The sequence below is a fragment of the Teleopsis dalmanni genome, chromosome X, assembly GCF_002237135.1.
Source record: "Teleopsis dalmanni isolate 2A chromosome X, ASM223713v2, whole genome shotgun sequence".
Classification (NCBI taxonomy): Eukaryota; Metazoa; Arthropoda; class Insecta; order Diptera; family Diopsidae; genus Teleopsis; species Teleopsis dalmanni.
This window is the reverse complement of record NC_051848.1, coordinates 13,180,724-13,251,426: the sequence shown is the minus strand read 5'-3', so window position 1 is coordinate 13,251,426 and position 70,703 is coordinate 13,180,724. Positions and strand designations below refer to the sequence as shown.

The 70,703-nt window shown below is 30.5% G+C and overlaps 4 protein-coding genes and 1 long non-coding RNA gene across 8 annotated transcripts; 3 read left to right on the top strand and 2 right to left on the bottom strand.

Annotated features, from left to right (window-relative positions):
• Positions 1-13,605: 13,605 nt before the first annotated feature.
• LOC119689178 lies at positions 13,606-15,104 on the top strand. 3 transcript variants are annotated; one of them, XM_038103951.1, is made up of 3 exons: positions 13,606-13,742; positions 13,801-14,274; positions 14,346-15,104. In XM_038103951.1, exons 2-3 carry the CDS (start codon positions 13,900-13,902, stop codon positions 15,033-15,035), a joined length of 1,065 nt encoding a protein of 354 aa, XP_037959879.1. In that variant the 5' UTR covers positions 13,606-13,742; positions 13,801-13,899; the 3' UTR covers positions 15,036-15,104. The 3 variants fall into 3 exon arrangements, with proteins under 3 accessions (XP_037959879.1, XP_037959878.1, XP_037959880.1); XM_038103950.1 differs by having other exon boundaries at positions 14,343-15,102; XM_038103952.1 differs by lacking the exon at positions 13,606-13,742 and having other exon boundaries at positions 13,855-14,274; positions 14,343-15,103.
• Positions 15,105-34,127: 19,023 nt separating this feature from the next.
• Positions 34,128-37,952, bottom strand: LOC119690133 (segmentation protein paired). Of its 2 annotated transcripts, none has more exons than XM_038105124.1 (2): positions 37,601-37,952; positions 34,128-36,193 (listed from the first exon to the last, which is right to left on the bottom strand). In XM_038105124.1, exons 1-2 carry the CDS (start codon positions 37,665-37,667, stop codon positions 34,416-34,418), a joined length of 1,845 nt encoding a protein of 614 aa, XP_037961052.1. In that variant the 5' UTR covers positions 37,668-37,952; the 3' UTR covers positions 34,128-34,415. The 2 variants fall into 2 exon arrangements, with proteins under 2 accessions (XP_037961052.1, XP_037961053.1); XM_038105125.1 differs by lacking the exon at positions 37,601-37,952 and adding an exon at positions 37,188-37,508 and having other exon boundaries at positions 34,131-36,193.
• Positions 37,953-44,350: 6,398 nt separating this feature from the next.
• Positions 44,351-45,563, top strand: LOC119689986. Its single transcript, XR_005253527.1, has 2 exons — positions 44,351-44,845; positions 44,901-45,563. It is a non-coding gene; the product is annotated as an uncharacterized LOC119689986 (long non-coding RNA).
• A 1,890-nt stretch (positions 45,564-47,453) lies between these two features.
• LOC119688185 lies at positions 47,454-48,074 on the bottom strand. Its single transcript, XM_038102869.1, has 3 exons — positions 48,004-48,074; positions 47,686-47,930; positions 47,454-47,627 (listed from the first exon to the last, which is right to left on the bottom strand). Exons 1-3 carry the CDS (start codon positions 48,011-48,013, stop codon positions 47,454-47,456), a joined length of 429 nt encoding a protein of 142 aa, XP_037958797.1. The 5' UTR covers positions 48,014-48,074.
• A 20,743-nt stretch (positions 48,075-68,817) lies between these two features.
• On the top strand, positions 68,818-70,499 carry LOC119690120 (peroxisomal biogenesis factor 19). Its single transcript, XM_038105112.1, has 6 exons — positions 68,818-69,064; positions 69,177-69,273; positions 69,335-69,533; positions 69,592-69,669; positions 69,736-69,899; positions 69,967-70,499. The coding sequence occupies exons 1-6, from the start codon at positions 69,016-69,018 to the stop codon at positions 70,217-70,219; spliced, it is 840 nt and encodes a 279-aa protein (XP_037961040.1). The 5' UTR covers positions 68,818-69,015; the 3' UTR covers positions 70,220-70,499.
• The last annotated feature ends 204 nt before the right edge of the window (positions 70,500-70,703 follow it).

The following is a 70,703-nucleotide window of genomic DNA, read 5'->3' as shown; positions in this document are numbered from 1 at the left end:
GATAAAAAATTTTATGTCTGCTTTGAGGAATCTATATTGCTTACTGTACACTCTATGATTATAAAATACAAATACTTATTCTAAAATACTATATTCTCTATTCTATGATAATACTTTTTTGTCACAATCGGTAGTAGTTTAATAAATTATTCATTATTATAAATGAATAATCGGTAGTAGTTTAATAAATTATTCATTTATAATATTACCGACGATGAAAGTATTACTCAAAAACTATCTGTAATCAAAAAGCAATAAGTATTCGTGTGCAAAACATGGTTTTAATTAAAGTATGTTTTGGTTTTCATCAACTAATTGTTTGATTTGCAAAATTTAAATGAAGACGAATTTTTGTATTTCTCCGAATATAGGTCAAAGCAAAAAGTAGACCTTCAAAACTATTGATACTCACACAAACTCACACGAAAAGCAAAAAATTAAGTCAGAATTTTGGACAAAAAACTACATCAAGTCAAAACTTGGATTACAATGTATACATAGTACAATATATGGGTCCAAATTTTCAATATATTGAAAGCAAAAAAAGTTAAAGATAATTTAATTAAGTAAAGTAATATACATATTTAGAACCCAGAACAGGATTGTCCATTTTGTGTTACAAAAAGCAAACGTATATAAAGAATCTTGTATGATTAAAATTTATGTTAAATTAGAACTTCAATATGTTGTTTGAACCTTTCCATTGGTTATAAAATACAATATTTTATTGTGTTTTATATTTCAAAATGGCAATCGTAAACAAAATATATAATACCTATTTTTAATGACAGTTTCATTTGACATATGTCCCCGAAACAGTGCCGAAAAATCCACCAGACGGATAACACTATATATTGCATATGATTTCAGTTCTTATAGAAAGACGAACTTGCCAACCAACAGACAAAGCAGATGGACAGACCAAGAATATAATATATATGATTGATATTATTTTTAAGGTAACAAACAATATCCCAATTTAACATTCGTTTTACACCATAGAAGAAAAGCTATAAACCGATTTAAATTTTTTTATTCTGCTATATGAAAGCACAAAAGGTAATTTATTTTTAAAACTATTAATTATAAGAAAATTACTTTTCCAATATTGATCTTTTAAGATCTGTAGCCTTAAAAATAGTATTAGTAATAGTATTATTGCAAGCAATTAAGTCACCGATCAGAACTTATAATGATAATATCTTATTAAAGAAATTTTGTTATAATGTTATCATGCAAAAAAAAGTTAAGAAATTGCTCCCTACCAGGTCCCTGACACAAAAATTAATAGCAGTACCACAATATAGGAAATATTAATAGTGACGAATACAGGAAGTGGAGATTTTGGAACATAACTTCCATTTATGTTAATATTTATATAATATGATGTACACTAATACTAATAAGAGCTGCTTTATATTTTTTATACATGCCTCTTCCATATTTGAAGTACATATCTACATATATCTTAGTCTGAACTGGTTAAATTTCAGCACGAGGAACATATTGTTTTTTGTCACGATTGCACTTAAATATATATACTTGCATCAACTGAAGTTGGAAGATAAACAAACATAAATAGGCTTTCCGTAAAAAATGTTTATCTTAAGTAATTATTTAATTAAAATAACTTCAAGAATTGTTTTTTTTATTTATACACAACATGATTTTTATACATGTGTTTGTACATCTGTACATAAAATAAAAATTGTGTGATTTATATATAACATAAATTGTTTATATTACTGAATATCAAAAACCATGTTGACTGGTGTACTTATAACAGAATAAAAGAAAAACAAAAACAAAATTATAATTAGTACTTGCGTTAACAGTACCGATTACTGATAAAACTTTTTTATGACTTTTATGTCTGATAAAGTATGAAAAGCAACAGCTCAGCTCTGAACAGACTTGGTACGACACAAGAACTGCAGGCGCATAAACCCACTTACACTCATAAACGCATACCGGCGACATACATATTTACTTACACTTTCGAACACATACCGGCGACATATTTACTTAAGCTTTCATATTAACCACGTACAGAACAGTTTATATAAAAAATATACACAATGGAAACTTTTGTATATTTGAGTGAGCTAAATTTACACATGCCTAAAAGGAAGCGGGAGTAGGGAGCAAAAACAACAATAACGCCCGGTTCACATATTTAACCTTGTAGAGTTCATTAAATGAAGTTGAAACAGAAAGCAATAACAACACAATTACAAGAAATCAATGGAAAGAAACCTAACCAGGCTGTCAACTTGCAACTTGTGCCACATTAAAGCATGTGTAAAAGCATGTAAATTATTCTTACAGGCGGCAATGTTGCATTGTGAATTTGCAACTTCGCAAGTTTGTTAAAATATTCTCTTCGTACTGTCAGTCTTGGTCAATTTTAGAAAGGCAACAGTTAAAGGAGGCCTTCAACACTTCGGAAGACGGAAGACGAAAGCAGATCGTTACATACTGTCCTCAATAAGCACTGTCATCAGGCAATTATTACATTTTAATACTGTGATTGTACAAGTATGTACATTGTATATTATTAAAAAGGTAAGATGTGGTAAAAATGGGAAATATCTGATCTGACCAAAAAAATTTTACGGATTTTCATATCACAAATATATTAGATTTATTTTTTATAAATTGTTATATATATAATATATTATTATTAATATTTTAAAATCATGTTAATAATATTTACTATAATATTAATATTAAATTATATATATTTAATATATTATTATAAAATATTATATATTATTATTATTCATTATTATGTATTTTCTATAGGTCAAACATAGTACACAACATGTTACACAAACTGGAACAATTAATAATGTAGCGATACAATATTAAGACGTTCTACTAGTTACATAGATACATTGAAATTTCCCCGCCAAGATCTTTTAATTTTTATTGAGTTCTGAAAGGCGTGTGCCGCCTTGCTTTAAAGAAATTCAGCATTTTTCTTTCTAATGAATTTCGATCTAATTTTTTTTTGTTGGTTAATTGCTTTAACCGCATTAATTGCTGATAGTAGAGATTTCAATCACTCATTTGGGTAGTCGGTAGCTTATAGTAAGTAATACCCTTGTAATATCACAAAAAAGACTCAACGGTATGTAGAGATCTGTATGCAATCTGGCCATTTTCCGATAAAAGAAAATCGAAAACTCTAATTGAGATGTCCCGCAAAGACATTGGTCTTCTGGTAGGATTGACTACAGGACACTGTGAACTAGAGAACCATGCTAAAAGACTAGGTCTTCCTTTCAACCAAATCTGTCGTAGCTGTGGGGAGGACGATGAGAGCGCATCTCATCTTTTGTGTTTTTGTCCAGCTCATGCACGTCGGCGATTTAGTATTTTAGGAGCCCCCTTCCTTGAGGACCTGGACCAGTTACAGGATCTGGGTTTAAATAGCATTCTATGCTTCGCAAAAGGTTCTAGGTGGTTTTAAACCCTGAGGATTTTATTATTTATATACGGCATCACAATGGGCCAATAGGCCTAAGTGGGTCCACTGGGGATCACCGGTATAACCTACCCTAATATCAAAAAATATAGAGTTTACCGGCAATTTTAATATTGAAGTTTTATTTTTTTAAGAATTGTTTTAAATTATAATCGTATGTGATCCATTTAAAATATTTAATTTAGTGCTATTTCAACATTAATTTGCAGATGAACTAAGTTCATTCAATTTATTTTTCTCATTTCATAAGAATTTTTTTTATAACTAACTTTATATATAACTTTCCAAAGTTTCGGTATGTCAGTTTTTCGTGTGAAATGGATGTTAATATTAGGCTTATGGTTTGAAATATTAATCTAGTATTTTGTCATTTCTTGAAAAATGTAGTGACTGTTCAGAAAAAAACTGGTCTTCTTTGTCCACCACTTTGGTGATATACCAAATAAACCCAATAACGTGATGTATATAAAGTTTTCCAGAATGTAAGTAAACGTATAATTTTTTGTCAGTTGATTGTGATAAAAAATCACTTTATAGAAAGCAATATTCTTTCCTTTATCTTATTAAAGTTGAAAAATCTAGTATACTTTCTTGAGATTTCACTTATCTTATAAAATTTTATATAAATATTAAGCTTATCTGCAATATGTTAAGCAAAAAGAGAAGTATCAGATGTATGGTCAATGGCCAATGGTGTTGGAAGGTGTCGGGTTAGGCTAAGGCCCCTATGCGCTGCGACCAGCTCGTTATGTTGTGCACCCCTTTGTATTAAGACATTTAGTATCTCGTGGAATCGAAGCAGCTCCTTGGGAGGGAGTTTTCGAAAGTCTTCATGCTGTGGTTTGTATGTACCTAAAATTTTGTTTCTTCTGTTGCCTAGTGCATCACAGTTGTTGCTCAGATGTTTCATAGACCCTTCCTCAGCACAGCAGAATCTGCAAATGCTAGTATTAGATGTAACTACCCGTTTTTAACTTATAACGCCCAAAAGTAAGAGGAACAGAAAAACGTTGAGAATTTTTTTATCAAAGAATTGTGAAAATCGTTGAAGGAACAGAATTTATTTATAATAAAAGTTTTGCAAAAAAAAAAAAGAAATTAGTTTGAGGAAACATTGATTCATATACATATGTACATATGTACATATGTATCTTTGACATACCAAGTAGCTATGGCAAGCACAGAATAAATAGAAGTTCATAAATTAAAAAAGTGGAGACCTCAAACTGTCCGTTGATTGTACATGTCAATATGTAACATATACCGTTTACCAGCAATGTTAAACGGTCGCGTATGTGTTAATTAAGCGTAGCAAATAAACTTCATAACTGCTTAGTGGAATGTCCGTCCGTCCAATCTGTCAATGAAAAATCGTGTGTCACATAAAAGCAAGGCAAAAGAAACGAAACAAAACGAAACGAAAATTTTAATCAGTTCATTTTTTGGAGTTAGTGCAACGTCGAGTCGCATTTCGACCGATTGTAAGGGGGCTGAAATAGTGTTTTTCAGAAGCATTTGCAGCTGTGATGTGTGCCCAACATATTTGTGTTTGGCTACGTCATTGTGCGCAACACACTAAAGCGGAAAGCTTTGAACTTGAACTTGTTGGCCGTGGCTTAATGTTGTCTTGTTGTTGTCTTGTTGTTTTCTTGTGTTTAGCGGCTTTGGTAGGTGTTGTATGGTATGCAAGCAAATCGTTCTTGCCTTTGTTTCCACGTGACGGTCGTATTAGTGCTATTTTGAGTCATGACTTGCTTTTGAGACTTTGTTTACTAAAATCAAAGTCAAAATTATTTCATTCGATTTGACTTCACCAGATGTCCTTGATATTTATTTTTATTATTTTTATTTTTCTTTACTTTGGTAAACTTAACATATTAATGCAATTAAAGAAATCTAAAGAAGTCTGAAATTGTCAATCGGCCAAGAAATGAAATATTTTTATTTGTTTCGTTTTCGTTTTCGATTTTGATTTCGCTTTTTTATGAAACGTACTATACGTTATGTTAACAATTTTTTTCGAATATTTTGAGTATTTGAAAATTGTTTTAAATCTATAATTCACACAAATTGCATTATTGTTATATGCTGCCGATCTTATAACTCTTTACTTAGGTTGTGGAAAATTCTTTTTATACGCCAAGAGATTTGTGCTGTTTATGCTATTGTTACTATAGTCACTAAATTAACCTGTAATTGTTACGATAAATGATGCCATTATGATATTTTGGTATTCTTGCAGTATTTTAAAAACTTGGTAATTCAGTCGCAATTTTCAAACTTTTATTATTATCAAAATAGAGAGTAATAAATGATAAATTAATATATATAAATAAATTCTTAAATTATTATTATTATTATTATTATTATTATTATTATTATTATTATTATTATTATTATTATTATTATTATTATTATTATTATTATTATTGTTATTTATTATTGTTATTATTATATTTATTATATTAATATTATTATTATTATTATTATTTCCACACTCCATTAGGAGCTTAAGAAGTCTACAAAAGTTTTTCACTGGTTTCTATTTTGTGCTATTGCTCTCAACTGCTTAAACGTTTTTGCCGTCTTCTGAACGAGTTCTAAGCCTGACACTTGCAGTCCAAACAAATTATGTACAAACTATAAACTAATTAAAATTCGATTATTTCCTAAGACCACTGATGATGAATACTTGGCAATACTCGGAACAGCGTTGTATGGTCAGTCAAAATTTCAATAAAATTAAAAATAAATTTTTGTGTTTGTCCTTTCTTTCTTTCTTTGCTATTCGAAAATTCTATATAATATTTATTATTATTATTATATGAAATTAATTTTGATTAAAGAAAAAGTCATAATTGATATTATTATGAGAAATTGAAATTGAAAAGTATTAAAAACACTTTAATTTTTTAATTTGAATAATGTTAATTTTGCACAATTTTGGCTCGTTCAGTTAAAACACGCGAAATCATTGATTCTAATGTGTCAGTTTCATACTTTTAAAGCTGGGACTTATTCTCCAACAATTACGTACGTACGTATATACATATAAACACTATCGAGTATTTCCAAATTCTACTGTTGGAAAGCAACTTAGTAATGCTCCCGAAATAGTTGTACGATTAGCAAAAAAGTTGTAATTAATTAAAAAATATAATAAAATGTTGTTGTTGTAATTATTATTAATTAACTGCGCTTCTAATTGTTTTCATATAAAATCTTAAGTGGTTTGTGAATGAAATTTAAATAAAATATATACTAGTCTCATAATTTATTCCAACCTGCTCTATCCTACTTTAAACACTCTCTATCTATCTATCTGCTCTATCTATCCTTTACACTAGTAAATACTAAACAAGTCTATAAAGTCTAGAAAACAGTAAATAAATATTAAAAATGACTATAAAGTGTTTTTAGATATATAGGAGACAAATAAATTAAATGGATGGGTGAACAACGTACATATGTAAAAGATATTTTCACAAGAGGTGCCATTTTATAGCAGTGCTCACAGTAGATTGAAAATAAGTACGTGTTGTTGAGCACTAATCAAAGTTGTGGAAAAGTAATAAACGAGCCTTTATCGAATATATAACTTTAAACGAACAGAACTTTATCAATATGGGGGGTTGGAAGATCAAAGCCACCAATGATAGACGGTCGGAATGTTTATGACATCCTCGAGTATTGTGTATTTCTAAATGCGTAAAGTAAGTAATTACATTCTAAGGTATAATGAATATACAGCGAACTTTACAAGCATTACGTTATTCGTATGTTTAAAGGAAGAAGTAGTAAAAAGTTAGTATAAATATCAATTATGAATCATATATATCATCCCACTTAACCAATATTACTCTGAAATCAAGTCCTTTCACTGCACTTTTTCAGAAATTTATATTTGAGACAAAAGTGATGATAACAACTGTAGCGAATGTCCAATTTATATTCTTCAACTTTATTCTTCTAAAAAGTTGGGCACAGTTTACAGAATCATCTGTAATTGTTGTGAATATTGTTTGATTCTCGGTAAATTCATACTGAAGGATCCAATACATAATATATACATAACATAATTATTGCCACAAGTCACTTTGATTATTTAATGTTTATTTGGTTACAAAGTACAAACTTTCTATTTCAGTGGAGAATTGTTTTTTTCATTTTTTTGAAGTACACTTCCAATGTCAATATTATGTTAATTATGACTATGTTAGTATGCATGAAGGTATGTACTTCTGCAGATATTTTATTTAAGTGCACATAAATTATTATTATTTAACACAGGTAAGGAAAGGAGTACTGTTATGAAGTATATTACTCACCCCAACAATAGACAATGCGGCACATTGTGGCTATTCGCTAATGGGCAAACCGCTGGCTATGCTTGGTGCTAAGTATACTGTAACGGTGCTTATTTTAATGTTTTTCTTGATGAAGCTTTGATTATTGTCATTAGACGAAATAATAAAATTAATGACAAAAACATGCTTGTGTGTCCTTCCTACGTATGCAAATATAGAAACGAACATATCCACGAATTTCGTTATTTTCGATTTCATTTTTTTTTAGTTGTTTAGTTGTTTAGTTGTTTAGGCTGTTTTTGACGTTATTTACTTATTTTTGTATTGCAAAGCAATGTAAATCAGAACTAATTATAAATAACAATAATCAACGATAGGAAAAATAATCGAAGTTTTTTTGGTTTCATATGAGTTTGAATAAAAAATATGTCCCCCTTGACACTGAGGAAACCTTAACTCTTTGCAGTTAATAGCAACGCGCCCTAAAATTCGGCAACGGTTCGTTGAGTTTTGCATTTTCAAACAACTTCAGTTGAAGGAAGTCTGTTTGCATTCCAACATACAAGAAATTTAACTCTTTCACTTTTTTACAACGCAAAGAAATTTAACAACAAAAACTGTAATAACAACACTTGTCAATGGCAAACATTAAAAAAATAATCATAAACATGAAATAATTTAATAAAAAGATATAAAACTCTATAAATAGCAAACGCTAAACTTCGTTGTATAGAATTAATACCGCACTCAATGTTAAGTTTTTGGCGGTCGTCGTCAGTCAATGTCGTTATTATGTCGTTTTATTATTTCAGCTAATGATGTTGTTGTTGTTGTTGTGTTCATAAATGCAGTAGTTTTAAAGTGAATTAATTTAAACGGTAACCAAGTTAAATAATTTCGTTCAAAGGGGTAAGCATTTGTAATCCAAACGCGAGTGTAACAGAAGTCGTGCACCTGAAAATATGCTTTACATTTTATTCTAAGCAAATTTAAGCCATAAGACTCTTATTAAATAATTAAATAATTATTTATTAATTAAATTATTAAATTAATAGTGAAAAAGTAATGATAATTAATAGCAAATTATAGAAATACACGTTTTTGTGTAGTATAATAATATAAAATACAATTAAAGTGACAGTGACAACAGTAATACTATTACCAAAAACATAGAAATATAAAGACATGTAATTTGCCTCTGTTAAAAAAATCATGAATTCTGAAAAGGTACACGCAATGGGAAAAACATGTCTGTTCAAACGTATAAACAATCGAACTTATTATTTTATGTATGATCAATGCTATTTTGTTAGTGAAGTCAGCAATCAAACCAATAGCGAACATGTTGTATTTTGCTTGGACAAAATCATATAGAAAAAACTCTAATATCAGAGCAAATGCACACATAGCTTCTAGCTCATGCGTATGTAAGTTTCTTGGTAAATTTTTTCTACTCTTCTTTTTATTGCACACTTACTAAATATATATGTGCATGGGTAGGTGAGACAATATTTTTGAATGTGATGCTTGGATTTTGTTTGTGTGCTTTTTTTTCTTAAAATATATGACTGGCTTCGTGTGCATGAAATGCACAAGTCTTCCAAATTATTTAAAATTTGATTTTTGCTGAAATTTTATACTAGCTTCATACTAAAATATGATGTTTGCCTATGACATGATGCGAAAACACCGGAGTAGCGCAACCACAGTTGTTATTAGTGTAAATGCTCTTAATATATTTGGCTGTCCAGACTCGGCTATGCCATACAGTAACACTAGTTTCATGAAGAGTATTCATAAACACCATATTATACAATAATTGATTATGCTTTATATATTAAGTTTTTATTATTATATTCTTATATTAAATACAATAGAATTATTAACTAAATTTTATTACTTAAATTATATAGAATACAACTATAAATCTTAGATAACTAATTATACATTAACTTAAATTAACTAGAACTATTAACTATATTTAATTGCATATTACTTATAACTGTTTAAAATGAGTTTATTTATTTAGGGTGAATATTTTTGTTTCATTGCTAATTTTTCTAAACATTTATAAATAGTATATTTTTTATTAAAATTCAAATTTTTGCAATTGTTTTTAATATGCTGGTAAATTTTGCACTATATTAACAACTTTTTAGGTTTAAAAAACCCTCAGTACTGCCATTTAAATAGCATTGAAGATATCATAAAGTTATTAAAAATAAAAATTAATTTGATATAACTTATTGAAAGTATTAATTAATATAATTAAGTTAATGTTTTACACAGAAGTTCAAATATTTACAATTTCTTTAATTTATTGTTAAATTTTACACTATTTTTTTTAAGTACCCAGTTTGATTTAGCACTTTTATTGAAAAGTTTTTTAACAAAATTTCATTGTGGCACCCGTAAATCGGATCCTTAAATCAATTATTGTTATAAACTTTTTTATTTCTTTTTTTTATAGTGTTTGCTAAGATTTCTTTAATACCATTTAAATGGTATTCTTTTTTGAAAAAGAAAGTAAAAGGTGATCACCTTTTACTAAAAAATCTTTCTGACGATCTCTATAAAATGTGCGTTTTACATTTTGAAATTTTTAAAAAAATATTTGAAAAGTATTATTATGTAAATGGCATTAAAAAAATTATAATAAATAGCATAAAAGAAGAAATGGAAAAAAATGTACAAAGCGAAAATTGGTTTGAGGAGCCGATGTGCGGTAGCCATCGCGAAAGTTTGTTGGACTTCTTAATAAAAGTTCTATTATATAAGAACTCAAAGTGGCTACTAAAAAGTAGCCAAGATAATGCAAAATTTAAAAGTAAATTATAAAAATTGTAAAAATTTATATTTATGTAAAAATATTAGTCTAATAATATTTATGAATGATTAGAAAAATTAACAATAAATAATATTCACCCTAAATAAATAAACTCATTTTAAACAGTTATAAGTAATATGCAATTAAATATAGTTAATAGTTCTAGTTAATTTAAGTTAATGTATAATTAGTTATCTAAGATTTATAGTTGTATTCTATATAATTTAAGTAATAAAATTTAGTTAATAATTCTATTGTATTTAATATAAGAATATAATAATAAAAACTTAATATATAAAGCATAATCAATTATTGTATAATATGGTGTTTATGAATACTCTTCATGAAACTAGTGTTACTGTATGGCATAGCCGAGTCTGGACAGCCAAATATATTAAGAGCATTTACACTAATAACAACTGTGGTTGCGCTACTCCGGTGTTTTCGCATCATGTCATAGGCAAACATCATATTTTAGTATGAAGCTAGTATAAAATTTCAGCAAAAATCAAATTTTAAATAATTTGGAAGACTTGTGCATTTCATGCACACGAAGCCAGTCATATATTTTAAGAAAAAAAAAGCACACAAACAAAATCCAAGCATCACATTCAAAAATATTGTCTCACCTACCCATGCACATATATATTTAGTAAGTGTGCAATAAAAAGAAGAGTAGAAAAAATTTACCAAGAAACTTACATACGCATGAGCTAGAAGCTATGTGTGCATTTGCTCTGATATTAGAGTTTTTTCTATATGATTTTGTCCAAGCAAAATACAACATGTTCGCTATTGGTTTGATTGCTGACTTCACTAACAAAATAGCATTGATCATACATAAAATAATAAGTTCGATTGTTTATACGTTTGAACAGACATGTTTTTCCCATTGCGTGTACCTTTTCAGAATTCATGATTTTTTTAACAGAGGCAAATTACATGTCTTTATATTTCTATGTTTTTGCTATTACTATGTTAACTATTACAGTAAAGACTATATTGAGTGGGTATTATTTATGTATATAGAATATATAAAAAAATACTTGCGATTAAAAATGGCTGTAGTGTTTTTCAAAGTATTCACCTTAATTATTCACATGTACTTTTCCGTTTTCCATTTAGTCGTAAAACCCAAAAAAAAGGTATTAATCATTTCAAACGTCTATCATGTCAAACGTCAAAAATCTTCATGTTTGAGAAAAGAAAGATCGTTCCTACATAAATTTGATGTTGTTTAAAATGTGCGTGGACATGCATGAGCTTACAGCACTATGATTATCACCAAAGTTATTATCATCGGTTTTTTTCTTCTTGCTTTTGTAAAAACGTCTGACAAACAAACAAGTATTTGCAAACAATCGGAATTTATCGATTCATGATTCCTTGGGGATACACGTGCGTCATATGCATTTTTCCATATAAGTAAATGGGCAACCGTTTGCTTTAAAGTACATTATGGTCACATATGCATTATTATGACTTCCCCTTCATCTAAGAACACCTATGTATATTGTCGACTACTGTATGTTCACACGTTTACTGTTCACACAGTAAAGCATATTTTTAGGTACCTGTATATATATAATAAAGATTGGTAGATAATCGCAATAATATTTTCTCAAATTCTTTGTTTTTTAAATCCAAAGTATAAAAATCCATCGTATAAAATGTGACTAAATATGTCACATAAATCATTAGTGAGGCCTGTATGACTAGATGGTCAAATGAAGTTACGCACAAATTTAATCCAACTCTCTGTTTTGGCACATATATATTATTTCGTTAGATATTAGATCGACTATAAAAATGATTAAATAAATAGCATATTTATAAGTATAGCTCTTAAAAAAACAACTACAAAAGAAAAGAATAAAACATCAACTAAGAGATCTCAGATGGAATATGGTTTAATACATACCATTTATCTAAATTTTGCATGTGCAATAATTTTTTTTATATGAAAATGATTTGAAATCAAAATCATCCAAACGCTAAATTACTCCTTCGAGGTTATTGCACAATGTCTCCATATAAAATAATTGATAATCTAAAAATATGCATAATCCTGTCACATAAGCAGGATATTGAACCTGTGGAACAAAAATATATTGTGCAAGTAATTTGGAATTAAGTTTAGAAGCTTTAAACTTTGAAATGAAGAAATTCTTTATTCTTTACTCTTTATTTCTTATTTACTTGTTTCTTGATTCGAGACATCTCAGAGCACAAATGTTGAGACTTATAAATGTTGAGTACCCGTCCAAATATTTTTGTAACACCAGTTCCAGAGCTTAATAGTGCAACAGAAAAAAAACGATTGAAAATTGAGAATGAATGTTAACACTTAGAAAGATAAAAACCAAAGAAGGGCGTAGATAGCTCAAAACTGAAAAATATAGACACATAAAAATCCTTGTTCACATCAGCTAAAAAAATATTTCTCACACCTCCAACGAAATCTGTAACATCCATCTTTTGTTGTTGTAGTGATTTGAGTTAGTGCTATTGCGCACTTTTACTCTGTTGTGGCTGGGGGGCTTATCCCTACCCCACACTAAACTTTAGCCATACTTGAAACATTATCATTTATTTATTCTCTAACTGATGAAGGACCGTAGATCAACATATCTTCCTGAGCGTCCTGAGGTGGACAATTTTTGTGAATAATTTTAGGACTCTGTCCTTGATATACTTTTTCACTGAGTCGATTCTTAGATCTCTATGCATCTCTGTTGTTCTAGTATACCAAGGAATCTTAATTAGTCTTCTTAAAGCCAGATTTTGTGCTATCTGTAATTGCTTTATTTGAGTATTTGAGGCTTTGCTGTAAGTTACACATCCGTACATCCATCTATTGGAGCAGTCAAAAAATTTTCTGAATAAACGTGTTTTCACTAGTTAATCTTGTAGCCATGATAAAGATATCATTTACTTAGTTTGAGAAATCCCAAACGAAAATTAAAATGTTTGATTTTGTTTCAAAACTTTCAAAAATTTGTTAAAATCAAGAAAAGTAGAATTTGTAGAAATTCATAGTAGCTAAAAATTCAGTCTTTCAAAATTATTTAGTACGCCTATTTAATAGCCTATGCTATTAGGAAAAATTAAATCTAAAGTAAGATTATTTTTTTAAGCAACACTTTAAAAGTAAGAAAATTTTTTGAATCTTTCAGTCTGTTCGTAACAACCGAAGTATTACCATTGGAGTTTAAAACAAATACCAAGTCCGCAGTAAACAGTTATTTCGAGGAGCGTATCAAAAAAAGAATGAAATGAAGAAAGCAAGTCTTTTAAGTAAGCGAAACTCCATCTCACCTGAAACAGGGTCATCATATAAATCTTCAGATAAAAATTTTCCAAAAAGCAGAAATGTGGAAACTTCAAACGGTTTAGCAAATGTTGAACTGAATGGGGATCCACCTCTTACGTTTGATGATAGTTTTGAAGAAGTTAATTACATGCGAGTCCCAGCAAATATAGATGCCGATGAAGAAATATTAAGTGAGGCGAAAACAAGCAACCCGCCCTGTTATAAATCGAAAGATAACTTCGAGCATGTTCATGATTCATCAAATGAAAATTTCTATACTGCAGATATGATTGTACATATAGAATCGAAATTAGATGCACCCTTAAATGATGTTGAGGTTAGTACTAATAACTAATAACTTCATAACTTCATACATATAACCAATTTTTTTATTTTTAAATTTAGAAGAAATCGCCTAAAGAGGTAAGGGTCTCTAAGGGTACAGTCTCTACTGGAGCTAAGTCGAAGGAAAACTCTAAAATATGCCTTACGCCAAACTACAGTGAAGTAATCAAAACCTCTAGTATAAACTCACTTGACAGGAGTGACTTCAACAGGGTTATTCATAGACAACATCTAACAAATGAAATAATAGATTTCAATGATAGGATTAGCACAGAATCGAACATTGACATTACAACTACTCCAGTTACTGCTTCAAGCTTAAGTCTTGCCAGTAGAGAGAGAAAGGAAAACCCAGTCACTTCAAGTGTAATAACTCCAGCTGACCAGCTTAAAATGCAAACAAAACGAAGTAATAGCATATGTCAAAATCATTCCGAGGACGAATTTAATTATATACATGAAGAAGTTATCTCTGAAAGTGCCAAAAAAATCACAAGTATTGCTTATAAAGAGCTTTCCACCAAATCTGCTAGAGTTCGTCACTCAAGTAGATTCTCTATTTTCCGTTGTTTGTGTCATCTTTTCCATAAACGAAATAAGAGACATAACATATCTAATAAGAAGATTCATGCGGTAATAAATAAAACTTATTTTATCAACTGGGTTCGCCAAGAAGTTGATGGAGATCCTGCTTGTGAACGTTGTTGTGAAAAAAAGTCTACAATTAAACGGTCACAATCGATATGTTTTTAGACAGTAAACAACAATCTTATTTTTCATGATTTGTCATGTTTTATTTTGACTAAAGAAATTAAAATCGAAAATTAAAGAAATGTGTTGCCTTCAGATTGTGTTTGAGGTATGTCCATATACAGTATATATTTCTACATGCATATATGTTCTGCCAAGAAAGTATCGGGAATCGATCATTTAAGAAAAGTCAGCTTAACGGGATTGTCAGTACAAACCTGATCCTAACACTAGAAGAAATCCACGAACTACGAGTACGAGACTTGAACCCACTAAAACCACCTTTTGAGATTGAATGGAGAAAATTTCCACAGCATTGTGTAAACTTCATTCCAGTAATAAAGGGAGAGAGATTGGAACTAGAGGCTTAAAAGTTAGCGGGCTAGGTTTATCTAAGCAATTAAGTATGCATGTAAATAAAGAGGGTACAGTCTGTGACTAGAGTCACGAGAGCCGCGGTTATAGAGAGAGATGATAGAGGGATCAGAGTCCCACTTTTCGAAATAAAGGGAGAGATATATTGGGAGGGTTTTTGGCGGAAGTCAGGAGAAAGGGTGCTGACGGCCATTGCAAACCATTGTAAAACTGACATAATTTGTCAGCCAAAGTTTTTTTTTATTTTCTTTAATTTCTTCATTAGAATACTTAATGGTGTGATTATTTGATTATATGTGAATATTTATACTATTTGTAAGTAAGATTTATTTGAATTTTATGTGCAAAACTTCTCTCCTCTCCGTTCTCCCAAAATCTTAACAAATTCTATACGTAACCGAAACACGATCCGTCAGTACATATTTTTCCGTTGTGTGTGTGCTTTTATATGAAGAACAGAATCTATACGAAGTACATACTATATTGAAAAATAAACTATGTACCATAAAGCTATGTTTTGAATAGCATCGATTGAGGTTGAAAATATGGTTTCTTCAATAACCGAATGATTCTAGGCACTTATACGAATCCGTTATAGAATAAATTTAATAATCATAATTATATTTAATACTTAGATGAATATGATTCTATTTGCATGATATACGTAAATGTTATTTTTTTTTGGTTTCTGTGAATAACTTTTTAACTTTATATAGGATTAGGAATGTTTTGCGTAAGACATTCTTATAAAAAGATTTCCACAAATCAAAACATCATTAATTTTCCTTACCGTGTTTTTGAACTCTTTAACTAGCAGAACTGGATATTGTGTGTTGACTTGTATGGGTCAGTGTAATCATTACATTAATTTGATCAGTAAGTACCTGATTATTTACAATATCAACTTTTGACTATTGCAAAGTCACCATAGCATAGGAATCATTTGATTCTCTATGCTCCACTAAGAAAGAAGTACAGCAGTAAGTATATTTAACCATTTGAGACAATAACTAAAACTAAAATAACTAAAACAGACATATATCTACGGTACTATATCCGATATTCTTACAGTATCTATTTTTTAAAAATGCTCATGTATTTCCCTTTAAAAATACAGTCCGTACAAGCTAATTTATGTATATTGTCAAAGAAATTCTTAAATATTTATAGATAACTAGGAAATGTCCTTATTCACTGAAGTGGAAAGCACTTGCAGTGATTAGAAACACATATAGAGCAAAAAAGAACACGACCGGCATGATCAAAACTTGCGAACACCGCGTTTATGCGTAAAATGGCATTGAAAACTATTCTTTCCTTTGATTAATGAACGTCTTGTGGAGAGAAAAACAAAGGTTTAGCTCCTGATATCATCAGTGTGGCGCACTGCGTAAAGCGTTGCATTCCTTTCATCTATGTCTCCCCGCTCAAGTGTAGCGCTGAACGCAGATAGAACCAAAAAACTGCATGGCCACAGTTGCGAGTGCATATGCTCGCCGCATTGGCATCGGCCTCTTTCAAGACTCATATCGCAAGTTGCTTGTTGGTCCGCCTGACGCCTAGCGTGACGAATAGCATTGTGTGGCACTCAATAGTCATGCTAATAAGAGGTTACGGGTACATGGATTGTTGGAAAGAAGAACTTATATTTTTTAATTTCAGTTTCGTTTTCGTTTTGAAATTTGCATTCACCTTCATATTTACGCTAATTGTGTTGTTGTGCACCTTAATATTCTTGAGGCACAGTGACATATTTCAAAAGAACTTACGAGGGTTCACTATTAAATGGAGCTTCTATGCATTGCTGCTGCTCTACTGCTATTAACATATCTTAGATAAAAGACAATAATTAAGGAAATATAAAGTAAAGTCGATACGCTTTTCTATGTCAAAACATTGATAAAGTATGTGGGCTTTAAATTAGGTAAGAGGGATGGTATATCTGAAATATCGTTCTCATAGTACTAAAAAGAATTTCAGTTATTTCGGCCAGCAAGAAATCAGAAGCGCATTTGACTTATTGGAGTGTCACTATTTAAATGTTTAAATCTTTCCGATTATTGAGCTGTGTTAAGTCGGGTAGCATTTGTAGTTCCTTAGCACTCTGGCTAAGTCTATGCATAAATATCTGCAACAAGAGGTGCTAACTGTTTATGTGGTAACAACTAATATTTCACTTTATATTCCACTTGAATCAAAAATGAAGTTCAACTGCTAATATAACAGAAAACAGTAGTCTATATAGATCGCAGTAGTCTATATATATATGGTAGTACTCGTCTCAGTAAAACTTATATAGTATAATTATATTTGGTTTTTTTACCTTATTTTACCTTGTTTTATTACCAAAGTCACTTTCGAAGACATCTAAAAATAGATCCACTCATCTAATTGAAATCTTTGTAGTTTTTTCTAATAACGCCTATCCGCTATTAGAATTGAGAATTTAATTAATTGAAATTTAATTTATTGAGATTCAATTTATGTGCGAGTGAATGGTGGACTTAATACTATATCAACATTCCAATCCGCCGTGCTTCGAAGCAAAACAATAGCGAAGTTAATTTTAGGGAGGTTACGCAATTAGGCGTTATAATTATTAGAACCATTGTTCAATACTTCAATATAGCAAACAATGATTCGAACGACTAGAGCCAAATATTCTTATTAGTTAGTGTGTTGAAGGAATACATAAGGTGGTCGGTTATCATCATTTGCTAATGTATGTATTTTCACTGAGTTTGAAGTGATGCGTTGTCAGAAGAAATTAGAGTCCAAATTCTAGAAATGGACAAATCTTTTATTTTGAAGTTATTTTCTGAAACGTTGTGCTTTCAAATAATAATACGTTATGATTCTACGTATGTATGTATATAATGAAACCGCTTCTGTAATGAAACCGTAGGTCAACTGAAATTATGATAAAATCTGTTCAGTTAAAACTGTTGAAAAACTTTAAACAGACGTTATTTCCTGATACTTTGATTTCACACTAGAAAACATATACCTATGTGAGTACAGTACTTGATTCGAGTATACAAATATTCACAAAAAAAACTTGAGTTCATCGATAATATTGAGTTAATAGGAGATTTGTGAATAATATGGTATGTACGAATGTCATCTAATGAATATATGTATGTACCTACATAAATATGTTTTCAAAACTACAATTTTATATGAAGAGCTTGGGTACACCTCTGATATATAGTCCATTTGTTTATTATTTTTCTAAACAATGTTTTCTTGTTCTTTTTCTTTTGCTTAGAACGTTTCTCACGTCATAAAAAATTGGTTATCGGGTTTGTTTTTTAATATTGATTTCGGCTTCAAAAACCTATTTAAAATTTTTAAACGTAACGGTAATTTTCCTTATTTTATTCGTTTTATCTGGTACTCGCAATCAAGTGATTTGTTCGTTGTTGTTGATATTTTTATTTATTCTTTAAGTTGCATTGATAGCCAAGCAAATACTTAGTATTCTCATATCCAAAAAAAAAAAACTAAATCTAATATGCTTCAAATAAAAAAAAAAAACTAATATGCTTCAAATAAATATTTGTTTGTTAATTTAAATGTACTTATGCACACATACACGTACATACATATGTACATACATACATACATACATACATACATACATATATAAACTTATAGTGATGAAGAACTGGCTGCGTGAGTAAGTGAAGTGAAAGGATTCATGCATTATGCAAAATAAAAACAAAACACGTAATTCCCACACTACTCGTTTGAGTTTTTCCATTATGAAAGCTCAAACGGAACTGGACACGAGTTTCTTGAACCACTTGTAAAAAGATATAACATATATACTAGAGTCTTTGTAAATTAAGTAAATTAACGTGATGTGTAATAAGTTATTTATATACATATATATAAAATATTTTAATTTATTCATTTGGGATATCATAAATATAAAATAATATTATGTGACTAAAATATAACAAAAAAAAATTTATCTAATTGTGGTAGATTAGAAACATGTCGCGGGCCGCAAAAATATTAACAGGGAACCTCATGAGGCCCGTTGGTCGTGCTTTGGACAGCCCTGATCTATACCATATATGTGTGTATGTCCATATTATACACATGTTTGGTATTTCATAATGTTGTTATTGTATTTGTGAAGTTTGTTAATCAATTAACATAAAAGTATATATGAAAATTAATTCAGAAGTAAACCTAACATAAAGCATATTTTAATATTAATTTAAACAATAAAAATATTGAAAAAATAAATATTACTAAACAAAAAAGAAATCAATATACAAATTTCACCCAAAATTGAGTCTAATACTGGGAGTTTGATTTTTACCAATTGATCCTTACTCGCCGCTAAGGTCGACAGTGTAGCAGAATTAAAGTTAGACAATCAGAATTCGGTAGGGATATTGAATTGAAATTTTTGCGAATATGGTTTTTGAGATGGGCCTTTGAGATGAGATTTTGAATGTTGAGCTCAATCGGCTTACCGAAACTTCTCCAATTTTGGGCCCAAACATGATCAGCTTTACAATTTTTTTGATTATTCCATAAATTGTATTAGGTAGAAAAATAAATAGTAATACTATATCACTTAGTTTCAAAAAGTTTCATAATATTCCGCGTAGTGCAAAACCCACCTCTCTTACAAAGTTTTCATAAAAAATTGTTTATATCAATTAAGCTACGTTTATTTATTTCACATATAAAAATAGTACTTCCAGCAAAAATAGGCTGGATCCTTCTATTAGTTCCTAAGTCATTTACAATTTTATGACATTAAAGCGAGACATTAATATTTCAAGAATTCAAACCTTATAACTTTTTTTCTACTTATTAAGAAGTGATTATTAAATAAATAATAATAATAATTATTATTCGAATCGGTCTAACTTTTAAATAGTTTCTTTCGTCATAAAAAGACACGCCATTATCGGCAAGAAAAAATTTACCTTAATAATAATAATTTTTTACTATTTTTACTCTTTATTTACAACAAAATCTTATAATTGTTGTAAGTAACCACATGACTTACAACACTCTTAACATTAACATTTATTTTCAATGACCGGTGACATATTGTCTATTTAGTCTAATTTTAGTGCTTGAATTTAAAACTTGAAACAAATAGAATTTATAGTGGTTTTATAAAGCATTTGTTGCCACATGCAACTTTTTAATATAAATAGAATGAACCATGACGTTTAGAATGATTTCGATTCCGATTCCGATTTCGGTAAATTTAATATAACTTTAGTATAAAATATATACTGCTGGTGTTATGAAGAATATTAAAGTTTTTAAACCATTTTATTTTATGTGAATTTTTTTCGAATTTTTTGAGGTATAATTTTTGGAAACTATATGAGATTCATAGATAGTAGTATCAGAAATTAAAAATTTTCTTTCAAATGTACTCTATTAAGCGCTTTGATGTTTTATAATTTTATTGTTTGGACTTGCACCCATTTTCCACATCAGCAAGATAACGTTTTAGAGTTTAGTGAAATATAATAATCTGATATTGCAATATTAAGACTGTGCAGTACATATATCAAAATCTTACAGTCTGGGTCTCTAAATGTTGAACAAGTCGTTTAATTTCACTTCTTTAATTCCAGATCAATGTATTGATCTTACCTAAATAACTCCAAATAGTGGAGATTCGAATAAATCGTTTTTTTAGGTGATAGTAATTCATAAATCCTTAGACTTACTTTTGGGCAAAAGAAAGGGCGTGTGCTTGTCCAAGCAGCTTGTGCGGCAAATAAAAATGAATTCCGAATTATTATTATACGGATGATTATATACGGAGTATGATTATTAGAGTGTACGCGCATAATCTAATACTTTTAAAAGTTAAACAAAGCACTATCTGTTTGCATGTGTGAAGTGAAGCGGCATATGAAGCACTAATACTTCATCATGAGTTTAAAATCAATTTGATTTATATGAAGTCTGACATTTACAATATATATACATATGTGTATAATGTTGATAACTTTTCTGTACTTCTTTTATAAATATTTGAAGCAAATGGTGTTCAACTTGGTTAATGTATCTATTGGTTAATGTATTTGAATCTATTTTAAATATCGAAAGTATGTATATCATTTATGTATCTTGTAGATTTTGATTTTATAGTTATTTTATAAATGTTTTCACAAACAAATTCTTTCACAAACAAACTTTTTAATACAATTTCAGAAGAATATTGCAATAGTGATTGATTTAAAAAAGGATTTCCATAAATAATTTGTATAAAATGAAAGCAAGTGTATTTGGCTCTGTGATGATAAGTAATCGTCAAAGAGAGCATAACTGTTCCAGCTTAAAAATTGTCAATCTAAAAAGATAAGAAAAGCAAATACAAGATACACAGAGCACAAACAAAGCAACCATACAAAGAACCTCTAAACAATTCTGTTGAAGCCGAAAAGAAGCTGAAACACTTCCCAAACAGTAACAACAGAGAAGATTCGGGAAAAATACAATCCTACTAAGCATTCATAATCGATTACGACGATTTGCAAACATCAAAAATGAGAGCCGAGCACAGACGAGAGTTTTTATAAAAGAAAAAGGAAAAGAGACAGCGTTTATTAATAAAATGACAATTTGCAACAACAACAATTCAAAGGTTAAAATAACAACAAAAACAAATTATATATTTCAATAAAAAAAAAACAATGAAATAAATTTGTACACAAAAGTCAATGGGTGGTGTGAGCCAACCGTTCGTATAGCTGATTTCCATGTCTACACCAACGGTGTTATGGCCTTCAAGTCATAATCCTACAATCACTTAACGATCTTAATGACCTTGCAAATAGACAATTATGTATATTCCTATTCTCCTCACCTCGTTTCGCATACTCGCTTGTAATGTTACGTTTCACTGCTCACAGCTCACTGCTCAATGCTCAGCGATCAACGATCACCTCTCAAAAGCAACTTTATAAAATGTCAATATACTAGACAATTTTTTTAAGGCAAACCCTAAGAAGCTGTCATGCAAGGAATTGGCAAAACGGTAAGTAGAACAGTAGTTCGGGTTTCTTCGTTACTTTGCCGAAATGTTTTGACCAAGACACATGAATTGTTTGGACATGTCCTGGTAAGAACATGACGATAAAGTCATTAACAGCTCAGCATGCGACACATCTTCTACATCTTCTGTATTTAGTAGAGAAAACAGGGGATTTTACAATATTGCTTTATTGCAAGGTTAAATGAAGATGTGGGTTTCGATACTTCGACATATAAGATTGATGATAATAATAATATGTTTTGATAGGATTTATATTACTGAATTATCAACTAATTAAAACACATATTTGTAAATAATTTAAGAATTAATTTTAAATTATTTTAATAGAAGAGTTACAATTAAATTATTAAAATTATTAATTTATAGATTAACGAATTTTATTCTTTTGATTTTTATACACGAATTTGTGGATATAATATTACAATTAAATGATAACAGAATAAATTGGGTACAATCTAAACTGCGCACTAAGTATATAAGGGGATCGTGGTGAAACATTTTCTTGGGATTACTTTTCTTAATCGAGAAAATGTTTCTGACTAAAAAACAGAAAAAAAAATTTAGCGATCTTAAATACAGAGGTCTTTTAAAAGATATTAAGACTATTTTTTATTTGTATATTCTTATAAATTGTTTATATAATAATATGCACAGGGTGTTTTCTGGTAGTGTTTCGTGGAGTTCATAGAAGATCGAAATATTCTTACAAAATCAGTGTTGTATCGTAATAACTTCCGAATCGAATTAATTAAGTTAAATGATATTGAACGAACGAAAAATGAAACTTTATGAAATGAGCTATACGGGTGAATTGTTTTTGAAAAATTTTGAAATATTTAGTTCCAGTGGAGTTTTCAATACTATTCATCATCATTTGGGTACATACTGAAAACTACACTTCCCCTTACCAGTAGTAATTTTCTTGTAATTTTTATTTTTTGAACTACTTTACTTTTGTCCAACAATATAACTTTTTTTATAGGACGTTTCCAAAAAATACTCAGTGTTTTATAAGAACATTATATGAAAACAAATTAAAGATACTGTGAAGGAACGTAAATCCCATTTATTCCATTTTATATTGTTTAATAATAAATAATTACATTCTTTTGCTATTGGCATTTGCTTTTCTATAAATATTACACACAAAAAAGTATTCATTGGAAAAAATAAAGAGAAATATTTTATTAATGCGAAAAATTCAGGTAAATATTAGTGATGAACAATATAATGAACGTTTAGAAATTGGGTCATTTTGCTCGTTGAACATTGCGAAATAAAATTATTAAATTATTAAAATTATTTCCGTCTACACTGAAAGATATCGGTGAGCAAAAATATAAACGATTATTGAAACTCCAAAGAAATGTCCATTGAACATTTGCAAATAAATATTTCATTTGCATGATAAAAACATAATATGTATATAAAAATAAATGAAATAACACATATCCATAAATTGTTCTTAAATCTGTACAAATACGATGAAAGTAACTTATCCTTGACTTATGGACTTTTTTACTCTTAACACTATCCTCTTGTCTATTTTAAATGTAACCATTAACAGGGATTATCTGCAGAAAACATTTACAAATGCTCTAACTGCTATTGATCAACATTTCTAAACCAGGAAACCAAATTGTGTTGGTACCTGTTTCCAAAGTCCACTAAACGCAATCAAAGGTACAACAAGCCTTTCGTTGCCTTTTTCTACCTTTTCTTTGCGTTTCGTAGCCTTTCGTTTCGTGCAACGATTCCTTAATCTTTGCTCTCTCCTACACACAATACACTTAAAGGGTTTGTGTCTGAACTACTGGTTAGAAAAGTCAAAACAAGTAAAAGAATGACTGAAGAAAAAGATTTTTATTGCTTTCCATAAGCCAAGAAAAAGGAGTAGTATTTATTGCCTCAATTCCAACAGAAAAGTATTACCCGTACGAGTGATACTTGGCTTAAGCCTGGGCAAATCTATTCATCAATGTTTGTTTATCAATAGACAACATTTGTCGTCTTTCGCCTGCTTCTTGTGTGTTATGGCCTGCCGCGGATGTAAATGGGTTTTGTTTTAGGTAACTCGCAGAGAAATCCTTTCGCATCCTTTCACGTTAATTGACCTTATTTTCGGACACAATGACACAATGAATTTACAAACTGTTTGTAAGCAGATTTGCAAAATATTTGCGAGGCAACTGCTACCACAGGATCAAAATTTATTAGTAATAGTAATAGCGAAAACAGTGGACACAGGTACGTTTGTGTAGTTCTCAGGATTATCGGTACCGGTATGAACGTCATAAATGACTTTTGAAATTTTCTTTTTTTTATTCTTCATTGTTAGTTTTGGTTTAGCATATTTCACGAATTTTATTTTTATGAGTTTATCGCCACTAAACGCAGAGTGTATTGAGGTTAATGATGCTGATGTGGGGGTCACGCCTGAGACATGGTTTTGTATGTGTATTGTATACGGTCGCTAATGTGTCTAAATTTGAAGCGATCATTGATGGTTGATCCTCGGAATCGAAAATTACCTAATCAAATTACAGCAGCGTAAAAAAAAGATTACTTCATCTAATTCAATGTAATATACGAAGGGTTCTGTTAATTTTATTTAAATTTGTTTTTTTTTGGTAGACGACGTACTGTTTTGTATATCTGTATATACAATATACATATGTATATTGTAGTTTGGGAGCAAAAAATGATTTATAATTTAAAAATTGGAAATTGTAAACTAATTAAAATAAAAATAAAACATAATTTACAAATTTATATTTTTCATTATATTCGATTCCTCTTTGATTCTTAGCACCTTGCCGCATCATTAATCAAATACATTTCATTTTCATTCTGATTGAAAAGTAATAAAAAATGAACCATAAAAATCACAGCTAAATAAGTTAAAACAATAGAAACATAGCGCCTGTTAAATTCTACAGAGAAGAAACGTACAACAGCATCTAAATCGCCCATTGACCAGCACAACACAACAACAACTCTAGTAGTTCGTATATATGCGTGCCTATGGAAAAAATATGTTTGCATGCACTTGAGTCGCGTTCTTTCGAATTACTCTTCCTCTCCCAATTCATTAATTTTAAACGCGGAGGCTTTGCGAACGACCCCAAAATGTTTGCTTTTAATGTCTTCCAGAAGAGTTCAACTAATTCGTTTAATTTCTTTAAGCTTTAAATAAGACAGTAAGTATTAAATAAATAGAAAATAGGAAAATTATTTAAAACAGATTTGGTGGAGTTGACTTTAGATTACCCTGCAAAAAGATTTTATATTATAATAGGATTTAATGAAAAAAGAAAGTCCATTTTTCATAGAAAAATGCCTGAAATTTTTATACAATATAGACTTAATGAAAAAAGTCTATTATGCTCAAAAAAATATAGTTTGACACAGCATTAATAAGGCATAGTTGCGAGTCCCATTGAAAATTTAAAACGGGTACCAGGTAAAACATAATTAGATGTTTAATTATGTTACATATAAAAAAGAATAATAAAAATCGGGTGACATATGGTCTGAATAGAGTGATGACTTCAAATTTAATGGCCTTCAAATAGCGTACATAGTTAGGTAGCTACTTGATAGAATTTTTTATTCTGAATTTCTTAGTATTACGAAAACACAGTCAAAGGGTAAGAAAATATGGTCTACGGTGACCATATTTTGTCTAGAACTGGTAAAATTTTAACAAAATCAGTAGTTTTTTCCGAAAATCTTTTTATTAGATTCGTCATAGTCACTTAAAAATTGGAAATGGACTTTATAGACCTGCTATAAATAGTTTTAGTTTAACTATCAATCTTTGTATGTACAAGTATTACTGAGTTTACATACATCTAAGCACATAGTAACTATAGACAGTATTATTATATGAAAAATTAAGTATAATTTGAAGAATAATTATAGAAAACTATTTAACATTTATATATTACATCACATAGAATAATCAGACTATAGATTTTTAGATTTAGCTTACTATGTACTTAACTAAATGAATGTCTGACATTATATTGTTAATCGATAAAGAAACATTAGCGTTTGCTGTTGTGTTATCATTTAGTCATAAACTGTTATAATCTTATTGGCCCGATATCAGTAACAAATGAGATACTTTTGGCTGATTGGAGCCTAATAGAGTCTCCTACTCTGAGCTAGGCATCGCTCTTCTTCATTTTTCCTTTATTTAGTAATTTCTCCTTTAGTAGTAATCATTGAATATAATATTTATGCCAGAAGTATATGAACTTACAAAATACGTTATATTATTGATATACATATTTAACAGCTTTCAGTAGTTTATATCACTATGATAATTGCGTTTTCCGTAGGAAGTTTATCTTCATATAGATATATTTGCCAAGTATCGGTACTAAAAAGTGCTGAGCCTAAAAGTTTTTAAATTTTTGTGAAAAAATAAACAGAATTACCTTGATGTGAAAATATGTATAGCATATTAAAAAGATCTATATTAAGTTACAGTTTATATTATCTTGAACCCAATGTAAATATTGTAGGCTTCTCATCATTCTCATAATCTGGATACGTACATATATACATATACCTATGTCAAATAATATAAATTAAGTAATAATAAAACGTATTTAATAAGTTGACTTTCTTTATATTAATATGATTGACTTGATAGTGTGGTTATTATTTAAATATATTTGTATGCCGTATAATTAATTAACATATAGTGTCACTAATTATAAGAACTCTTTTAACAAGTTCATTGGTTATGTATATTTCAAATTACTTGAAAAAATATGATGTCTGAAAATTTCAAAAATGTACCCATAATTATAGATAAATTAGTCTATTACTGAAAGTCTGACAGAGAGATAGCCGATATGTTTATCGTAATGAACAGATAGATATGTTTTATAAATATCATAGCAAGCTTAATAATTAATTAATTTTTTACAGTATATTGAGGAATATATAAATATATATACTAATGTATCGATTAACATAAATATCAAATTTAATCGAATTCATTATGTTTTATACACTAATGAACCACTAATGAATAAACCAGGAGGTGATGTATCGTCTCGAGAAAAGAAAAATATAATACAGAACAAACAGGGTAATATTAACCGATTTATTCTGGAGAAAAACTTTTTCTCAATAACACGACAATATCTCAAAATAAGAGAAAACAATATATTTTTTTTAATCTATTACGAAACTTAATAAAAACTCGAAATTTATAGCGTATTATTATTACCCATAGAACAGCCACGAAAAATAGACCTTCCATGATTTTGTGATAATTTTGAAACGCTTCCGAAAATTATCACAGCAAACCAGATGCACAATGCAATATTGAAATGAACGTTTCAGCCGCGTGAGTGACTTAGCAGTTGAATTTGTTTAGCTAAGTGGTACCGGTTATGTTCGTACGATGGGTTGGAACGAAGCTGTAGAACGCAAGCGCGCGGTAGTGCAGTGCTGTTAGCTGGTGTGTGTTGGGGGTTACAGCTACTGTAAGCTTACGATTCGTACGCCTAAGCTGCCAGAGTGAAGTGTTACCGCTGGGAGCGATTTAAAGAGTTCGTTCATTTTATTAAAATTGGAATCTTCACGAGCGTTGCGCCAATTATGTGCAGACAAAAGCTGCCAAAGGGCCAAACAAACCATGGGAGTGGGGAAAACAAAGCGGAAATTAAAAGCGGTAACAAACAAGCAATTATGTTGGAAAAGCAAGAGGTGTTCCGAGAGTTAAAAGACTTAAGTCAAGTATGAACAAAATGGCTGCAAGTTTGAATGTAATGACTTCATAATGGCAATCTTTTCTAATCGTTGTCTCTCTTATATTAATCATTAAATATTATTTATGATTACTAATACTATTTGTGATTCAGTTGATCACAAATGTTATTTGCATTATTGTTTTAAAAATTTGCACAGCACTGTTAATTTTACAACTACTCTGAACCCTGCTATTTGGGACCTGATAAGTTGTTACATGAATATATATGCTTAGTCTGACATTCATATCTATATCAGAGATATTTTGTAATCTGTTAGATTGATCGTATGAAAGAAATGAAGGTTTTGGATTGAAGGTATACACAGGATATTTTTATTTAAACAAATCTGTAGGTCTTGAAAACTAGCAAAATGCTGGGCAGTAGCAATTCAATCGTATGGAACATAAATTTGGGGCAACAATTTTCAAAATATTTTTTAAATTGAAGTCTTAAATTGTCCATATCGACATATGTCCTGATGCTAAAATCTTGTATACTAAATCTAAATTCGATCTATGTAATGAAGACTCTGATTGAGTATAATGAGCAATGAACACCTCATTATCTCATTAAAATACTATTCTGTAAATGCAACTCTGGGGCATACTATATTGTATTTGATACAATGTCGAATGGAGTATAGAAAGCATAGATAATACAGGATCACAGGCTAAATAAAACAAGGTTCTCGCGGAAATTATATTATTACAGCCATATCCAGCATACAATAAACTTATAGAAAACATATATATATCATGGAAGCTTACAAGTCGATGAAAAAGATGTTCAAAGCCCGATGTGCTCTGGAAGAATGGCATGCAAACAGTTGTCATCAAACAATAAATATTTCGAAAATTTGTTTGGGACACTTCCCGCTTATTTGATCCCTCATGTTAGAATGTTTCGGAATGAAACATTCCACAGAAAAATAATAAATGGTCAATAAATTAAAGGATTTTGTCAAATATCTGAATAGGGTTACGAGGTACGCAAAAAAAGTTGAAACCGAACTTTTTTAGTTGCTGATTTTAAAACATAAATTATTGAATAAAGAATATTATTATTATTTACAAATTAAGTAATAATACTCAAAGGAATAAATTAGACGGGCGAATGTTTAACGGCTTATTTTATTATCATCTGTGAAGGTTGATAGTTAATAAAACTATATCATATTCTAAAATTTGTAAAAAAAACTTATCTCAGATCCGTTTAGATAGAGAACTTGTACAATTTTATAAATGAAAATCGCATAGCAAAGCTAGGGTTTTGTGCAAGGAGATCAGGACTCAGATTCTTTGTTATAAGAAAACTTTTTAAAAAACTTTTTAACTACTTCTTATTGAAGAGAATGACTGTTCATAAAAAATTTATTTAAAATAATAATTAAAATTGTTCATATTGCAAATGACAAAAAGCAGTGGAAGTGTACAAATTTTTGTGGTGGTCTGACTGCCATCACCTTTAAACTAAGCAAAATGGATCAGATAAAATTGAACAGAAAGATCGTTCAGTAGATCAAATAAACAACTTAAAACAGGTAGAATCAAGTGCATTGTAGACTAAGGATTTGCAATGCCCTAAAAAGATTTTAAAGTCAATATTTATTTAAGATGTGAATAGAAACAAAAAAAGAACTAAATAAAATCTTAAGAAAAAAAATAGAAAATGAAGATAGAATAAAATCATCACATTTTCACGAAACAAATCTCAAAATTTGCAATGAAACCGAAGAGCGAATTAGTAAATTGTTTGTCTATTGTCTATTCAAAATTCTAATAATTGTGTTACTTTTATCTTTGAAACAATTACACACACAGTCTCACACTTCTAATCCATCCCAACAGATTTGTGGGTTCGTTGATCGACGATATGATCAAAAAGTGCCTTATTATCAGCTTAACCCTCCCAAAGCATACGCAATGTTATTTCTATAATTCCATATCCTTCTTAATTGCCTTCTAATGAATTTGAATGGAAGTCATTACTTTTTTTGACTTAACAGTCTTCAGCAGTTCAACAAATCAACAATTAATAGAAATGGAAAAAAATTACAGATCCCAAATCCATTTCAAGAAATTAAAGGTGTAAAAGTGAGAAACCAGTCATTATCTATCAGCAGATAATAGAGTAATTACCTAGAAATCATTTAAGTCGTTTATTGGCTACGAGTATTAATATCAACCAAAATGCACACCTAAATGTAACACCTAGCTATAATCAAAATCATTTTAATATAAAAGATTTTTTCCCCTTTCCTCACATCTTATGGATAAAAAAGTACGCTAATTTGTTTCTCAGGAAATGCAGGAATTTCACATACAATGACTTTTTATGCCAACTCTTCCAAGTATGTGCAACATCTTCATCCTGCAACATCATGTTCTTCATGCTCTTCATGTTCTTCATGCTCTTCGTGTACTCTTGATCCTTTGTACAAGAACACAGTTGGCTACATGTTTGAAATATGATGATTGCAGGAATAATAAATAACAAATACTAGGAAGAAATGTCCTGTTGCGCCTGTTGAAAATTCGTGCTATGCTAAAGAATTGCATCTACTTAGAGGTGTTTACACTCCAAGAAAACCCAACAGACAATGCTGCTTATGCATTTTTAATATGAAAATTTGAAATTGCGATTGGTTCCTGCAGTTTACGGAAGCGTGTCAAGGACTAATGTGCCATTAAGAAACCTAATGGGGGTAAATAAAATCAAACTTAGCACTCACATAAAAGTTTTTATAATTTCCTTAACGGATGGTTTTTTATGATCATTCGTTGTAATTTTGGTTTTTAAGCTCCAATAAAATAATACAAATTTTATGAATGAATTTTAGAGAAGAGATCAAGATCGAATGTATTTTGCAGTTATTAGGCGATCATGTATATGGTTTATGGATCGGGAATGTTTTAAGATATCTTGCAAAATTAAAAACTCTGATCAATAATTTTAAATGACAGAATTTCCACCCGTGTGTTATTGTTGATAAAGAAATCAAATTTTTGATACCGCATTTTTCTAAAAATACTTCCACATAGAACTAAAATATATGTTTTACAAAAAATTCATCTTTAAAATAACGATATAGATTGGTTTAAACAAATAGAAAAAGTATAATAAAATGATTATGCTTCATTATAAGCCACCCACCCAGGATTATTGTATCTAGAAACTATTATTATTATAGTATTTTTTTAAAACATTATAGAAGTACATTGAAAAAATTTTAACCCAATATAGAGACGTCACTGAAGCATTGACTCGGAATTTTTATACTTTTTTGGCCAAATATGGACGTTTCATTTTTAAATCATCATTAAGGTCGTCCAATTGAATTATAATTATATACACAGTGTAATATATGTTTTCTATATTTATAGTTAACAACTGTAAATTATGATACACGTACCCTGATTAACCCATTGGCATGACCTTATTGTTTGATGTTGGTCTTCACTTAAGTCAATAGACTTAAAGGAGTTTATCCTATCGTTTGTGGCTTGGTTTTTGCTGTGCTCTCGACATATCTATTTATTCAATTTTACTTATAATTATTATTATACTTATTTTTATTTTATTAACTACAAAATATAATATCTTATAACTAAAATAAGAAAACGAGCATTAGCTACCAAATGTAGGTTTTATTTATGTATTATATATATTATAATATTATGTATGTTATTAGAAGTATATTTTTATATTTATAGTATTATTTTGCCTAGCAGTCTTTATTAGAAGGGATGATAACTATTAGAAAATATATTATTTCGATTGTAATAGACCGTAATGAATTCAGTGCATTAATTTTTAGACATTGAATTCTGGACGTCAGACTAGGTGGTAACCCAAAACAATCTTAAAAGCAAACTTAAGAAAAAGCTGCTCGAAGCTTTGCTCTACCATTGCCTCAGTAATTTCTTCCCAATTTTTAAAAATTAGTTTTATTCAAAATCTATGTAAAGTCTAAATCCTATTCACTAGAAAAGAAAACTGCTAAAAAACTATTAAACCTCCGCATTTACCAAGCGTACCAGAGTGTGTTGAATGGAGCACTAATTGTAATAGCTGGTTATAAGCCTATTTGCTTTCGGGTGTAAAAAATAATAAAACACAATCTATAACAGCTATATATCTAGAGTTTTGGAGCAAGCACTATAATGAATGATGTGTGATTATTACCAAAAGCAATATTTATATTATATATTCACTGTTTTGAAATTTTAACGCTCAATTAATCAATGCACGGTTAACCATTCTATGGTTTTAATAGTTAATGTATATAAAACTTACTCTTGACTAAAAATTCGATAAAACTTTTGTTTCAATATATTGAATGGATTATAAGGTGGCTGTGATGATCAGAATTGACGGTTGGTGTTATATTTTCATTATTTTCAATACTGGCCTATTCCACCTCAAGACCAAATTGCACTTATTGTCATAGTGACTTTTTGAGGATGTCATGATCTTTTAAAATCGCTAAATCGATCGTTACGTTTCTCTGTCTCAGATGTAACAATTTTGTTTGCTGAAACTCAGTCTCAGTACTAACAAAAATTCGATGCGAAAATTCGCTACCATTTTCGTAGTAAACTTTCACAACTTTATGATGTTCAGCGGCTGTTAAAAAATATATATTCTAAAATGGCAAACCCAAAATTTAACACATGATACCTTGAATGTTAATAGTTTGCTCATTTATTCATTTGTCTTTAATTCAGTGCCGATAAATTAGGTACAATAAGACCTAAAGACCTAGGTTTTTAACTGAGTGGCTTTCTATCTGTTTTCATTAATATTTACACCATTTCTTCAAAGAGATTCCACTTGTCAGTTTTATCTATTAACGTTTCTATAAATAAAATATTAAAATTTTTTTACTAATAAATAATAAACAACAAAAAATCAAAATTATGAATTTTAATCAGTTTTTTTTATTAATATCAGAATTTTGACTTATAAACGTGATATATAACATAATAATTTGTAAAATTTTTAATCATTTGCATACACTTGTTTTGTGATTAGAGATGAAGGTTCTAAAAAGAATAGAAAGGAAAGATACAGAAATGGAACTTTAAAAAATTAAATTTAAATAGTAGTTTAATACATTCGAAACAATTACAGCGAATCTTCATATATTTGAGACAAACGTGGTGGTCCAGAAAGATAACCATAGCCATATAACCATATTTTAATTGTCCCTATAAATTTGCTGAGTTCTGAAATTGCTTTCATATAGTGATTCTTGAATAATTTTAAAAAATTTTTAACTTGAGAAGTTCATATAGCGCTATTTAGAATCGGGACTACTAAAAGCTAACTGCAGATAGGTGAAAAAAGATTGATTTAATTCAACTCAGACGACAATTAGTGTAACTTTTCGTTTATGGAATTCAAACTGTTGAAATGTTAAGGTGAAATCATTACTTGATATAAGCACTTCTTCATATTAAAGATATTTTTGTGTGGGCTTTAATATCAAATATATAAAGTAAGTTTGAGAAAAAAGACACTAAAAAAATAAATGGGTTTTTAAATGTAATTTATATACAAGTGAAAACAAAGGGTTTCGACGAACCTCCGTAAAGTCCCACAATTCATTTGTAGGGCATTATATTCTGGTACATCTATTCTCCAAAGCCTAGAACCGACTAGTTTTTAAACAACAATGAAACAAATGTTTAATGATTAAACATTAAATCGATTTTTATTATTATTATTATTATATAATGTTATTATATATATATACAACATGCCTAATTAATAGCTACCTTATGTATTAAATTTGAAGCACTTGAACTGCAGTAAGTAGAATTTTTCAGTAGAAAATGATGAACAATGAAAGCTAAACAAATTATTTACAGATATTCTAAATTACGGACAAAATAATTAAAAATAAATTCTTAATTAAAATAAATATAAAAATAAACAAGTTTGCTTAGTAAAATTATAGCTGCATTAACAATAACAATAAATGAAATACAACTAAAATAGAATAAAGCACTTAAGGATAATAAGTAAAAGTAAGGATATAATAAATAAATATGGATCTAATCATTTTCGATTATAGGAAACGTATTGGTTGTCCAATATCGGGGCCTCGAGGGCTATATTAGTTATTATTTTAATGTTTAGTTGTTTTTAACAAGCACTGTGAACTACATTTCAGGTGTTCTAATACCAGGAAGGATAAAATGACTGAGGGACTCCATGATAATTGACTTTTGATGGCGAGCTGAAGGCTGTGTTGTAGTTTTGCTTCATGTAATGTGTGGCGGTGGATGCGTTTGCTGCACCGGTTGACGTGCTGTGGTGGTGATGATGATGATGATGAAATGCTGCCGCAGCTGCGTATTTGGTGACCTGTTGATGTGCGTGATACGGATTGTACTGTGTATGTGTGTGTTGGGAATGGTGGAAGAGATGGTGTGGTCCTGGTGGTAACGCAGTTGATGGTGTTTCAGTTGATGATACTTCTGTAGCAGCAGCAGTAGCGCTAGCAGTTGGTGTATCTAACTGATGAGTCGACAAATTAAGCTCTTCAGGTGAGAGTGGAGCATTCGGACGTCCCGTGTATAAAGTTGTAGCTGAATTTATATTTGCAGTAGCATAATTGGCGAAAAGATTGTGCGACATTGCTGATTCGGACTTCAGTGCAGCGTGTATATCTTCATTGCTGTTGCCATTGACTGAATTCGGCCCTCCACCATTAACAGCAGATAGGCTATTTGGTGTCGGTGGTAGTTGAATTGTGTTGTTGATTGCATTTCCAGAACCATAATTTGGGGATAATGATTCGTTGGGACTTTCATTACGTGGCATTGTCTGATTTGTCTCAGATTCAATGTTGTAAAGATTTCCGCATGGTACTGAATTGTTGTTGGTACCAACTAATGGTGCAATCGTTGGATATTGCACTTGTTGTGTGAAGCGTGATTCTTCTGCAGTTATCGGCAAAGCGTTATGTGTTGAAAATGGATGATAGGGAGCAATACCAGAATTATAAATTTGCTGTGTTGGAGAGGTGGACAAAGGAGCTACTGTAGAATGCAATCCATTTGTACCGACTGATATATTGTTTGCATTGTGTCCGCTGTTGTGTACGGTATAGAAATCATACATTTGTTGCTCGTAGACGGCAGCTGGTAGAGTATGCATTCTAGCATAGCTATTATTGGAAATTTGATGGGCTGCGCCATATGGACCAACTGAGGTATTATTCATTGGTGTATTTGTGGCTGTAATCGAGGTATGATGTTTGCGTAAGCGTGCACGTCGATTACTAAACCAGACTTGTATGCGTCCCTCTGATAGATTAGTGCGCTCAGCAATTTCCTCGCGGGTGTAAATGTCAGGATATTGTGTACGTTCAAAAGCCCGTTCTAATTCTTCTAATTGTTGAGCAGAGAAAGTAGTGCGACTCCGACGTTGTTTACGTTTTAAGGCAATGCCAGGTTCACTTTCACAATCTGAGTTATCCTCATCGGATGGCTTATGAGATTTTTCCGAACCGCTATTATTGTTTTGTTTTGAACTATCGCTATCATCGATAGGTGCATCACGTCGTACCAAACGCGATATGGCCGAAATTGAAGGCGCTGTGGAGCGATCACAGAGACCGTCACGTATTAGTCGATCACGTATTTCCCATGAAAATATGCCTGGATTGGTACGCTTGTAATCTTCAATGCGATTTTCAATTTCTGGTGTTGCTATACGCGGTTTAGAGCCACCAATTACACCTGGTCTAATAGAGCCAGTCTCTTGATAACGATTAAGTATTTTTGATACACATCCATGCGAAACGCGCAATTGTCGGGAAATCACACAAGGACGTATGCCTTCGGCTGCCATTTCGACAATTTTTAAACGGATATTGTTAGGCAAAGGACGTCCGTTTATAAAAACCCCACCAAGTGCATTTACACGTCCTTGTCCAGCGTTCAGTTCCGCTGTAAATAAAAAGAATATGAAGATAAAGATTATATATTTGATATTAATGGTATTATTAATATGGTAGTCATAGGTAATTACATATAAAAAGTATCGTCAAATGAGAAAATTGTAAAATGTTGAGCAGAACGATTATTTCATGTTTTGCCAAATGCAAATGTGCAATTTATTCTTTTAAACTCAATGTATATTTGTATTTACTACTTATGGGTATACTTCTATAGATGTCAGTTCTTAAAATTTTATTATTTCAGGTAAATAAGCGTTTTCGAACGTTTAATTCTAATGTGTACGCGTGCTTCCCGCCGGGGTGTGAATTACTTGACGTTCATGAACGTTTTGTAGTATGTCAGTCATTTAGTCAGTCCACTAGTCATTCCGTTTTTGGGTATATAAGTACACAAAGATATTTGAAAGCGAGTGCCTAGTGATTTATAGCCGCACTAAAACTGAAAAGAATTGACTTCATAGGAAATTATTTTTATGGATTGTAGCTGTGCAAGGTCGCACGACCTATGATTGACACTCACTGTGACTTAATGTTTGCAATTAAAATGTTGAGAATACGAAAAAGAAAAGAAACGTAAGAAAATCCAAAGAAAACGAGAAAAGCATAGGAGAGTTGACGGGGAAAATAAGCATGAGAACTATATAAGAAGTTTGATTTTAAATAAGGACATAATTGATAAATTGGAATAGAATGTGTTATAGACGCAATATCTTGGACTTGTAGAGATAAAATTTTTCTTTATGATAACTGATTTTAAGCTATAATGTTTTGGTCATTTCAATGACCAAAAGTATGTTGTTTGAAGAGTATAAGTTTAATGAGTTTATCGGAAGTTCCAAAAATTAGGAAATCAAGTGACCAAAAGTATGTTGTTCACATTTTGTGATTGAAGACCATCGGTTTAATGAGCTTATAGGAAGTTCAAAATATTAGGAAATCAAATGGTTTCAAGAAAAATAAGATCAAATTGTCAAAATTAATACCTTGATAATCGCTTCAGAGATTACTATATACATGAAAATTTTTTCAAAATTGAAAATCTCGCCGTGAGACAATTGAAGACTCTCTTATTGAGTTCTAGTAATCAATTTGTCTGTTAAATTTTTGGCAAAATTAGTGTCTTTTTTTGTTAACTTTTTGTTAACAAATTAATATTCACAGGCACTAATAGCAGTAGCACTGGATCTACTAGCAGTAGCACAGAAGCACAGTAGATTCTTCTTCAGGTTCCACAAATGTTTATGCACAACTTTAATCCCATTTTTGTTATATTAACCGCATTAACTTTCATTGATTTGCACAAATTCTACACAAACTCTACAAAAACTCTACAGGAAACATTCTTTGTCATATCTGTCAAAATATAGTTGTTGTTAATGCATTTGACACATCTTACCTTGCATCGGTGGATATCCAGTAAAGAATGGCTTATGCATAGCTGCCGCCAGCGCCGTAACAGTCATTTCGTTTATTTACTGTTTTAGTTATTATCTCACTTTTGTCTCGTCTCAATATTGGCGTTTTGACTTATTTAAGTTCTAATTTGAAATAACACGGAAATTTCGAAAACATAAAAATTTGTGCCAGAAATCAAGTAACCGTTTATAATTTTATTAAGTTAATTATGGTATCGCAGTATTGGTTGGTATGTGCCGTGGTGTGTTCTTACCACTTGCAAAAGATTCTTTACTTTAGTTATACTTGTACATATATTTAATATTTAAATATATATATTTTTTTTCTTTCTAATATTTAAATATTTCTTCACACTTTAAGTAAAAATTTTCCGAAGCAAAGTCGATTAGTTGCGTGTGACGTGTTGTTCGTTTCGCGTTGATTTCATAACTGACTTCTTTGAAGATCTCTCATCAAGATCATTACTTTTCGCTTAAGATGTGTAAACGACAGCGGCTACCTAATTTCGAACTGTTTCTGCAGCATTTCAAAATAGTTTTTCCTTTTTGTTGTGTTTGATTTTCTCTTTTTTATTTTACATCTTACTTTGTTTTGCTTCTTTTTGCTTTGTTTTTGGCATTGTTTACAATTTGTTTTTATTTTTATTCTGAGTCTCTTTTACAAGACGTCAGCCATTTATTAATTTGTGTAGCTCTAGTCTGTCGTTCAGGTAATGTGGCAAGGCGTTCTTTTTAACGCTTCCAATACGTTTTGTTGTTTTGTTTATTGTTTATTGTTTGTTGTTGTTGTTGATGTTGTTTGTGAATGCAGAGAATATGAAACTCCTCCCATTGATAAATGGTAAGTGTGTGAGTATGTTCAACAATTTTACTATTGTTACAGCTAATTGGGTGAAAGTCAAATGGGTAAAGTAATGTTCACTTAATTAAATTAAATTATTTTAATATGAACTTAATATGCATATATGTACATATATATTAATTTTAAATTATGTTAGGTAATAATCATATAATAGTACTACTTCCAAGTTTTACTATTTTTACAGTTATTATTCTAATAATGTTTTTTTCTTTTTATTTATATTAAAAGAGCAGATGGGTTGGCATTAATGAACATTTAAATACACTATACATATGAGAGTTCGTTACTTTTTATTAGTTCCTTTGTTTTAGTTGTAAATTACTTGGAATATTTAACATTTTTATTATTTAACATAAAGTGACCTATCGGCTATATAACGGTCTTATATAAAAACCATTTAAAAAAACAGGTCGATAAATAAATTCAAGAAATGAAATGCAAAAATACGTAGAGCCTTCGAAATATTGTATGAATGTATATGAAGCAGTTGTTCCACGGTATAAATATTTTTTTAACTCTATAAATAGGGCTTTAGAAAATTTCCAGAAGTAATTGAAGGTTTGTGACAAAATTCACAAATTTCCGTTTCAAATTGTTTATTACAATTCATTAAATTGGACACCCAGTAACTGCTTCTTATTTCTAAAGTTCAAAATTTGTCCCAAAATGTAAAAGTTCCCGTTAAGAGATAATGGTGTCTCCACTGTAACTAGCTTTTTTGAAGAACTTCAAGACGTTTTTCCTAACGTCTTAAGTTGAGACGAGTTGAGACCAATGAAACATTTTAGTTGTAATGTGTAAATGATGAAATCTTATGTAAATTCAAACCTAAATACGGAATCAGTCTCTCAAGCGCTTTGGCGTTAAATATTATGATAACATAACCCCTACATGAAGATAATAGAACACATTTTCATTATATTTATAGTGCATTGACGTATTAACTTAGAGAGTTTTTACCGACTGCAATTTTTTGTTTTTAACCAAATTAAGGTACAATATTATACAATATTTATAATTTTGAGTTTGAACTTCGGCTTTGAGTATATGAGTTTATCAAGTTATCATAATTGCTTATTATTTTTTTTTTAAGCTAATCATTTTATATAATGTTTTAATTGATAATAAATAGGACAGTACCATATCTAATTGAACTATATAAATACATAATTTTATATGACCAAAGTATAATACTTTGGCTTTGCGTATATGAGTTTAACAGGCAATTGTACTTGTTTATTATTTTTTTAAGCTACTTATAACGTTTTAATTGATAATAAATCGAGGATATGTGTAATGATAAAATGAGAGTACTACGTTTGAATGTTTCATCCGGAAAAAACTATAAGCGTAATTAATAATCTCAAAGCGATCTGCTGACTACCTCTGTTAAATTTTATGAAGTTTTATTTTATGATTCTTCAATCGTTACATTTTAAATTGTGTTATTTAAAAATATCGACTGAGGAATTTGTCTGAAATTTGGTATTTCACACAGATTTTCTTGCGTCGAATTGTTAAAAATGTTGAAAGAGGCCTTAAATGAGTCAGTTTCATTAAAAGTCCGAGTATAGTATTGGTATAATGCATTCAAAGAAGGCTATTATATTTCTTTGATTGACGAGAACATTAAAAAGTAATGAAAACTGTAATGGAAAATCGTAATTTCAGCTTACGAGAGATGATAGTGTATTTCCTTTTTAATACTTATTTAAAATCAATTTTATCTCACTTATAATATAACGAAAGAACCGATTACAATTATAATTTTTATTGAAAAATATGCATATATCTAAACGTTTTCAATTATTTTTAATAAATATACATTATTGGCCTCAATAATATAATTTTATGTAGTATATTTTATTTAATATACTTTCAGTTTCAATTATTCATATAATACGAAATTATTATAATAAAATTTGTTTCTAGTGTTTGCTACGGAACCCCATAAATGTTTCATTTTAATTACAATAATAATTTCTTATCAGTAAGAATGCAAATCTATTTTATTGCACCATATTCGCCTTAAAACAAATTTTTTTCTGATTGGCAGTAAGCGTTTTGGAACAACTCTTCTTTATTATACGTCAAATAAATTTTCAACCAATCAGAAGGGACTATTCTCTCTTATTTCATTTAAGCTAATGTGTTGCCAGCTACAGAACTCGTTAGAGGCGTTACTTCCACAAATTTGATTTGTTAAACGCAAAAGCAATTATTTGTACTGTCTTTATTTTATTCAGATTGCTTGTATTGTGTATTGTGTATTTGTTTTGTGTTTTTCTGTTATTGTTTTTGCGTTATTTGCTTTACAATTATTGGCAGCCTTTGTATTTGATTATCTCGTTAATTTGAGGATTTGTTATGTGTAATTTGTCCCATATTAAGTCGATTCAATACTTCAATGCACAGCACTTTCACACTTTTTTTGTTGGGCGCGTATAATATTGAACACGCAAGAGCAATGACGATTTCACGGACTTTATTTAAAATAATTTTAATTTGCTTGGCTTGTTATTGATAATAATAATTTACAATTTTTTGACTTTTATTAATTAGTTTTATTTTTAAATGCTTATCAAATAAATCAATGAAATGCAACATTTTAAAAACTCAGCATTTTCATTTTCATTTTCATTTTACAGTTGCAATTAATAAATTACCTACATATTTCCGCTAATAAATGTTCTTAACTTCATAGGAAATTTCCTTAACGTATAAAAACGGTAATAAATGTTCTAATTTTAGAGGAAAATTTTTTGAATATTTAGAAATAAATAAAAAAAGGTTCTAAATTCCAGAAAAAAATAGACCGCAATTTTCTTAATATCTTTTCATTCTGAGAATTTTATTTATATGCGGAACCGCTGATTATGTTTAAGACTCAAATCTATTATTCACAAATAAAATAGTTTTCTTCTTAAATAATTTAATGAACTAAAGAGAATGAGAATTATTCTGGTGTTACTGCCAGTAGCAGTAGAAGTTCAGCTAGCTGTTGTCTCTAGTGGCAGGAACAAGACATTGATAAGCTGTCTAATATCACCAGTAATACTTGTAATTTTTTTGTTTCTTTGGTAAAATTAATACCTAAACTGGACTAAGTGTGATCACGTCAAATCACGTCGAAATGTCACGGAATGTATATTCATACGTAAGAGGCAATAACACTTTGTAAAGTATGTTCTATACTACTTTTTTTGACGCAATAGGGCTTAGAGACCTACTATAAACCCAGGAGGGGCACAATAGACCCGACGGTCGCAGTGCCACATCCCCTAACAACAATAATAATACATTAAGACTGAAAAGTTTTCGGAAATTCTCATTTAAAATTCGCGCGCTGTATATTTTTCGATATTTTAAGTTTATGTAGTTTGGCAGCACTGTCCTTAATTACTATGCCAAAAATGAGCTCGATCTGTCAGACAGTTCGTTTACGGCAGCTGTTGAAACCAGTTCACCTCAGTAGTGCGTTGCGAAATGTCTTCGACGGTCGTACGACCGTCCTGGAAGGCTTTGTACCACTCATAAACTTGAGTTTTCGATAAAACTGATTCCCCATAAGCCTTTTGTAGCATTCGCAACGATTCTGCACACGAAATTTCGTTCGAAACACAAAATTTGATGCAAACTCTTTGTTCAATATTTTTTTCCATTGTTTTTTTCGCAACGCCCTACTGAGGTGAACTGGTTTCAACAGCTGCCGTAAACGAACTGTCTGACAGATCGCGCTCATTTTTGGCATAGTAATTAAGGACAGTGCTGCCAAACTACATAAACTTAAAATATCGAAAAATATACAGCGCGCGAATTTTAAATGAGAATTTCCGAAAACTTTTCGGTCTTAATGTATATTGGATTTATAACTAAATCTAAATAGTTTAAATAATTGTTTTTTGGATGTATGGAACCAGGGATCGCTTTTCCTTATTTAATATATTAAATTATACGAGTACGATAAACAAAATATTTGGGTTATAACATATATATATATAAATATATACAATAATATATATATACAATAATAATTATAACATATTATATATATAATGTACATATATGTAACTCAAAAGTTGTCTTTTTGAGTTTTGTAATACATTTTTTTTGAATTAGTCACTTAATGCCTTATATTCAAACATATTTAGTTTAGAGACTTTTGCTCTACCTGACAATGGAACAATTATGTATCGCATATAAAGAGGGAATCCAGAAAAATCATTGACTTTTTGAGCCCTTAGTAGTTTTCCCTTGCAATGCAGAGAGAATTCCAAGAGGTAGTCCTATTCAAAGAATGTTGAATGTATTATATTTCTACATAAAGGACGATCACAATATCGCAAAAATAGCATTACCTAATCAAAGAGAATACAGTACACAACAGTACTTACTTACTTATATGGATATAACAGGGTTTCGGAGTGATGCAGCATGTCTTTTCAGGCGGCTTTGCTGCGTACGTGCTTTCTTCATTCTCGTACAACAAGCATGGTTAGTGCTTCCTTCACTTGATCACTCCTCTAGGTCTAGGTTTTCGCTATGAAATGGTGTTGAATATTTAAATTTAGCCCAAATTTTAGATTCTTCATAAAAACTTTTCTGGAAGGTAGCGCGATTCTTATTGGATTTAGTATTTTTTTGAAGTCATTTTTTTTAAATGTGTGATTTTAACAAAGCTATTACTTAATATCATTTAAAATTTTCTACATTATTGCAAATTATTAGAATTGCTTATTAAAAAGCCAGCTTTACACTTATGTATGGAAAAAGTTTTTTGTCGCTAAGGGCCATGTTTGTTATGCAGACAGTCATGGCCACATCAAATTCGGAATGTATTATAGTTATGGTCAATGTAAGCTAAAAATATGACAATGAGAACAAGAGAGAAACTTCGATCAAACTTTATCATGATAACAAGGTTTTTTGTATGTCGTCACGTTGGTTAAAACAGTGTTGCTCAGTAATAAATATTAGAATTTCCGACTTTTAAGTAGGAGTAGTGGCTATACTCACATAAAAAATATTACCGTTTAAATTTAGATACAACTAGAAAGTACTAGAATAGAAGTGATAGCATGAAAACTTAAGTCACTGCATATCATTACTTTATTGTCATGGTCAGATAGAGCATAGAACTGCCGTGGCTTTTCGTCATATGCATTGACTGTCTACATAACATGAAGTTTTGACTCTTAAGGCGATCTTGATTTAGCTTGATAAAGTGTTATTTAACGATGCTTTAAATGGATAAGAATATCAACTAAAGAATTTATCTGAAATTTTGTATTGCAAACAGATTTTGTCGTGTCGAATTATTGAAAATATTGGAAGAAGTCTACAATGCTTCAGTTTTATAGAATGTCGAAGTATAGGATTGGTATAATGCATTTAAAGAAGGCTTATTTCGTTCCGAACATGGATATTGTAGTAGAAAATCATTTGATTTTCAAGTTCTCATTTCAACATAAGAGAGATGCTTGAAGTTGACAGTACGTCTCATGAATTCATTAAAGCTACTTTAGTTTATGGATTCATGTAAGTAAATATTTAGCCAAACATTTAACAAATATCACTGACCCTGTTCCGCACTCCGTCGATATGTCATGTAACTTTTTCCTGCTCTTCAAACTAAAGTTGTTAAATTGTGGAAAACTTTTTGAGATCTCAAAAAATAAAATTCCTAAAAAAAGTTTAAGGTATACGTTGGCATATATGTCACATCAAAAGAAGTTTATTTGAAAATTGATAAAAAAATTTTATATAATTAAATCAAAATTTTTTATTTTGTTCCATAATAAGGGAATCATTTTATTTAAAAGATGTATTCAATTTTTATAAATCTATAACAAAGAAAAAGTAATTGACTACCGACATGAGCACGAGCAATTTTTCACCAAATTTCCGAGGACAGCTTTCAGCACCAACTTTCAGCATAGTGACGATTTCCATTACGGCGACCATGACAGGACAATGAGGGTTAAGGCATCTAAAATTTCTGAGCTCGGCTTAATACAATAGTGTGAGTTTTCATCAGTTTTGTGTGAGTAATAGCTCTTTATACGGTTCCGACAGTTCATACGCTTCTAATCTATTAGATTATTTGATATATTCTTTGTTCTTACCGATAAACAGACTGACAAATTGTCAAGAAAGTACTTCCTAAGAAACCTATTTCTTCTGGCATTCAAAATATTTCACCTTAATTGACCTTGTGACAATCGTCTTTTCGCTTAATAACGCCGGATCATTTCTTACGAAAAATAATTTCGTGATTGTGAGAATAATTGGGTAATATTCTATTGACTATTTCATTAGGAATAGCATTTCATTGGACTTTCAATTTTTTTATGAGGGCCGCAAGGTTAAAATGATTATTAATTTATTATTTAAAGATTTGTAATATTATGTGCTTATAGAATTGTAAAGGGAAATTTTTGTAAACCTAAATGACTCTTCTTTGAATACCCGTTCTTCCGCATTTAAGCAGCGCTGGACTATGAAACACTCCAAAAGTTCTTTAAGTTAGTAAGCCAAACGGTGACCCTCTTTCTCAACGCACACAATATATAGAAGGTATATCCTTTTAATCTACATTTATGCATTTTTATTTTCATCATTTGTATTGCAACGGGCATCTGAGGTTGATTAATTATGAAATTTCACGCAACAACTGTCCGCTTTGTTCTCCAAACACCTCAAACACCTCAAACATCTCAAAAGAAATTCAGTTTCAATCTAAATAGAACAATTGTTTGCACCTACCGGACACGGGTGTAAGCACGACCCATATCATAAGAACGCAATCAATTGTGGCAATATAAAGCGACAACAACAACAGCAGTAACAACAACAACAATAACAACATCCATTTTACAACCGAAAAGGGCAGCGTGAAATTTTGACGCCACCGCGAATAAATGAAAAACGATGTTTAAATTTCGCTTCAGTTTGAGAAATTATGTTAGCGAAGCAATTCGAAACTCGTTGCTAAGCTATAAGCTACTAAACTAAATTTTACTTAAATTATAAAAAAATAAGTTACAATAAAATTAAATTCATTTCCCACTATGACTAAACCATCCAGTGCGTTTCCTTATGTATAAATAAAATAGATTTCTATACAACGCCATCTGCAGGACAATATCTTTAAGAAAACTTATAGAAATGCTATTGCTATTGCTTAGCCAAATTTGGACGCTACATATATGTATGTGTGCTGATTTTACATAATGTACATGTGCGTACCCTGGACCGAAATTAGGGGTCCAATTTGAAATCTAGGGGTAATATTCACAGGTAATATTACGCAGGTAATATTCAAAGAATATTTTATATTTTTTAGGTAAAAAGAAAGTGAGAGTAATTTTTTAAATAAATATTAAACATTTCTCATTTACTTAAACTTGTTTTATTTTACTATTTACTATAGAAATTTCAAGGTAAAACTTCAAGTCTGATATTACCTGGTACTTAATCAATGTGTAAGCGCTCTTAAAATTAACAAAGTCATAATCAATAAAAATCACGGATTAGATACACACATTGAAAAACTTTACTTAACTAGGTAAGTATCGCGATATAGCTTGTTCAGCTAATTTCTCCATCTCATTTGATAATTGTTACCAACGCATAAGGACCATCTTATCTTAAAATCTGTTTTGTTTTTTAAGAATGTTAACTTTTATTTCGTGCATTCTTAAAAAACAAAACAGATTTTAATAAAAATTTCGACGTAACAACTCAAAAAATTAATAACAAAATTATACATCTTATCTTATTCTTCATCTTGTGAACAATTTTTCTCTCAAAGGCTGCTTCTCATCACTGTTGGTAATTGTCCAAGCTTCTGCACCATATATAAGGACAGACATAAGAGACTTATAGAGCGTAATTTTTGTTTGTCGAGAGAGGGTTTAATTTCTCAATCCTCTACTTAGCCCGAAACCACATCTCTTGCCAAAATTGAATCTTGATTGAATCTTTACACTGACGTCAGTATGTCTATCAAAACTATGAAAAAACTTAATAAATAAGCCTGCAAAATATTTATATCATATAACGACTTACCTATTCACAATATACCTGAAAATCTACTTATTAAAATATTCGTCTAATATTCTTTTGTATTATATACAACTCTACAGGATGACGAAAAAAACTATATTTACATATTACTTCTAATAAAATCAATACACACATTCACTAATCCCATGCAATCACAAATTTGCAGATGACTTTAAGTCGATCATCAATATTACCAAGGAGTAGTCCAAACTTTCAATCATTTTTTTATTCTGTGAATATTTCCATGGATCGGATGCGAAATATGCAATTTGCTCCAACTTATTCTTTTTAGTCCCAGCCTTTGCAAATATAATGATGATGACTTTTGTACCTCAAAAATAAGATATATCCGAGTTGAACCTTTAGGACAATGGAGTATAAACGTGTACAAAATAGTTGGTCAAGTAACCAAAACTGAGAGATCATACATATCCTCTAATTTTTTACTGCAACTTGCACGTATCAGATATATCAAAATACATCTCACTCAAAAAATGTTAAATAGATAAAGCCAACCTCTTTCAACATTACAGAGAATTTTAACATTAAAATACCCTACCCACACCAGGCTCGATATCGTTAAATTTAGCAGATTTTGCTTCCCATATTTTTATTAAATGACCAAACACTAACGTCAAATTATTAAATACCTTCACGCAAACCCACTTACTACTCTTTCCGAAAGGTTCCAATCCAAAATCTATCAATCTCTACCAGGTTACATAAACAAATATCTGCACATAAATACCTATATATTAATTTAGTACTTAAGACGTTCAATTAGTATTGCCATTATTATTATATATTATTTAAATAATAAAAAAAATAATTGGAATTATTTTTTAAACAAACAAAATTGTTATATTTCTTATAACAAAAAGATAAAAAAATATATTATATATATTTCACAAGAAAAATTTGCGAAATAAATTTATCAAAATAAATAATATAGTTGCGCATATGGTAATGAAGCCGAAAAAAGGCACTATATAAGTGCAAAAAACATTGGGTGGGTTTACGTTAGAAGGTTGATCATCACCCATCCAGAGTTCGACATCAATTTCTGTGCTGGATATCCGCTAAAAAGGCAATAATTTTATTTTAATCATTTTAAACCTATAATAAAGAATAAGTTACAGGTTTGGCTCTTGTACGAGCACCAGTACGAGCACGAGCTCGCCCACGTTCACGCCCAGCACTGCCTCGACCACCTCTTCCATAGCCACCAGCACCGCGATGTCCACCATGACCACCGGTATGAAGAGCGTTAGGATACTTATCGCCATGAGTACGGCTGCCAAATTCCGCTTGAAATAGTGGTGATAATTGCTGTTCAGATTTTGAAAGCAAGAGATCTCTCTTTATACCTTTTTGTTGTTTAGCTTGAGCCATGAAGAAAAAAATGTAGACTTATTTAAATATAATCATCCGAATTAATATATTAAAATAACATACCTCGTGGCATTCTGCTCTTAAGAATTTATAACACAGAAATTTTATGCAACACAATCAAATATATAATTTTTATAATGAAAATATTTTAATTTAATTTTAGTTGAAGTTTTTTTAAACTTTCCAAGGCATGTGTGATGGTTACCTCTCTATAAAGAACACGAAGATAACTTTGATATATTCCCACAATTTTCAGATTACTGCTCAAAAGGGGAAATTTGGGAAAAAAGGAAATATTCAGATTACTGCTAAAGTAGCACTAAAGTAGCACTAAAGTAGCACAAAGCCTTTGGCAACCTGACATTTGTAAATCGTATTGTAAAATATAATAAAATTGTTTGACAGTTCTTTGCACTTGAACTAGTAGTAGTCAAATGAAACATGTATTTATATATTATTATGCTGAGGCTAGTTGAGTCAGTACACTTGAGCACTTTTACTCTCTATTAACTGCGAGGTTTCTTCATAACCCCTTCTCTACGCCTTGACTGAATTATTGTTGATCACTTCTCCAGACTAAGCAATCACTTCTTCAGTCTCAGATCTGCCTGTAACAATTCTGAGATTTGATAACGCGGTGTTGGCAAGTCCGTCAGTTTTCGTAAATAATTTCAGAGCTCTATCCTTTATGTATTTTTTGATCGGATCAATCTTGAGGTCCCTGAGGATGCCTTATGTACCATGAGTTTCAAATAATAATAAAAAAAATCTATTTATACCTATTTCTACCAATCTATTTATTGCATATATTAGGGCACTTTTTTGTTTTACTCTGCAAAATACATAAAGATTGTATATAGCAGTATTATCATGCAATAAATTCTTCTTAAATTTGACATAAAACAGCTGAGAGACCTTGATTGTCAAAATGCTAAGTAATATAACACTGCGAAGGTCAGCTGGCGGATTTTCTAACTCATTATTGAATACTTTCATTAAAAGTGTATTGTATGACAACTTGAAAATCCTAATTCTACTAAGAGAGCGTATGTTCCTTAATGAGTTAAAAGAACTTTCCATAAATCCTAAATAAACTATGTGGTATACAATTAAAGCATATATTTTGGGCAGATAGGGACTTAAATATCTCTATTATTAATCAACTATATTAAATGTGGTGGTATTAGTGGTATTAGTGGATACTTACAAAAACGTAAATCGGTAATGCTGAAGTTGCTAAGCACTTGAAATACTATAGAATGGATACAACGACAATAAGCAATGACTATTCAGTATTGGTTCCTATTATTTGAATACATAAATTTAAAACTTTTTAAATGAATGCAAAGAGTTCTAAAATTTAATCAAGTTCCACTCAATGCCATAATTAATACCTAAGATCAAGTGTCGGTCACCACTCCAATTAAGCAGGGTGGTGAGCCTGCTTAAAGAGGTCGCAAAATTGATTTAGTTGATAATGTGATGTTGATGAGTAATTGGAAGTGACGTTATAAAGAATTATTAAAAATCAATAACAGTAAAAAAATATTTTTCAAATTGTTTAAATTTTAGTTTCTTCTTTCCAATTCAGAAAACTATTTGACTACTGTCTGTACTGGTAGTTTTTGTTCTTCGTTAGATTAAAGCTGAGTTATTTCTGTCCAAAATTTCATTTCAAGATGGGTTTTGCACTATTCGCTGTCGCAGATTTTCCATAGAATTTTATTTTCCTACTGACAGCAACAAAACAAAAAGAAAGATGACAAATATGTATATAAGAGCACAGTCGAAATTTTCGCTTGTTTCGCGTCACATGAAGTCCAATGGTGCGTTGTGAATAAGTCTACTTAGAGGTGTTTATGATGCCCACCTACAGAGCTGTGAATGAATTTAATGAATTTCGCTTAAGATAGGAAAATATTCAAAAAATACGGTCTACTTACACTTCGTACTTATCTTTTCACAGCACAGAAACTAGTAAATCAACCACCAAAGAAATGTCAACTTTCCTCTGCTCTTCACCTGATTTGGCTGAGTACCTGTGAATGATCTTTCAGCCGATAAGCGATAATAATTTATGTCGCACGTTGACTAAAATGTTTGGTTTAGAAAAAAAAACACCAATAACAATAACAAAACTTTTGTACAATACACCATAATTAAGAATATTAATTTTTTAACTAATATTTTGTTTATTTATAACTATTTAAACAATTACACGTATCAATAAAAACGAGAAGGATCGGCCTTAAATGATGTTAAGACGCGAGGCTGAAGATATAGATGTGCTTAATTGAACTCATTGGTTAACTTATTCAGTCTGTTAAAGTTGACAGCATCTCATCTATTAAAATAATCGAAAGAGATCTTAACTTTAAAAGGCACTTAGTACTAAGAATTAATTAAATATATTTGAAAGAAGTGTATAATAAATAATATATATAGGTATTATTATATTTTTAATACAACTTTATTATATACTAAACATTAAATTGAATAGATATAATACTTAACTGTATCTACATAGCAGATACTATCTATTTGCTACCTTCATAGTAAGTTGGGTTTGGTAGTAAAAGCCAACCAATGTGTCAAACCTTTAGTAATACCATATTGTTATGTCGACTGATCGCAAATGGATTAATATTAAAAAAAACTGTTCAGAGAACTACAATAGAACGGAAACTTATGTTTTATTAAGAATTTTTTTTTTAAATAGTCTGAATACTCAAAATGGATTTACTTCTTGTAAAATATCTTTTTGTATACTATATATTTTTCTGTAAATTCCTACCATCAACATAAATCCATATATTAAGTTCACTTCGAAGTGGATTAGTTATCAACTTATTTTAATTTGTTAGAAACTTAAGAAAGGAGTAGCGAAGAATTTTGTTAGTTTTCGCTAATTATTTTAGCAGATTAGCATATGTTTGTGATTTTAAATATCATTAATACGTTTAATTAATGATTAAATTATCTATTAACTACTTGTTTTATCATTGTGTCTTATTTGGTCCATAGGTTTTAGAATTTTGTGTCGTTAATATGTTTTATTAGAATTTTGTGAATTCACGTAAAAAGTTGAGCAGTATTAGATGGACTTGTAGCACTATATCAGATTTTGTTTTTGATCAGTATTATTTTAAACTTAATAATCACATAATTAAGTAGTTGTAAAAATAAGACTCCGTAAGATAAAGCAGACAATTGACAAAAAATTGCTGTTTTATGAAATTGTTCCTCAGTGTAATTGTAAATAATTGACGACCCAATAAAATGAAGTCAAGTAGCGAAAAACAGTGACTGACTATTTAAAATTCAGCAACATATGCGACCACCAGTATTGCCGATTGACAGGCTCCTCAACGCGTTATAGCTCATTTGGATGTCACTTGGGCATTACGTCAAATTGCTTTGATGAGATGCAGTCGCACAAGCAAATCGACTCCGGCCGACGAGGGGCGAAACAGTTTGTTGGGGATGATCGCATCGGGCAATGAGAGCAGTGTGAAGAAATTTATAAGATCAAGCATTGCGTCATTAAACTGGAGTGTCGACGACATAACTAATTCATCGTCTGTTCTTCAGAGTCAATGAGGAAAAATTTGGTGTTTTTATTTCTCAGAATTTGTGAAATCAAAAGAAAAGTTGTGTACCGAATTTTCCTGGAAAATAATTAAACGCGTTAAATTGAATTTGATAAGGTTTATATTAAAATTCTGACTTCAATTAAATAATTTACTAAAAACGAAGAAATTTTGTTTTGCCTTTTGATTAAACTTATTACAATGAATTATTTCATATAGATTTATTATAAATTTTCTAAAATATTTTTAGTTGGTATTCAAAAAGTACCAGGTACTCCTTTTTCTTCTTGCGTAGAGAGCGGCGCAATATAAGAAGTAAGAGATATATACAAACACACTGATATTGACATATCAACATAAGGATCTCTAGGTGGAAAAGAAATAGATGGGTGAGGTAGACCTAGAACAACTAGCGGTCGAACTATTTTAGATGAATGGCAACAATTGAAATTTATATCTGCGAATAGGAATCAATGAAATAGTTTGTTTCCGTCCTTAATTATAAGAAGTGTTAATGTTAAAACTTGACTTATAAGATCTATGACAAATGAAATCTGACAAATGGTTATAAACCCGAAATTAATTCCTGCAAAGTTAAAAATGATATTCTGGTGATAGATGTTCAAAGCATGCTTAACATTTGGAGGAACCAGTTCTCGAATCTATTAAACGGCGGTAGTAGTGATGTGACTGAAACCGAAGATGATTCCTAATTCGTTCTATGTCTGGACAGAGCCTTTTAAGCTAACTTGTACAATTCATTCGTACTGTTTGCTATCTACACTTAACTTTATCTCTTAGTTTAAGATCTCAGACCTGATTTGGCCTCAATAAATATACTTGTGCTTTGAATAAGAATAACTTTAGTTTTCCAATGTTATATTAGAAATAATTATGCAAATGTTTAAAATTGTAAAAAAAAAAATAAAATTTATATTGCATTATTCACTCTCTTAAATTTACTATGTTTATTTTATTTTTACAATTTGGAGAGATGATTGTTATTATAGTAAAAATTAAATGAAGACTCAAAGTAATATCTTTTAATCTTCAGAAAGCAAAAGAACAAAACCTTTTATAAAACTTATAAATTTTTTCTATTATATAAATTAATTTTATTTTGCAATTACCAGTGGGGTCGCTAGGCGTCAGCGATGACAGCCTCATGCCCACAGGAGCCTCGCTAAAAGGTACAGACTGTGTTTTCTAAACACTTAATAAATATTTTGAACAATTTGATGTAATAATGAGATTAACCATATTCGATGTATTCCCGAATGTTTATATAGTAACCAGATTCATGTTCACACCTCCAGTCAGTATAGCTTCGACGGAAAGAAGCTTTTTAAAGTTAAAATTGTTTAAGACGTACTAGAAAAGTATGATGATTCAAGAGAGACTATCTCAATTGGAAATTCTATAAACTGAGGCAAAAATAGCAGCTGGCGCAAATTATGATATAATTAAAAAAAAAATTGAGTGAGGCTAAAAGTAGGAAAATTCATTTATTTTAATTTGTGATTATTTTAATTTGATTAGCAATAAAACTTTCAATCATGCTTTATCGTCTTAGTGAATGTAACTTATTTACGTTTACAACGGGGCTATAAAGGGGGCCTTGCAATTCTGATGTCGCCGTCGTGCCGAGTTGGTCTAGCTCCGCTACTGGCGTTTACAGTACTGGGGCTTCTGCTTATGCGAACATCAAATTTTCTAATCTTGCTTTAGATCATGCTGACACAAGCACGGTTTTTCGTGGTGAGACCAGCTACCAGGTCGATTTGAAATCTTAATTATCACCTGCTCACTACAATAACTTAAGCCTCAATTAATTTCAAAGAATGACTTCGTATTCACAATTAACAATCTAGTATCTCCGAATCTTCGAATCTTCGAATCTGAATCAATTTTCAATTGTGTAGAGTAACAAGTGAACTAACTTTTAACGATAAATTCATTTGTTCAATGTATAAGGAAATAAACGCTGTGATTAATGATTTATTTAATAATTGTTTTTCTTATTCGGTTAATCATTAAACACAAACAAAAGATTTTTGATTCGCATAGATCCGATACGAATCAGTCTTCACATCTTTTTCCCAATTCGAAGACGATGTAATGAATGTGTGAAAGAAGCCACACTTTTCACAGGGCGCTAGCTGGCTTATAATCTTGTAATAGCATAATCTTTTAATAGTGTAATCTTGTAATCTTGTGATCGTGTAATCTTGTGATCTTCATAAAATTCGTAAAAAAATGATAATGATCGATTGTTAGTTTTGACAAAATGAAAATAGAGAACAAGTGAAAAGGGTCCGAAAACAATGAGCACCAATATTTGTGGTGTGGAAAGGTCATCAGCAATGAAATGAAAATAAAGTAAAATAAAATTAAATAAAAAAATTAGAATTGGCTTTTTTGTTCATTTTTAATATAAATTAAATAGAAAACAGAAACCTTAAATAAAAAAGTCTTTCGAACTGAAATGAAGAAATAAACCAACTGAATACTGCCGGAATTAATGAGCACAACAGGTTGTTTACTGATGATGTAAAATACTTACTTACAAAATGCCCGAGTTAAGAAAACAAATTAATCTTATTTCACCGATTTGTTTTTGTTGTTGTTTTTGTTTTTGTTGTGTTAATATTTTTCCACTTCTTGAAAGTCTTGGGTTGCCCTGCAGATGTGCCTTGCAGCTTAGTACTCGTACCCGTATCCGTACCCGTACCCGTACCCGAATTCGAATCTTGACTTCGACATTCGGAGAGATGAGAGTTTTTGCTTCCAGATGTTTGAATTGCACCGCTGGCGGTTTTGTTAAAATGTTTTTTCCGCGGGCGCTTTACATTGTCTCTGCGCGCCTACCTTGTGCCTTCTGTTTAATGACTTCAGTGTTCTTCTTGTGATCGTACCGACATCAGCGGGCACATTTTGCCTAACTGCTGCATGCACTTGATCAGTTTGGAGCCTAATGACTTTTGAAAGGTGGGAGTATTTGGTGCGGTTGAGGGTGTGAATTCAATATGATGATGAAAAAAGGAAGAATCTGATAGACGTTTTGTATTTTCTTATTTCTACATTATTTCTATATTTGTATTATTTTTATATTATATTTTTTTTTTACATTGCAATGCAATGCAACAATAAACGACGACAACAAGTAATGTTGTCGTTGTCTGCTCAAGTCGGTCGCAGACAATCCGACTGCAGTGTGAAAGCGAAAAGTCACAGTAAGCGGAAAAGGATTTTTTGACGACCGCTATTAGTAGTGGCACTCGTACGTGTACCGCTAAAACTAAAAATGTTTAATTTTATGAAATCTTTATTTTCACTTCAATTTATCATTCACGAAGTGATTTATTTTAAAGACAATTTAGGTAACCTGTTGGAGTAAGCACACTTTATTTATCATAATTTTTGCACTCGACATACGTGAAGTGAAAACAGTTCACGAACGTTTTAACAACACTCAAGACCTGTTAGAATGTACAATATATATGCATATGTGTACATATGCATATGCAATTCATCAACATGCAAACTGCTCATAAAGTAATGTCACAAAATTTGACCTAGACAAAGAATATACTTGGAGAACCGAATGGTTTGTAATAATGTCTTAAATCTCGTTGATTATATCTTATAAGTAAAGTACCTGTTAAATAATTAACAATGATTACTATCAGTAGTCGGTAAGAATTGGTTTGTTAGAGTTCAATTAAAGCTATCGCATCGTTTTACTTCTACAACCGCATTACCAACTGATTGCCCGGCTGTTGTTTAACGTAACACTGTCAGATTCAATCTTTATGGTTTAATTTCATTTACCATATGTTAATTTCTGCTAGCTGCCTAAGATTGTTGAATTGTGGTTCAACAATTCCCTAGGTTCTCTGCCTCCAGAGAGCAGAAGACGAACCGAGAGAATGAGAAAATGACAGTGAATATTGTGTGGGACTCCCATTCTAGCCGCTTGCTTACCAAAAGGCTAAAAACCATTGGTAATTGTCATCAGCCTAGAAGGATGCTTATATTGCTGTTCATTAGTGATAAAGTTTGTTTCAGGTTGTTACCCAGCTACTAATCCCATAGTTTGCAAAATTTTTCTGTCTGTAATCTGGTATTTGGAGGTGATCAAAAGCCAGAACTAGGGAGCTACTTATGCTGAACAGAAGTGGCATCCGACTTGTCACAGGGTATCTTACTGGACATTGAGAAGTTAAAAAGCATCTATCGAACCTATAGAATTTGTTGCGAAGAAGAGGAAACAACAGAACACATTTTGTATCACTGTGATAGTCTTGCCAGACTCAGACTTTGCTACTTATCCACATAATGGCGTTCTTAACTGCTACTCGTCTGTGGAACTAGAGTGAGTATGTCACAATAATCCTCAAAGGATGCAGTGACGTGGTGACAAGTTCCCAACCCGTTTTAAAATCTAATTTAATCTAAATCTTGGAGGTGTTTGGTATTTCATTACATTAAATATCTGTAATATATATGTTTTCTATGATGTTAGGAAACTGAACAACAGTTCTAAAACAGTTTAAATTATTAGCACAAATTTATTGTAAATCGTTATTTGATTTTTATTTGTATATTTCAAACATCTAGTGGAAAGAAGTAATGGGTCGAGTTTTAATCCGCGTGTGCCTGTTCAAATATGAACAGAATCTTTATGATATGAAATGTCATATCAGATTCTTAAAGCAAATAATAAGAAAAGGTGAAATATATATTATATAGAATAAATAAGTAAATAAGTGAATATTAAATATAGTTACATGTTTTAACAGATCACATATCTTTAGCCACTATTTAAATATTGGAAAAACTTATCTGGGAACCTTTGATGTCTGCATCATATTATTTATTGTATTTTTTATTATTAATTTATTATAATTAATCTTTTAGAATAAATAAATAAATAAGTGCAGTACTTAAAAAATAATTATAGAATTTTACTTAAAATCTAAATTGAAATCTAAATCATTATTCTATTTGATTGTTACTTAATTAAATAACTGTAACATAATTAGTCATAAAAAATATTTACTGGAATAGTGTCATGGTTGGAAAAATGATAAAATGTACTAAGAAAGTCCTTAGATTTATAAAATAGTTTTTGATAAAAAACTTTTCAATTATATCTTAAAACGTTGAATATTTTCTGACCAATCAAGTAATGTATGTAGTATAATCATTGATATATGTATCTGCTGACAATATTCTGATGTTGAATTCTTAATATAACAAAAGAGTTTTGGAAACATCTTCCAAGTATTTCTATTGTCACTTGAGTGAGTACTTTCCAAAAGGAACACAGCATCAACTTTCATCAAACCACAGCATGAGGAGCAGAAAATCACTATCCGTTCGTGTTCGAACTCTGTACTTGGACAACAATCGATGGTGCTCATAACGTATTTTGCGGCGAACCATTGAATTATGAATTCCCATTGTTTTTGTGGGCAGACCATATAGCGGTCTACGTACAAATTTTTGTGATCTTCAATAGAAACAGCAAACTAACTTCAACATGTTTTAAGTTATGATTTGCTCGCAATTCTCTATAATTATGCAGATTCTTCACTGGGTGTTCTGAATTTATTTAAATAAATGTTGTGTTCCTTTAAATGCACACAATGCAGTTCATCGGAACGCAAATGGCAACGGAAAGGCACCTCGTAAACGCCCTAAAGAAAGTAGCACATAAATCGCAAATAAAAAACAATTAGGAAAGCAGAAACAAATCGCACAACAACAATAACGTTTAAACGCTGGAATGGACTAATCATGTTCGTTACAGAAATATGGACACATACTGCCTAAGGAGGATGAGTGGGCGATGTCTGTGTTAAGCCACACGGATTAGCTGTTACCTGCCACCTCAACCCGTTTACAAATGTTGATCAATAACGCATTGGTTACGTTCACATTTTAATGCGATTATCCCACGTAATGGATTCAATCATGACAAATAAACCTCTTAACACTGCAAAATCTAAGCAAAATATTTGGAAAAGTCAAAATATTAAAACCGTATAGCTCTACGGTGAGGTCAACCGCTTTAGACACATGTTGTGATTCATAGATGTATTGAGCCATTGTTGAACCTATAAAGCGTTTGATTGGGTTAGTGCTTCCTTTTGCCAAAGAAAAATATTCGCAATGGATATTCCACTTTTTCATTTTGTAAGTCTTGAGATCATTGCTACAATACACGAGTGTCAAGGAAGGAGTGCAAGGATGTGCCATAGGATGTGCAAATGCAAATTTAAAGACATCTATGTGTAAAAAATGTGCTCTGAAAATGTTTAAAGACAAGTCAAAAGTCAACTATCTGTTCGAACATTCGATGCGTGACTAATGAACCTCTTTTCAGAACTTAACTAAATATCTTACATTCACAAATATTCTGCCACTTCCTATACATACTTTCATAATTTAGATTATAAATTGAATCTTAAACTGCTTGAGCAACTAAAAGTGAATTCTTTAACATAAATAAGAACTTTCCAAAGTACAAGCTTAGAAGAACTTCAATTAATCCATATGTCCTCTGATCACTGCATTCGAAAATAATTTTTAAAAGTTCCATACGCTTTTAGTGCAAGACTCTGGGCACATTCTACGTTCTTCACCAATTGCGACATCCTTGGTTATATACAACATTAAAAATTTCATACATTGATAAGCCCTAAGTTAGTTACCATATATGCCAAGAATATTTTTATATTGATTGTGCTTTATTCATACCAAACATTCTATTGCCAATTAACGATAAACACGTTATAATAAGAGTTGGAGCTGAAGTTATTTTGAGGATATGATAAAATCAGGCCACTAAATAAACCAATAATTATACTTTATCCGCTATTAAAGAGAGCGGATAAAGGAAATTGCAGAATATAGTCACTCTATCTCGAATTTCATAGATTCCTTGGTGAATCTAAGAAGATCTGGCAAAAAATTATATTAATTTTTTTCATGCTGAAAACATTATAACCCAACAATTTCACTTTATTTTTATGAATATTATATGACATGCCTTCTATTATCAATATCCTCAAGATGATCTAATGTTTGTAATAACACTTACTTGTTATGATCCAAGATAGGGTGTGATAAACCCTATCTAAGAAACTTTCTTGTTGCAAAAGAAATTTCTTTAGTTGTCTGACAGGTGCTTTAAAAAATATTTTTTTTGTTTTGCAAATATCCATTTTGGATCATAGTCTTTCGTAGACAAAGCCAACAAATTCCTTGACTCAGCGAATCCTGTAGAGCTAACGCGAATCCTGTAGAGCGAAAATGAATAATCACTCTTGTACATTTAGTTTGTTTTCTGCAATACAATACATATTTTGAATTACATATATACGTATACTTCCATAAATACAATTAATCCACTTTTGGAAACATTTTTTTTGCGTTTATGACATCAACTATATTCACTATAGTTATATGTGGTCTCTCACAATGATGATTTACATCAATGTTGACTCGATTGGAGTTTAAAATATCATGTTCTCTGTAATCGCTTTTGCGGTTTTCTTTTTAAATAATATTCAGCATATCTAGGAAACACAACTCTGGAATATAGGTCTGATAGAATTTCCATTTTAAAACTGGCGAGTGAAAAAAAGATTATTTAAATAGAGAAAATAGTAAGCTCCACATAATATCCATTATTATATCATTTACTTTAAACAAGAGGTCATCAAATCAATTGCTGCTCACGACTACTTGTACACACATATACCTTATATATCACATATATGTATGTTATCTCGATCTGTATCATTTAGGACAGTTTCATTTGCCTATGGACCCTCCTTTCATTATAGTTTATATAAGGAATTACTACTTTCCTCACATTTTTAGAAAAAAGTGTCCATCACTCCAAGTACCCTACGTCCATGTTCAGTACCATTCTAGTACATCATAAACGCTGTCCAGCTGTCCATTTTGTGCTCATAAATGATATGGAAGGAGATTTAGAGCAAAACTCATTTACGAGTACGGCATAGGCCTCATTAAAATTGATCTTTTTTGAATAAACAGTAATGTTTATTTACAAATATCATATGTGGATATGTATATGCATTTACATATATATAAACTATATATTTTATTATATATGTATATATAACAGCAAAATTTGTGTCCGTCTGTCCATAATTCGGTAGGTTTGCAGCGATTGAGCTTAATATATGTAATAACTTAATAACATTATTAGAATGGCTTTAAAAGCTAATCTTCGTTTTGACTAAAATAGGAATAATACTCGTATATAAATTGTTACATAAAATACAAATTTTATTCATTTCACTTGGACAACTTCTATCTATAGCCAAATTTTGAATATTAAGTTATTCGTACTTTTCTGGTATATATATTTTGTGTAAAAAGTTTTCGGAATTGCATAATAAACACAAGTTAAAGATACCGCCTAGTTTTTATGGTAAGTTAGGCATTATCTGTTACTTAGTGTGAAAGGATATATCATCCTTATAAAGCGACAAAGAGCTTTTTGAAAGAACCTGTCAGAAAACCAACGAACATATTCTTTGGTTTCAGTTTCAATGCTCCAGAGAACACAATAAAGTTAAATACCACATGACTATTTTAGATGTTATCATAAATCTAATATGTTATTCTAGTTTTTGTATCGCATTTACAACAAGTATATTTTGAACATCATCAAAGTTTATGGTGTATCTTTTTATCTTTTTTCCTTTAATATTCCCTATCATATACCTGTAACTTTCCGCATGCGCTGACTTTATCTGGTTTCCAATAAACAAACAATATCTTAATATCAACTGTAATTGAAAATATGTGCTTACAAATTATATATACTAAACCCAAGTACCGAATGTTAAAGCTTTGGTTCAGCAGTGGCCCATTGCGCAACATTTTTTAAAATTATAGAAACATTTTTCAATTTAAAGTCAAAACAAAAAAATCTTAAAACGCCTGACCTAAATTGAATTCTTCTAGGTCCATTATAGGTCAAAATAAAAATAAGGCCCATTGTTGCAGTATATAATTCTATGTTAAAAATATTTTTTTCCAACATAAACACGTTTCAGCACATTTTAGAATCAAGTTAATATCTTAGTTAGTAATCCTAGTAAATCAGTGGATGTCCAATATATTCTAAAACTATATATCGGCTTTTAGCCGCGGGATAATTGCATATCAAGTAGAGGTCTCTCCCTTTTTTAACATTAAGTAAGAGTGAAATCATCTTATTAGTTGCTTTCGAAACATAAATACGCAGTCAGAAAATCAAATTTCGTCCTATACAGACAGTTTGGAACTATATTTAGAGTCGGATAAAGTTTGTACGTATATACGTTCTGCTCAGACGACAGTTGCTTTTAATATGTGCCGGACAGTATTGTTGCAGGCGATATTTTGATTATGAAGGTCAATAGATAGTGAATGTAGCATTACATTTACAACATCCGAGAGAGACGCCTTGAGAGCTCCTGAAATGCTAACACATGCTGTCCTAGCATTTACTGCAGAGCTTGTAAATCTTATACCTTTTGTTCAGTTCTGGCCGCAAAACTACATTACCATTAGTAAGTATTGGACACAAATTGTCCAATATTGGACATAGTAATATTAGATTTACACTTTAGTTAACTATCAAGCAAAATTCTTGTATAATAAGGGCAGATTAAAATGAGTTTATTTGGTTTCAGTGGTGAACAGCTTTATTTCAGTCTTACCTGAAAAACTAATAGTTAGTGCTTATCTTAATCGAGCCGCTTGCTTATTATGTTAGGGAACATTAACGATATTAGAATGACCACATTATGTGCATTTATTCCAGTTAATTTACAGAAGCATGGTTTGAAGCCCAACATATCTTCTTGACGGAATATATTTTGCCTTTGATTTGAGAGAGTGCAATTCTGAATTAGTGTGAGTATCTACAGAATTAAACAAATTTGCTGTGTGTTTGATATACTTTTACATACTTTCGACTCTCAAGTCTTTGTATACATCTTCATATCTGAAATACCATGAAGCTTTCAGCACACGTCTCAGTGGTGGTTCTAATTTTCACGAAAAAATCATTTTTAACGATAAAGCTCATTTCTGTGTAAATAGCTTTATAAACAAGCAAAATGATCATATTTGAAGGTATATATAAACCTCATATGGCTCTCACGAAACAAGTTCACATCCACGAGTACGTTTATGGCCTAGGCCGAAGTAATTTGAACGTGTTTTTTTTCGAAAAATGAAAATGCCATTGCAGTTACCGTTGAACTCCGCACAGATGCTAGCTTTTGCGCAAATTAAAATTGACAGCCAATGAAGAGAGTTTCGTTACTATCTCGGTCATCTAGAGCAGTATAAAACCTTGATAACTGATTGTATGTGCCATGAATAAAATGATATCAGCTTGAACCAGATGTTGCAACATGTTATAGAACGCATGACTCTACCGGGTTTCGATCTGCCTTTATATCTGGTGACACAATACATAGGTCTTATTTGATCTTCCATGAGTTTGAAAAATGTATGTAACTTTATTGGTCCATTCTGACAGAGTAGTTTCATATAACTTTGTTGTAACTTTAATCCTTCAAATAGATTCAATGGAAACAATAATCTCCTGATAATAACAAAATATCATAAAACATTGTATATTTTGTCTTTGTTTTGAAAAATTGAACTTATTTGTTTCAGTTTTTTGCTTCTTTTACACTCACTTACTTCACTCACTTTATTGCGCTTTTTCACACTGAAGCAATTGGTTTGCGTAGGATGGATCGGTCGTACCTGGGCAACGCGAAACATACTCAGCATGCTTTCCACAGAATTTTGAATACTGTCTACCGTCATAAAAGTTGCGTTCCAACTTCTTTCACATTCTTTCTAGTCCGTGTTTGACTAAACACTGCAGTTTCGGTCCGTTTTTGTATTGTCATTATGTATTCATGCCATTCAGGTTATACGAGAACTGTGATTTCACGGTCACTGATCGTTTTAACATCAAAATAGCGAAAATTTACCTAATTTTGATTTGTTAGTTTTTTACTTGATTCTGCAGGACCCAGTAATGCAACAAAGATAAGAATAGAAATGCAAAAAACAAAAAAAAACAACTTAAAGAAAAATAAAGCAAAAACATTTAACTTTCAACTTGGACAAGATTCCTTCAGAATCTTTTAGAAGAGAAGAGAATATAATATTTTCCAATGAATTTCACTATTTTTAAAACTGATATTTCTTTAGTTTATTTTACTTTTTACTTTTTACTTTGGAAAATTGTACAAATTTTTACGAGTATAACATATTTCTATTTTAATCCATTGCTGTGCTGCTCAACAATACCGTGTAGAAGCCGCTTTCATTGTCGCCTTCGACTTTTCATAAAGTCAACGATCATTGCCTGCTTCGTCCGAGTGAACTTGCGCGAACCCGATCGACGGTATTCATTATAATATATAATAATTGAGTTTGTTTGCGCTCATGATTGCTTTCCTTCGCGTGCATTATCCTTGCGCATTGCTATAAAGTCTTTACTTCCTTTATCCTGGGATCTTCCCTTGGAATTTTCGTATATGTTGTTAATCTGAAAGGATAACGAAGTTGACCTGTGTGTGAGGGAAGAGATTTTTGTGGTTTTATGACGGTTACGCATGCGCGCAATTATTGCGTGTTTGTTTGACTTTTGTTAGGGCGCGAATGACTCTTATTGCGGTTTTTATTGCTTGCTCGTGCGGTTGTGATATTTCACGGGAAGACCAAAATGACCGATCGTGTGGGTTTGGATTTGTTCGCAAGCAGGCAATTACTACGAATTTAAGGGACCAAGGTATTTAAAATGGTATAGGTATTTTTGCTTCACTACTAAGATTAGTGTAACCTGCTTTATGAAATACAAACTTGTTTGTTGAGAGAGATATGGAGTTTTAAGGTATTGTGGCTAAAAAAAATGGGAGTAATAACGTCACAAGTTATTGAAGTCGAAGTTTAATAAAATAAATCCCAATTATGCCGATAATTACGTTAGGAACAATGTTGTTAATCGATTCAAAAATCTTAAGCGGTAAATTATTTAAGAAGGTGTTATCTCCTAACATATGTACAAACTAATTTTATTATGAATAGCATTATATATTTACTTGCAAGTTCTGTTAATTTTATTAGTGGGAACCGACTATTTACTGTTCTCTTCAAATGAACTGAATTTGATTAACGTCTATATGTTTAACTAAAAACTGGTAGACTTTCCTCTAAAATATAGGGTTTCAGTTAAACGTTAAATAACTTTTAAAACGAATTGAGATTTTATAATATATTTTATAACTCATAGCCAATTCTATTTATACATTTTATTGATCTCCTTAAGATTCGTTCATATCTGAAGTAAAAAAGACATTGCAGTTACATTCTTTCTGATTAATCAGCGTTAATCTGAATTAAATATCAATTTCTAGAGCAATACTGATCCCGTTTGTAATTACGAACTTTTTAACAAAATACATATGATCTTTATTCGATTATCATAATGCCTTCTGCTCAGTTGAGGTCTATTACAGTACATAAATTACTTTGTTTCCCTATACTGTGCTCCATTGAAAACGTATTCCTATTATTTTATTAATATAATCATGTACAAATATGTACGTATATAGTATATAGTTAATTAGTTTATAAGTTGATTCAAAGTGATCGGTGAGTTTGATTTACGCAAATAAAGGATTAGTTGTAGTAAAGTAAGGGTTTAACTTTTCTTTAAAATTTTATAATGTTGTTCATTTGTAGGGTTTTTATACTCGTGTCAAGGTCTTGTAAGTCTGATATTTTTAACAACGGTTTGCACTTTTTTATATTTACAAAATTTTTATATATATTGCGAAATAACATATTATATATTATTGCAAAATATTATAATATATAAAATTATGTAATATAAAAGACTGACTGCTATTTTTTTTGATATTTAGTGACTACATTTACATCTTCCAGTTACTCGTTACCAGAGGCAAGTAAGTATTACTTATCATTTCAGTTTAAGACTCAAAAATCAAGTCTCTAAAGTGGATCATCAACACAGTTTATATAATACTTTATAATTTTAGATTTTTTTATAATTATTTTTATTATCGCAGCATGTGATAATACTCAATTAATAGTGCATTGGATAGCTCGAGTGATTCAAGACTTATACTTTTTTCATTAAATATTTAGGATACCTAATATATTCTATTAGTTCTCTGAGCAATTTGTTATTGTAATGTAGCATAGTATGACGTAAATATAATGTATCCACTCAATGTAATTTTTTCTTAATTCCTTAATAATATAAATGTAGTCCTAAGAGACAACTTTATTAAATGGGCAGCTCTCTGGTGTCAATAATAACTTTTTCAAAGCAAATTTTTTTAACAATAATTTTTTTTAACAATTAACAATTTTAACAATTAACAAAAGTAGACTGACGATGAGTGTCAGTTTCAAAGAGTTCTCACTGTGGTTGTTACTGTGTTAATACAACATAGTAACATATATATAATAAAATATTATGGACTACTTCATCCTCTAAAATGTGAAAAGAGACATTACTTATCTAATATAATGGAGCTTTCCATACAAGAATTATATTCATTTCTTACCTATATAGGTATATAGGTACCTTAGGCAGCATATTCTTCAAACAGATTTACATGTAAATTAAGTATTAAACTCCCACTTTCAATCACATAAACCAATTTCTATTTAACAGAAATTGAAGAAAATTAACTGCATTTAACACTCATAAATTAAGTCATCCAATGATGTTCCCTTATAACACAGACCTGACATGCCAAATCAAATTCGTTTTGCTTGAATATTAAACTCTGCAAGTAAGTAACCACATGGCTATGGTCATAGCATATCAGCGCTCAACAGCAACAGTTACACTTCCTTGAGGGTAATTGCGCTGTCTCCTTGTCAGTTTGGTATAATGGCTAATGTGTTAGTATCCGTCAATTGGCAATAAAACTCCAAACACAGTTCAATTTTCCTCTGTGGTGGCAGAAACAACACACAAAAATCTCCACAGGGTTTCAAAGTTGTCCTTGAGGTGCTCCCTGGTCTCTCTCATTGGTAATCGTCATTAAGGTTTCATGGTTGCTTGCTGGATGTATTCGTGCATGTGCTTTAGTGCAACATTTCTTCTTCTTCTCAGTTATATTTTCTTATATTTTAGCTTCAGTTTGTGTGCGGTTACAAATTTTGGTCGCTATGGTCGCTGTTCTCCGTGTACTGCTCAGCGAGGTGCATGTCCTTGCTGTGCTAACATTGCTCTCTGCGAAGTCTGCTCTCTGACTTCGCTTGCTGATGTCGTTGTGGCACTATCAGATTTCGTAGAAGTTCTCAAACAGAACAAAATAAATGCTTAACACGAATGATTATTGTTCGTTAATCGTTAATGTCCTTGGCCATTAACACATTAAAATCAGTCGAGTTTGGCTCAAATTCGAATTTCCTTTGGTCTTCCAGTGGTGTTGAGGTTTCACTAAGTTTGCGTGTTTAATGTGATTTGCGATTTACTTCGCTTGGTGGGAATTGGGTGTTGTTGTTTGACCGATTTGAGTAATGTTTTGCTTTCGATGCTTCTCATTCTTAATTTATCACAATTCGCTCTTTTTACGCAAAAAAATCGAAAGTAATCAACAAATAAAGAATATCTAACGAAAATGACAACATTAATAAGTAATAATATTTAATGAAAAAAATATCATTCGTTTTATAATATATATGAATTACATACCAAGTGATTCTGTTCTAGGAGCAACATAGAGCCTCTGTTATCATTTTAAATCGAATGATTTGAAAATTTGTTTTCCCCTTCAACTGTTCTCCTTTAAGTCTTGGCGGATGCATCTTGAACTTTGCTAACGCCACCTCAGTCCCTGTCTAGAAATATATCATATAAGAGTATGCCCTGTTTTCTTTTCCGAATTTCTTCCATAATTTTAATTTGGTTTGCACGAATTTCCTATATACTATATAGGATAATCTCTGAAACCAGATGCTCAATTTCGACGTAGATTTCTGTCAACATCGTTATTGGATGTAGGATATGCAAACCCATACATAGTGATCATGATCGTATTCTTTCCTCTTACTAATTTTTAGACTGTCCTTTAAAGGCAGGAGCAACTATGCCATAGCAGACATACATCACATATATTCCAAATCCTTTAATCGGCTAAATGGCGTCAATTGGATATAATGTTGACCGTCGTATGATGTTTCAATTATTTCGTCTAGTGTCAGGATAAATAATAGAGACGATAAAATGCATCATTGTCGTACATCAGACTTGGCAGCAAATAGTTCGGAGAGTTATCTCTTATCTATTTTCGTGGTGTAAATTTATACTCGAATTATAATTTCATTTATATTTTTTTTAAACTTGTTTCTGTAAGTCGATTTTCTGATAACACTATAACCATAATTAGCATTTGTCCACATTTAAAAAAAATTTAAGTTACAAGTTTATATACGTGTGATAATATAAATTTTTTATTGGAGTACAAAAATATCCCACGAAGTCAACAGTGTTTCGTAACATAATATAGCTAAAGGCACATTTACACTGTGTTATGTAGGCGGTTTTGCTTTTATATAAATGAGCTCATTTACAATAAATCAGCTCAGTTTAAAACAAAAACGTCGAATGCAACCCTTAAAAATAAATTTCCCACAAGGGAAATTACCAAAATTTGAAATATGTGTCATATGTATTATATGTAAGATATATTATATGTAAATAAACAGCAGCAGACACTGAGAAAATAAATATATAATAAAATCTTTGTTTTTATTAATTGAATATATATCAACTATAAAAAATGTATACGAGTATAAATGATTCAATATATCAATTATATATATAATTTTTTTGTATGATATATTATTAAGTAAAGTTTGTAAAAGTTTTATCAGCTATATAAATGAGCTCATTATAATGTGAAAGTGACAATGAATGTATTATAATAGAATCTTTCCCCTACTTACTTAGTAAGTTATTTGAGTTATTTTAAGATTTTGTCGTTTCCACTGACATAGTCACATAGGTTAGAACTTCTATGTGTCAGAAAAGTTTTAAAAGAACTTCCGTTTGTTTAAAAAAACTTCACTTAATAAAATATCACATAAAAAATTAAATATATTATTGATATATTAAATCAGTTACATTTCCAATTAATAAAAACAAAGATTTTATTAAATACTTACTTCTTCAATGCGTTTGTTTACAGTTCAGCTGTTATTAGCTTACATTTCAATTATTTCAAATTTTGGTCACTTTCCTTGTGGGAAATTCGTTTTTAAGGATTATATTTTTGTTGATTTATTTTTAAGTAAGTTAAAGAGCACGAAAGCTCTTTATGTGGTTAACGAAATTTACTTAATAAGTTGCACTTAATAAGTAAGCAATGGAAACATATAACAAAGCGATTAAAACTAACGGTGGCAATGGAAATTATTGTACAATATACTGATCTCTAATTACTAAAACACTTTTTTATGTACTTTTTTATTTTATGTTTCCACTGCAGCTAAAATTACTTATGTTAATGAAATTAAGATTTGGTCATTTTCATCGTTTCCATAAATGTTAGATTTTACATAAAAAATATATGACAAATATATAAAATTTTGGTAATTTCCCATATGGGAAATTTTTTGTAAGGATTGCATTCGACATTTTTCGCCTTAAATTAGTTGATTTATGTATAATGAGCTAATTTATTTGAAAGCTCTTTGTATAGTTTTAATTTTAGAGATGTAGCATTATATTTTATAGATATGACATTTGAATTAAAATAATAGTGTGTATATATGTGAGAATATATATAAATATCTATATATATATATATTATTATTGTGCAGAATTGTGATAATTGATGCAGGAAGAGACATATAATGGATTTTTTATATTGATTTATAAGATACAACAGACCCGTCGCTTTGACCCGTTTTTGTACATATCACCAAACGGTGTAAAATATCATTTCGCAATCTCGCGTTACGTTAATTTGCTTCCTAGTATAAAACAGGAGAGTCACAAGGTAACTCTCATTTTTAATATTGTGGCTTTTATCAATTTATATAAAAAGTCATGTAATTACGTTTACAAATGAAAATGACTTGTTATTTTTTTGATGTCAAAAAACCTTAGTATGGGCTGCTTTATAAATTTTGTGTTAACAACGTTAGTATTGCCATATAAAAATTTTTATGTCAATTTTGTGTTGTAGAAATAAGTGTAGAAAAAACTAAATGTCAAAACTGGAGTAAAGCATATGGTAATAATTTTGGTTTTGGGTGTTACGTTCTAAGGGGAACGGGCACAGTGAAATTTTTTTATTGTTTATATCAGAAATAAATTTAGAAGGATCATTACTTGTTTTAACGTCTGAAACGCCTAGTAGATAAAAATTTTAAGATGGCTGAAGAGAATCATAATGATAAGGACTTAAATGATCTTTTGGACAGTAAGTAAATTTGTGTACATATCGAAAGTGCCAAAGTCTTACGAACTATTAATAAATTATGTAATAAAAATGTCATATTTTTTTATTAATCATAAATTTGCTCCGCAAATAGGCGCTTTGGAAGATTTTGATAAAACTACCACAAATTCCGCCGGCGGTGATGCAAGTGCATCTAATTCTGAAGCCACTGACACTGAGAAATTCATAATGTAATCAAAAAGAATATTATTTTTAATTTTAAAAAACATTATTATTACTATTTTAATAAAGGGAGCAAACGCACTTGCTCGCAGAGCGTATGAGCTCATTATTTGGTGCACCAGACACACCCACAAGTGAAGTTAATAATTTGACTGAGAGCGGCTTCAAGAAAATGGCCGAAGCTGCTGTGCTTACTTTAGAGGGCGAGAACCCAGCCAACGATGATGAAGTCGCTAAGTATTCAGATATAATTGCACAAGCACTTACGGTACATAAAGTAAATCTTATTAAGTTATGAATATACTTATTTAATATTACTAATGCAGGGACTGCAAGAAGGTAGTGAAAATTTAGCATCTTCAGATCATTTATCCAATATGTTCCAAGGTCTAAATTTATTCGACGTAAGTTTGTTGCATTTCCTTACAGTAGATATTTATTGAGTTATTTTGTGTATGTATATCTTATAGTCTAGTGATGGTGAGGGTAACGCATTCCTACCACTAATGGAGGGAATGATGCAAAGTTTATTATCGCCTGAAATTTTACTACCCAGTATCAAAGAATTATTGACTAAATATCCAAAATACTTGGAGGATAATGCAGATAAACTATCTCCAGAGGATAAAGAGCGGTAAGTGTATTTATTTAAAAATTAAATAAGGTTTCCAAATACTAAAGCCGGTTTCTTACATTTAAAGCTACACTAAACAATTGGATCTCTACAGAACCATAGAAGGCCATTTGGAATCCCAAAATGCCACTGATAATGCGCACATTAAACGTGAAAAGTTCAAAACTGTTCTTGAAGATATGCGTAAATTACAAGAATATGGTCAACCTCCAGAAGATATAATTGAACTCTCGGCACTGGATTCAGCTACGTTGGGTGGTGATATGGCGGGAGGATCTGGTATGGGTGCCAGTGGTAACCCACAATGTCCCATGATGTAGTAATGGTACTGATTCGAAAGCTACCATGTTACTTTATATTTTTGTTACTAGTTTTAAATAATTTGGACCGTGGATGGATTTTATGGTTTACATAAAACGTTTTTTTATTGTTTATTTTTTTATTGGACTGAAGTTCAACGCATTTGGTGGGAAAAATTATTTTTGTCTCAAAAAAAGCAGCGCTTATAAATTATAAATATTTTTATCAAATTTTTAGAACGAAATTTTTAATGTGAAAGGTTTTAACAACAATAAACTACTTTATATTTACCACTCGGAATTTGATGAATACCATTTTATTTTTATATAATTTTAAGCTTTCTTCGTTTATTTCGTTTTATGAAATAAATACTTTGAATAAATTTAACATGTAGCCACAAACAGAAAAACGTATACCTGATGGAAGCGTGGGACATATTGAAAGAATTTTGGTAACAAAAACATTGATCGTGTTGGTTTAATGCAATATTACTTTGACTTCAAA

Excerpts from the sequence above, each read along its gene's own strand:
- LOC119689178 (XM_038103952.1), top strand. The coding sequence starts at position 13,900 with ATGAAGAAAGCAAGTCTTTTAAGTAAGCGAAACTCCATCTCACCTGAA. Across the intron at positions 14,275-14,342 it reads CACCCTTAAATGATGTTGAG|AAGAAATCGCCTAAAGAGGT; the intron begins GTTAGTACTAAT and ends TTTTAAATTTAG.
- LOC119690133 (XM_038105124.1), bottom strand. The coding sequence starts at position 37,667 with ATGACTGTTACGGCGCTGGCGGCAGCTATGCATAAGCCATTCTTTACT. Across the intron at positions 36,194-37,600 it reads TGGATATCCACCGATGCAAG|CGGAACTGAACGCTGGACAA; the intron begins GTAAGATGTGTC and ends TTTTATTTACAG.
- LOC119688185 (XM_038102869.1), bottom strand. Across the intron at positions 47,628-47,685 it reads CTCGTACAAGAGCCAAACCT|CGGATATCCAGCACAGAAAT; the intron begins GTAACTTATTCT and ends TTGCCTTTTTAG.
- LOC119690120 (XM_038105112.1), top strand. The coding sequence starts at position 69,016 with ATGGCTGAAGAGAATCATAATGATAAGGACTTAAATGATCTTTTGGAC. Across the intron at positions 69,274-69,334 it reads GACACTGAGAAATTCATAAT|GGAGCAAACGCACTTGCTCG; the intron begins GTAATCAAAAAG and ends ATTTTAATAAAG. Across the intron at positions 69,670-69,735 it reads AAGGTCTAAATTTATTCGAC|TCTAGTGATGGTGAGGGTAA; the intron begins GTAAGTTTGTTG and ends TATATCTTATAG.